The following is a 71,184-nucleotide window of genomic DNA, read 5'->3' as shown; positions in this document are numbered from 1 at the left end:
GAATGTCATTGGATGGTCAATTTTTCTGTATAACTGCTGAGCCCACATAATCTTCCCTGTTACCTAAAACACAGAAGATATGAAGTTATATCACCATTAACTCAAAAACAGTCAAAAAGCAAAGTCTTTTTTCTTTCTCAACTACTTCATTCTTACTGGTGGTATATTACGTGGTATAGGTGGATTTTCTTTCTGCTTCTGGTATAGTTTTCGAACAAACTCTATGTCCTGGCTGTACTGCTGAAGGACAATGGTATACTTCTCATTAAGATCAATACGATCTTCTCCTATTTGTTCAAGCTTCATCAGAAGTCCCAGCATCTGTTCAGTCTAAAAAAGGATGGAGCATTCACTGCACAAGATGTCAATAGTTCAGAAAGTCATTGTTCATAAACTTTTTTTTTTAATTTAGAATACAAGTTATTTAAGTTTGTAAGTTTTTTTTCTAAGAAACACAGAAAAGTCCACCCAGACAAGTTAGTGAATTTTACTTCTATATTTTGTCCCATATAGAATATATTTACTATATTTTGAACCGAGAAACTGCTACCACTACAGTATACTGGAATATTTCATCTTTTTCTGACTCTCAAATCATCACTCTTCTCCTGCAAACAGCTGTGGTAGAACACCTACACCTTTATTCATGCTTCATGAACATCCCATATCATGATCACGGCCTGAACCAATAAACAGTACTGACTTTAAGGTAACAGATGGCAGAAATTATTTCATTTCTCCTGCCAGTTGAAAAGGGTAACTTAGAAATCCAACATGAAGCATGGGGAACACCAGGATGAAGAAAGAAAATAAACTTAAAAAAATAGGTGTATAAAATTGGTAAGGAAAGATGGAACATTAAACTGGAACATAAAAAAAAAAGATGGAACAATGAACATTATCTTCCAGCACTTCTGCAAGTGACTTCTAGAACACTTGTAATAGGCTTGATGTCCTCCAACGTTACCTCAGCCAGCCACCACCACAGTACAGGATACGGGCAGTAATGAAGGAGTTCAGTAGAAGCTGTGGGTACTCAGCCTTTCTGAGCACCAGAACAAGGGGTTTGTATTCGTAACATTACTTACAGTTACAGTCTTCTCAAACCAGGAATCCACAAATTCTTGTATGGACTCATATAATGCTGCAATTTGGTTCTTAAATTCAAGGTAATCTTTTTCAAACTAGAAAAGGGTAAAAGAAAAAAAAATATCTATAGTGTTGCTTTCATTTCATACAAAGTTCTTTCCCTGAAGTTTTTGAGGAATTAATTTTATCTGCCCAGTATATGTTTTCAGCACTGAATTAAAGAGAACAGGGACGCCACCAGTAACAAATGCATTTACATTCTAAGCAAAGCAAACAAAAATAAGAAATGTTAGGTTATATGATTAAAGCCCTATGCACTCCAGCACACCCAGCACTGCCACAGGAGAGCACTCAGCTCACTGTCCAGGTACGATACCCATCAAGATAAGCAAACTGGCAGGCTCTCTAAACCACCTTACAGACTAAGTAAGGGAGGTTATTGCCTAGGAGATGAGGGACTTACTACAGTTTACCAGGAAAAAGCATTTTGGGGCTATACAAAATGTATTATGGGAGTTAGGGAAGAAGCAAAGGCAGGAATCAATGTGGTTTGTGGGAGAAACAACTGCGGAAAAATGAAGGCATGATGGGACAAAAGAAGTCAGTCACATGTGAACAGACTGCTGGTCAGCACATTTGTCTATCTGTGCCCTGTGCCTGATCAGCACAATCTGTCTTTTCTTCTTACTTATCTCCATTTGTAATCATTTTCATGGGTGAAAGGGTTCTGCATGCATAACGGTGTATGGGAGTTCACGTACTAAGCAACAGAATTGAAAGGGGCTTAAAGACAGCTTACAAGAAACATGAAAAGAGACATTTACCAAGGCCTGTAGTGATAGGAAGAGGGGTAACAGTTTTAAACCTACCCAAAAGAGGGTTGGTTTAGATTGGACATATGCAAGAAATTTTTTACGCTGACAATGGTGAGAAACTGGAACAGGCTGTCCAGAGAAGCTGTGGATGCCCCATCCCTGGAAGTGTTTAAAGCCTGTAGAGGGATTTTTAAAGGACCGAGGACGTAAGTTACCATTGTCTGGGTTGGACAACCCGGGCCTGTTAGTTGAAGCTGCAGAGCAGTTTTAAATTGTCCTGGAAACAAGCACTGGGAGAAAGAAAACAAGCTGTGCACAAACAAGAAGCCAGGTGCAGAGCAAGTCCTGGGAACCACGAAATCAACACACTCTCATCGGCACACTCTGATCAGGCACCTGCAGCATGCTCACCGTCAGCGACACGGACACCCACATGGCCAGAGACTTTTATCCTGTGTGTAAAGTCGGGTATGCGGTCGGTTTAAGTTATAAATATGACCTGTTTGTTTAATAAAGTGAGCATGGCATGTAGCCATATTGGTGTGATTGTCGTGACTTGGCTGATTCTCCACGGGGGACCCTCTTCGAAGGCCAAGCTGGATGGGGCTTTGAGCAACCTGATCTAGTGGAAGGTGTCCCTTCCCATGGCAGGGGGGTTGAACTAGATGATCTTTAAAGGTCACTTCCAACCCAACACATTCTGTGATTCCATGGAGACCATGGGTCACTGGGGACTGTGCACCCGTAGAGTCAGCAAATGGAGAGACTGGAGGATATCAAGGTCTAAGTCTCATCAGTCAACGTAGGAACCATGGATCATAGCAACTAGAAACACTGGAGCATGTGCATACTGCGTGGGTGGGTGTGTCACATGCAACGGCTAAAGAATACCAAACCAAACTAGGCAGAAAATAGGACAGAAGCTTAGGAACCAAGTGTTGGAGCAGTCACAAGTCTGGGCTGGATATTAAAGAGATTGGAGTGGTCTAAGAGTTGGCTGCCAGAGGGACCAGAGGGCCCAAGCCAGCTACCAGAGAGATGGTAGGGTCTGAAGGTCAGCTGTAAGCCTGAACCAGCTACAATGAAGAACTGTTTGCATGTGTGTGTGTCTGTGTGTCAGCAACCAGGGCAGCAAGGGGATCCAGGGGCCAGACAGAGGGTAGGCCGATTGCCTAAGACCAGTTACTGGAGGAACTCATGTGTCTGTGCATGTGCATGTGTGTTTAGGTCCGAGTACCAGCAACTGGAGTGGGGCTGTGGGCCTTGCGGGTGTTGTAAGTCCAGGAACTGAGGAGACCTAAGTATCCAGGGACCAGCTGACGGATAAACTGAGTGTCTTACTTGAGGGATCCATGTATATGTACTTTTCACTAACAGGCTTTCCTCCTGCTCAGCCAGAGAGGTACAGGATAAGGCCATTAATACTGTTTGTCGTGAGCTGAGTGGCCAGGCCTGTGTCTAAGTGTATTGTCCCTATGTGTGCATACCTACTGGGAATCACATGCTCATCCTTGCAGCTGATAGGACCTGGGGACATGGAACTGCAACAGCCTTACCTCTACTGGGCTACCACATTTGGCAACATCTAACTGGGAGTAATTTGGGTATTTATCTGTAATATCTTTTCCTGAAAGTCCAAAATACTGAGGACCTACAAAAAGAGTTCAGTATAAACTTCCTCTTGAAGAAAGCATTATACAGGCTTGGGAAGACAGTCCATTATATATATTGCTCCAACCATCTAGGTATAGAAAAGCCACACACTTTAAATTCCAGTTAACAGTAAATGTTCTCTTTCAGAAAAGAGCCACACAGCAAGTATTACAGAAATGTAAGCCATCAGCCAGCTAGGAGAAACCCAAATAAACATTTAAAGGAAAGTTCCTGACAGTTGCAAGCTGCAGTTCAGGAAGGCAAGAGTTTAAAGTCAACATTTCTAGAACTTCTATTGTGAGCCAATTAATCCTGCAAAGCAAGCAGGCTACAACTCAAAAAAAAGCATGTACAGGATGTATTAGAACATGAGTCTGAAGCACTTGAAAAATTACCTTCGTTTTTAGCACCCTGCTCAGCACAGGGAGTGGTATCATTCACTTCTCCCTCTAAAATGTTCATCTAAGTGCCTTCGTTATAATACTGCCTTTACTATTCCATTAAGTATTTTCAGTAACAATGAGTACCTCTTGCAACTAGATAAACCGTATTTAATGCATTGACCTGCCTGAATTAGTTTTCAGTCTGCAGTTCAACATATATGTATATCAAAACAAACAAGTTTAGGAAAGGTTGTTTGTAGCATTACCTATCACACAAAAACTAGTTTATCAAAAATTAACAAAAACATTTGAAATAAAAGCCAAATTTACCCAAAGATTTTCAAATTGTATTAAATGATATGAAAGTACTATTATTACAGCAAAATACTATTCGCAGTTACAAAATTTAATCTTCTTTGCATAACTCCAGTGAAAAGCACATAATTAAGGGAGTGATTGTCAGACAAGGGCTGAATGTATGTACCTCTTTTTTTCTGTGATCCAGAACATCATACTGTTTGGATTTGGTGTTTGTAGCAATGCTTTGGTAATGAGCACTGATCTCTTCAATACCTTCTATTTTTATACAATGAAGCTCTAAAAGGCTTTCCATAACATTGCTCATATCTGAAATCTTCTCCAAACGTTTACAGAATGTATCAAATTTTCCAAATATATAGTTTTCACTAAAAATAAAAAGCAACAGAAGGACTTTTATGCAAATCTATTTATAATAGATCTTTTCTATTTAACATACGTATATTCTACCAAACTGCTACCAAATTTCCCTTAAAAAAATCTATGCTGCAATAATTACAAATCGAGTAAAAAACAATTTAAAATAATGGATATAAACCAGAAAATACTTAATCCTTATATATGTCAATAAAACGCCATGTTTCACAAGAGTTACCCTTTTAAGACATTTGAAGAGATCAAAAGGTGACTGTACAATACTAAGAAATGCCTCATGCTTTAAGTGCCAAAACAGGTAAAACTCCCCTCGGGTAATACTCCCCCTTGTTTAGTCAGCCCAAAGCTGACTAAATTCCTCTGGAGTCTTTTCACTTATATTCATGATGCAAATTTGTTGGGATTTCAGATCATACATGAACATATGTATTAAATTAACACATGCATAAATTCCCCTGAAGTGCCTATGGACATCTGCTAAATGAACAAGTGACTGGCAAAAACCTGTCACTGGCTTATTCCTGAATAGTAAAAAAAAAACCCAAAAAAACAAAAAACAACAAACCTCTGCAAAGTCATGTTCTTCTTATAACAAATACTGCATTTTAATTGAGTATTTAGCTTTTCTGCTAGCCAGAAGAGATAATATTTATAAATTCAATAAATTAATATGCTTCAATATTAGAGTAAATTATTTACCTGAAATCAAATTGCCTGTCACTTGGGTTTTCCTTTAGCTCCTCCTTAATTCTCTGAAAGGATGTTTGGTATTGTTCTTTGAGGGAAATGCATTGCTGTATCCTCTTTAGCAATTCTTGCCTGAGGAAGAAAGGACATAAGACAGAAAATCATCCCAAAGAGGTCTTCAAAAGAGTATCAATAAAAATAGAACATTTTAGTCAGATACGCAACTTTGCAAAATAAGAATACAAAATTATACATTACCTGAAAAATGGTCAAAATATGAGGATTACATTAAAAGTGGGGTTTTTTAATTTGTTATCTAGGTTGGATATTTTTAGTTTAGGTTTTATTGTCTTTAAACCAAAACTTCCACAGCATAGTCCAGAAAGGACATACCAGGTAAACCCTGGCTACCAGACTGCCTGCAGTTTGGCCATTTCTCATCCTCTGTAAACTGGGTATTGCTGATAGGTTTTCCTTGGTTTGCTTCTTTGTTTTTCTAAGCTGACAAGACTGGAGAGGTATTTTTCCAGACTACAGTAAGCATGAGGAAAACCTTGTTTCTTCAGAAAGATACACCAAGAAGATCTTGGTTCCCAAGGCCACAAATAGCTACCTCTTACACACAGTTGTTCATTAACCCAGAGGTGCTACCATAAATGAGATACATAGATGACGCATGGAAATTAGCCATAAGCCATTTACCCAAAACTGTTGCCCCACTCTGGCTTTGTCCTTCATCTTCCAAAAGATCATTGGGAATTAAAATGATAGTCAAACTTCACAGCTTGAAACCACTGGCTGCGACAGAGAGAAACTTTTGCAGAGATAGCAACAGCAAATAAGTAAATAAGAAGAATGTCTCAAAAATAATTTCAGCCAGAATAAACACAACAAAAAAAAAGTATTTACTTTTATTTACATTAATTCTTTAGAATAAACATAGCCAGTACTTAACTGATTACAGGTAATTTCTGAAAACTTCCTTTTACCCACTCAAAATACAAGAGGAATCCAAATTATTTGTTAGATTTACTTTTATGTCTCCTAGCCTGTTACTTCAGTGTCAGCTTTGACTTGGCTGCAATTTAAGCACAGGCATCCTGACTATGTCTCAGTGAAGTTTGTAAAACCTTTTCCTTCTCACCTCCGTAACCATAATGTCGTTCCAATTATACTCTTTCAAGAGACTATTCCAATCATTACTTTTCTAGTTGATAACTTCAGATGTCATGCTTATATTAACCCCTCTCTGTGGTTGCCCCATTCTCTTCTGCATCAAAATAATTGACTTGTTCTTATAGTATGTGTCCTTCCTAGGCTATCTCCACTTCTCATCCTTCACACACATTTGTTCTGCCAGTGATGTCAGCATTCACCACTGAAGTTTCATACAAACACATCTGTGCTTCCACTTATGCTGTATGTAGCACTGGGAGCAGCTCCTTACAAGTAGCCATAAGTTACTAATTCATTCCTTCTTAATGTCTCCTTTAGTTCTCCTGGCCATGATGCCTACAAAACATCCAAGGGCATCACAACGTTTGCTGAAAACACTGTCATTCCAGCTGACCAACACTGCACGACTGCTGTTTTTTCTCCATCCCTCTTTCCTCCCCCTATCTCACTATTCACTTCTTATATTTCATGTTGCAAGCTCTTCTTATGTTTTGGATTGCAAGCTCCTTAGAGCTGAGGCAAACTTTTTTGTTCATTTCCATTGCTGAAAACCAGGAACTCTTGCTATACTAACAGCTGTAATAAAAACAATAGAAAAGAACAAAACTAGTCTTAGGCATGTCTAACCAGGAAACTTACAGTAAATCTAGTTTTCTAGTTTTCACTGGCACCATTTACACTCTTCACATGTTTGCTCATACAGCATTCCCCATGGAATACTCAGAAAATACAAGTCTGAGTCCCATCCTATCCCCCACCCACACACTTTGCTCCAAAAAGAGTATGACTGAACTATGATTCTGGTTCTGCTATAAATTGCCCCCTTCCTCAAACTGACTTTCCTATCCAGTAACAGCAAATATTAACCTTAGATGGAACTTTTGCCAGTCTGTCCTTGGAGGTCCTTTATGAAGAACCTTATCTCCCTGTTCTAATTGTTCAAGTGTGTTTGTCTAAAAAAAGCCATGGGGACAAAATAATGAGTGTTGTATACTGGTATACATTACACCCTTTTCAATAGCAGGTTTTTTCACAACACATAGTAAATTTATTTTTTCAGAGTACTTAATTCAACACAAAATGAGTATCACAAGCTTAAAATTAACATGGAAATCAGTGCCTGGCAGGAGAACAAAGGGCTACTTAAACCTACCTTTTAATAATCTTGATGACTAATCTATAATTTTACTTCTAGTGTTAACAAAAGAAGATTAAATCATTAAAAATCTATCACCTGTCCAGATCCCAGATTTTTGAAACACCTTCACATAGATAAGTCTTGCACGTCTTAATCATTTGATTAGTGATTTTAAGAAGAAGAGACGTCATGCGCTCTGACGTGTTGTAGTACGGTGATATACAGTAGATCATATAGACAGTATTCATTAAACTGGGTACGTGTTCCATCATTGTTACCTACAACAGCAAAAAAATGGGCAAGTCAACACTTCAGATTTCCTAAAAATTAACACAATGGAAAATGTAACAGCTCCGGCAATATGTTTGTCACTGAATAAACACTTCTTGACTGTAACACATTGCTCTTGTAGACATCTCATTATGAACTGGACCAGCCAATTCATTTGCAGGAACCTTACACATTATGACCAAAAAAAACCAAACCCCAAAACGGGGAATGGGTAACAAATAAATGAATAGTTCTTCTTCCAGAGTGGGAGTTTCCAGAGGAAAAGCAGAGGCTACAGTACACTTTTTGGCCATGGCCTCCAGTGTATGAGGTGCTGTACTGTGCTTTGCAAAGGAATATGCTACCAGAGGAAAGCCATACACTGCTACAAAAGGCATGCTCTAGGAAGGACAAGAATAAAGTTGGCCATTGCTCATTTTACCTAGATCTGTACAGAAGAGAAATCCAGAAGGGGGAGACAAGGCAACAATAATCTCTCTTACTGAGGATACTGAACTATAGAGTTTTCTGTCCCACAGAAATGAATGCAAGGCAGATCTACTGAGAATCCAATGATACAAAGATCGGTAGCATCCAAACCCCCTTGCTTTCTAACCTCACCTAAGAGGGAAGTTAGTGCGGCTGGGTAAGGAGTCCAATATAATAAAACTCACTAACAGCAGACTGTTATTAAGCAAGGTACCCTTTATTGCAGCGCTGGGGCACGCTGGGGATAGCTCCACCATAAATGTTCCAACAATCTGGCAAGCTTTCAGAGCTATATACCATGAAGTTACACATATACACGAGATTTCCTGGAACTCATTAACACATGCAGATGTCTGGTCCACACAGTGCAGTCATCTGTCTGAGTGGCTGGGGTCGTTGGGGTCTTCTATTGTTGCCATTCTTTTGTAACTTTCTTATCTTTATGGTCCTGCACATCTCTGTAAAGTGAGATTACCCAGGCATCTCCTTATCCCACAACCATCCCACAACCACCCAAGCCTCTGCAGTTTCCTTGTTCTCCAGGCCTCCTTATCTCATAACCATCCCACAACCATCCTGAAGCCTCTTTTGTTCAGGTAAGTATCTACGGTGCTTATGGCATCTTCCTTGTTCTTGGGCCTTAACCCATTCACCAGAGCGAGACAGTGACTGGTCTATCAATAGATAAAAAAAGTATGGTATCTAAAAGTCAAGTCCAATATGGCAGAATGGTGAATATTTGCAGAAGAAAAGCAGTGTAAAATAGCATAACGGATTCAAATAGAGTTCAGGCTTTGAAAACAGTATTTAGAAAAATTGTAAGCAGCTGGATTATGTGTATATCTTCTGAACCACATAAGCTTAGACAGTGTTAGCTGGAGGCTGTGTCTTCAAAATTCATACTCTCACTTAAAAAATGAAATCTGAGAGCCACATGGTTATGAAATTAAGTTTTATCATTTGAATCAGAATGTCAGTAAATACATGCTACCTCCAAGAGAAACAGCTTTAACCTGTAAAATAAGTGGAAACTGCCCAATTTCAGCTCAGCTGAGGGCTTAAGATCATTTTATGATACCTACATTAAAACAATTACAAGTAACTGCTAACTGAAGCATGGAGACAGGAAGAAGTACCTTATGTAAGGCTCAGCCGCACAAAGACAATTCAGCTCTGTATCAGGTTTGGAAAAACATAATTTGTTTATTTTTCTCATGCCCCTCAGTTATCTTCTGGAATGACAATTGCCTCCTACACAAAAAGTAGTATTATCTCTGATTTATTCAAAATGTGTAAACTCAATTCACTAGTGCCAAAGGAGTCAAAGCCGAGCAGTTAAAATACTGAAAGGAGAAAGATGCCTCTTCAGCAGAAAAAGCTTTTCCTTTCTTTTCTGAATGTCACATTAAGTGCCTTTAGAATACTACTTACAGGTGAAGCTTTAGCAAGTGGACCAAAAAATTTATCCAACGTATATAAATATCTCACATTGTCTTTAGCTTCATTGGCAGCAACTGTTATACTAACATCCTAAAGGGAGAAAAAACAGAAACAGAATTAATACTGTCAAAATTTACTGAACAGGTTCTTGCTCTTTTATAGTGCGTGCTACCACAAGACTATGATTCCATCTTACAAACATTTTCTCACAGAAGTTTTCTCAAATAATTCAAAAATTCTTCACATATGAAATAACTGCTTTTACATGCAAAACCTGGTAAGATCTACCTGGCAATCAGCAACATTTTGGACGCGATTTGAAGGAACTCCTTAATTAGACCCCCAAAGTTTCTCCTTCCTGATAGAAATACAATAGTGTGGTGTCGACAATCTGACTTAAATTTTACATTGGTTTTAGCACAGTACCCAATCTACATAACTTAGGCGAGATCCCTAAAATGTACCAGGGTGTTTCCCATATTTTTTTAATAAACACTTGTTAAGGAAAGTGAGTTCAAAACTAATGCCTGTATATCCCTCTGTTCATGACAGGTGGAACTATCCAGTCCTTTGGAGGCAATACTGTATGAAGAAAGAAATGTAATTCATCTTCCTTGGCTTGTACTGGCTCTGTACAGACACTCTCATCCAAATTCCATTTATCATATAAGTCTGCAAATATGTTACGCAGAAAATCAAAAACTCAGTAAGGTGACACTGTTTTCCTGGTCTGTTTTCAAAACAGAAGAATATCTTCTTAAGTGCCAGAAGATCTACATTCTGGTGTTTGGGGGGGGTTCTGATTGGATGTACATGTACAGAAAATGTACGGCTCATTTTCTGGGTTGCCTACAATTTTGATTGATAAGTTTACATTACAAATACCCACTTATCTGAAGTAGCAGTAATGCTACAAAAAGCCAGCTGTCAATAATTCTAAAAGCAATATGATGAACTTTCAGACATCTCTACAGTTGGCCTGCACAGGGTACAGCTGGAGAGAGACAGAAAAATGTTATATTGCTGCATTGCTCTACTTTTGCACCACCATTTCACCCACTATGTTAATGAAAGACACATTACAGAAGCATTGACTTCTTTTCAAGTTATCTAATTTCAATATCATCGGTGTTATGTATTTCAACAAACGGGTAATAAATCACAGTACAAAACCAGCATAAACACACAAAACTATTTTTAGCATTGTGTTCAGTTCTGTGTGTATCACAAACGTGGTACTCTACTCATTTAAAACTTTCATTAAAACAGTAATTACCAGCTCTTTCCACTGCTTTAATGTCTTTGATCTTGCCGCCTGAAGTATACTTATAATTTTCTTTACTCTTGAACTCTTGATCTCATCTAAAAGGCTTTTAAGAATGAAACACATTTAATACTCTCTTTGGAAGGAAAGTTTACATTTATTTTTAGAAAGATTTTTTTTTAAGTTCTGTGAAAAATAATGCAGGGATTTAACCTGTTAAATGATGACATTCTTGTCTTCCAGTGTTCCAGCTCTGCAGATGGACCAATGTCATCAGCTTCTCTTCTCATTTGTTCACTCTCCGCTAAAAATTGTCTGATCTGTTTGATCCAGATCACAACCGCTTCTTCAAGTTTCTCTGTGACCTCTGTGTTACTGCCTTCAAAACCACAGAATGGGAGAGTCTCATAAGTACCAAGGAATAAATACTGAACTTTAACTACAGAAGTGAAATATCCTTGTCAAACATAAACTGCGACTCTATGTAAGCTAAATATATTCAAATCAGTGACCAAGAACAGGGAAAGATTAAGACTGTAACAACAAGATGCACACACATACAACTTTTATCTACCTACTCTTGTTACCATTGCATATCCTTTACAATGGAAACAGTTAAAAATACAGTGAGTTCATAAGGAAAAAAATACAGCAATGTTATTTTGGGAGGATCATGTTTCAGAGGTCCAAGAAATGCATTAACCATTATGTATATATTTTCCTGTTTGTATTTCATAAATAAAGGCTTACTTCACATTTCTCTTTCTCCCACTGCAGCCTATTCCATATTAAAAGCATCACATAATGGACAACATTATTAAGTCACAAAAATCCCTGTGATTTATGAGTCAGCATGTCTTTTAAATTGCCCTAGCAGCTGAAGGAGTCCAGTTCACTTGGTGCATTATATTTAGGACTTGTGGCACTTGTGCTATGAAATGGATCTAAAGAACTTGTCTAGCTATATAATGTTATTGTATCATCTTAAGGGTCACTAGTTCTGTGGAAGCCGTCCTGCCATAGGCTCATGTAGGGTTAAGAGGAATTGCAAAGTATTGACTGGTTTGGCATTATTTCTGAAAGTCTATGTGGTGATAAGAAATGGTGGAAAGCTATTGTTCTAAGAGACATAACTACTCTTTTTCTTACATATACATCTCTGCATATATATACATTTGTATAAATGCATCTTCTTTAGCCCTCCAAGCCAAACGATATTGGATAGGATTTTCCCAGTATCTAAGAAAGTGAAGAGTATACACACACTAGATGGCTTCACTCAGCAACTACTTGGCCAGCAAACTAGGAGGAACACAGGCCACTGTGTACATGATGTCAAGGAACTGCCTAATCCTTTAAGATCTATGAATTAAAGGATGGCAAATGATTGATGATTTTATGATTACAGAGTCAAAAACCTGGCAAAAGCAAGCAGAAAATTTATATAGCTCAAGGAAGACAAATAAATTATTACAAGTAATTTTTTTCTAATGATATAACATTTATTTTGTAACAGCATCATTGTGTTTGCTTTGCCATAGGAATCACTCACCTGCAGTTATGTAGTCAGATGGGTTTTGTAAGTTGCTAATATAAATATCAATATCCACTTTTTTAAGCTGAACTTTATCTTCTAAATTCTGTCTTGATGATGACAAAGTACCCACAAATTTATCTACTGAATACAGAAAGTCTTGTATCTGGCTGTTCTTCAAGCCTTCTTTCACAGCTCCCCAGTTCTGATCATTTTATGATTTATGCCAGAAAAAAAAAAAAAGTAAAATGAGGGTCAATTGTTTGGGTTTTGAACACAAAAGGTATCTTATCTTTCATTAGAAAGGTATTTCTTATTCATGGCAGTATATTAAGATTTATCAGTATGTCCTTTAAAATACACTCATCTGTACTATAACATAAATACTTTAAAGTGTGTGTTGATTTATTTATTCTGTTAGACAAGAAGAGATAAGCAAGAGGCTCTCGAGAAATAAAAAAAAAGTCTCCCTGCTCTCACTGTCTTCACACTGAATTATCTTTTTTTTTTTTTTTTCCAGTCCGGTTTGGTGCGCTTTGAACAGTGAAGACAGATTCTAACCTCCCTTCCTGCACCTGGCTGAGAGAAAATGGTAGCATACAATAATAGCATACGACAGAATCATTCTTGACAGACACTAAACTTCATGATATTTTCTACTTTTGAACATGTACTTCTGGAGGCAACAGAACAATCTGTGATGCTTTGTGAGTGCCTCTGAACAAGGACAACTCAAAGAAGCTGGATGCTTTGTCTGTGATACAGTGCTTGCTGTCCATGCTCTAGAATAAAATCATGGACTGATCCCTTGTGCTGCCAGAAGGACTTAACACTTTCAATCCAGGCTTAACTTAGTTTTAATAGTCATCACAGTTTTACCTTAGCATGGCTGCTATGCTATATTCTCCTTTGTCATGAGCATTACAGCTAGTGCTATTGCTTGAATATAAACGATAACACTTATCTACAAATTGCATGACTCCCATGAAAGCCTGTATCAGGCTTGTACCTTTCTGCATCCTCTGTTTTATCCTCAGCTGACGCACAAATAGGACTGCAGCAGCCATTTGCCTTAATTTCACATGCTCTTGAGAAAAAAAAAAAAAAGAGTAGCCATTTGATTACCTGTTGTGACTTAAGTGCTGGTATCATGATTTGGGACAAGAAATGTTCCAGGCCCTGAAGGATATTTCCATTAGCACAATCAAATATGCCAAAATTCACCTCCTTCAGGAAGAAATAAAAATCAGCAGAGTGCATATGAACTTCTGTGACATTTTACTACTTGAGTGAAATTCAGACACATGACAGATGCATGTACAGTCCATAACCATGTAGGTTCCATGGGATATTGCCCCCCAGTTTGGATTGGACATAGACTAAAATTCAACCAGAAATTCCAAGACTTGCCCTTAAGCTTGAGTCATCAGAAGAGTCAGTCCCATATTGTAGCAACACTCCAGAAACCAATTAAAATTAACCATTTAATGTCAATGCATTAATTATTCTTAAGGCAATTATATGTCTGTACTTCTGTTTTAGAGCAACAGCTTCCATCTATCATAAATGCCTAAAAAAGGACAACAGAGGTATCAGGCAAGAAATGCTTCTGTCAGTTGTGTGGTTCTCTCCAGTTCATTGTTAATGAGCTCATACTCAGGAAGCATTTCTTTACCAGGAACATGGGCAAACACTGGAACAGGCTTCCTAGAGAGGTGGTGGATGCCCCAAGCTTGTCAGTGCTTAAGAGGCATTTAGATAAGGCACTTAGCAATGTGCTTTAACTTGGTCAGCCCTGAAGTGGTCAGGAAACTGTCTGGTCTAGCTAATGTGAAGCAAGAAGTGGTAAATTGCTGCAGCTGGGGACAGGGAGAGAGACTAGTGAATGGAATTTTACTGCAGAACATAAAGCACAAATTGGAATAAGTGAGGGATTACATCTTTTTCCAACACTATCCGCTTATGGACTGGTTGGCTCTGCTGCTGCTGGCATTCTGCTTACAAGTATATACATCCTAAACATGGGCCGTGTGCTTTCTACAACCCATAATGATTAGCCATTTTGGCTCTGCGTATGGCTCTTGTTAGTAGAGAGGGAGTCTCATTCAGAACTTCTGAACTGCACATACATTGATTTTGCCTCCATCATAATGAATGCTTTACTGATATGGGGGAAAGTGTGCTGAGTTCTGGCTGGGAGGCTTCTACTCCCAACTTTTGCCTTTGCAAAGACAGCAATTCAGAGTGTTTTAGGAACAGCAACTACAAATGAATTGACACTTGACATTTTTGGCTATCTTGATTACTTCACTAACGTTTTCCTTGCTAGTTCCCCACTTGCATGCAAAACAAGAGCATTTAAGACATTTAGTTGTTATGCATGGGTGGAATACTACATCCTAACAATATCACAGTATTATAATCCATCTAGAGTACAAGAGGGTAGAAAACTCTCAAAAAGTGCAGGAATTATGGATGACTATCAAGGCATCATTCTGCCTGAAGAAGTGCTTACAAGGAAGAGCAGGTTTCTTTGCATGTTTGAACGTGTTCCCTGGGAGGCGATGCCCACAAGGTTGCTAACAAGGAAATGTTCCTAAACTATTTCCTTCTGCCAGAGGCTGCACTAGTAAGACAGCAGAAGAAAAGGACAGAAGAAATGAAGACATGAACTGACACCTATTTTTCCCCTTCAGATGCTTTTAATAATGCCAGTTTCTCCCATACGACAATGTTTGCATTTGTTGCAGAGAGTGGGAGACAGGGAAAATGAAGTCTTTCAACACTTCCGATTTTCTAGGACAAAGTCAACATACAAGCTGATCCATTTCTTTCCACAGGACACTGAAGGTTCAGCTATTTCTCTTGAGAAATAGGGGACAAAACCATGTATTTTTAGGGGGTTCTCTGGTTCTCCTTCCAACTGTTTCTACACAAATCTTCAGGATAAACAAAAATTTGGCAAATCAGTCTGAGCCTGAGCTCCAAGCCTCATCAGTGTGAAGACTGACTGACTGAAAATTAGGGCTTGTTTTACCTTCTATAGCATCTAAAAATATTGCTTTGTATAAGGAATGAAGTTTGATGACAGCTACATGACAGCCCCTGCTAAAAGAAGGTGATCACAAAAGAACTGAGAGGAGGCACCTAGGCAGCTAACTGAAGAGTTTGGACAACCATTCTGACAGGTACCCAAGCGAAGCAGCGCCGCAGGACTGACAGGGCATAAGAAGAAGAAGCCTAGAAATTACTTTTACACCCCTGGATGAGGTATTTGCAAAAATATTGTTACGAACCAAGTGACTGACAGAACTGAAGCACTACCATGACTGTAGCTGGAGAAAAAAACACTACAGCTTTGGCCTTCTCAAATAGAACGCATCAATCTATTGGTGACAAATAAGGAGAAAATCTGTACTACATAAAAATAAGTGCATCAATACTTTTGAGAATATGATTTCAGGCCTATTACATTTTTTGTTTAATGTCTATTCTTAGATATATCTGGATGCTCTTCTATTGTAAATATTCCCCAAGTACATGAATATCTCTGAAAGACAGAAAAGGCTGTTACACAGTACTTTTCTTATACACAACTAAAGCTACTTGGGGCAGGAAAACCTTACTTTAGTTAGCTTCAAGTATGATCTTTATTTTTTAAGTTTAAAAGATCCAGTTATTTAAGTGCAGCCTTTTCATAATTTAGGTTTATTACCTAAAAGAAAATTTCCTGGTTTAGGTATTTATTCCTTATTGCCATTAAAATGTATTTTTAATGACTGATTAAGAATGAATATTTATTAATTAAAATCTTGTTTTTAATAATACTGCAGTAGCTAATTTCCAAATCATTAGAACATCACTTTATCATAAACACTTATTCAGGTGAAGAAGAACTTCTGTTAAACAGAGAACCAGACCTTTTAATGAAAGCACTCCTCACTTCTTTTTCTGACTGCAGTGGCATGAATAACAATCTCCAGAAATATCAAGTACACTGCAAACACTGTATAATTTTGGTCTGACCTGGGAAACATTTGATGCAGTTATAACTTTATCTGATGTCCTTAGGAAAAATGCACAGGTTCCTTTAAAGTCCTGTAAAAAGGACAAAAACATGCAGTTAAAAAAAATATGCATGTATAATTTACTTCACAACTTAAAAATGTGCTGAAAACAAAATTGTTAAAATTTAGTTACTCAAAAAGGTAATTTAATTTTTTAAAAGGGAATCTAAACATTACTACAACCTTCTGATCCAAATACTTTTTAGCATGTATTTTCGTCTTTTTGATGGACTGAAGTAATGTAAAAGTTTCAAATCAGTACTGCAACAATGCTTATTTTTAATCTATTAAATCTAATAATAATTCATCTATAACAAATTTGAAAAGCCATTCCAATTGGTCCGACTGGCAGAGGAATGAACCTCACTTCTCAGAAAACAAGGTAGAATTCTTCAGCTATGTCTTTTCTAACGCAACAATGTTAAAATAAGCTCATGGGGGGGGGCGGGGAGCGGGGAAGATATCACCATGCCTTATTCAGAGGAAATTGTATATGGTACACCCAGTGCCCCCCAAATTGATGTAAAGAAAGAAAACTAGTAAGAAATCTTAATGACTACTCTGAATACGCTGCAGATTAATGTTTAGACATTACAGTGAAGAGGTACTTATAAGAATTTGAATGGAATAAATAAATTATTAAAGGTATTTTGGGAATAATATTTAGTATTATTATATGAAAAGAAATACAGAACCACTGAGGAACAGTACTGTTAAACTAGAAGCACACAAGCACTGTAAAATACTTAACATGCAGTCATTAATAAAAATGTTAGGATCTGCAATTTTTTAACAAGAGTTTATTTGACCTGCTGTCCTCTCAGATAGTTAAGCCCATTAATCACTACTTCTTTAGTGCTGAACTCCAACCTCAGCTCAAGAAATGTTGGGAGACTTTGCATTATAAGAACATGGACCAAGTACTTAAATATATATCCAAAAATTACAAAAAGCTGTTTAACACTGCACAGCTATTATGTTTTTTCAATATTTTACTTTCTAACTGTCATCTAATGAATTTTTCAACCATACCTCAGTAGAACCCATGGTAATAAATAATTTCTTCTGAAGCAGGCTGCTCATTGACCCATCTGACGTCGATGATGCATTTGACTTTTGCTAGCAATTTAATTATAAATAAGAGGTTAATAAAATAAAAACCATTATAACACAAATACCTCATCCTATTTGAGTACGTGAATTATAACTAAGGTCATTCTGAACCAGATAGTAATTCCCTGACAGAAATTGTGAGCTTGTCTTTATTTAGAGAATAAACTTTGCATGAATCTCACAATCCCCAGTAAACAGTTTCATAGCGTTGTTCTTTCAGAAAAAAAGCTCAAAGAAGGGGGAAAAATATCAGAAAATATAATAAAATTAAAACTGGAGTGTTTCCTAGAGCAAGTTCCTCCATGGAAACAAACTGGATGGCTTGCAGAAAGAATCATGTGCCTGGTCTGCAAAGTTATAATTGTGAGTGGGACTCACAAGCAACACTGCCAGCTAAATCCTACCAACAGTGGAAAGGAATTTAGTTTTCAACCCATGTCTTTAACCATACATCACTTTGAAAAACTTTCCCTCTGTGAAGATATGCTGCCACTGGTTTCTTTCCACTGAGATATATCTACAACCTCTTCTCTTCAAAGCAACAAAAAAGTTTAAGCTTAGTAAAGACCGGCTTCCCTCTAATTTTCTGTCATCCACTTTGGAAAATAATCTGTTGAAACCTGGAATAACGTAACAGAAAACTCTATGGAAGAAGCCTGCCGGAGTATTTCTCTTTCAAGCTGGGGAGAGGCCTCTTCCTAAAATCTCAAATGTTCAGGTCCTGCTAGACTAAACGTGTGACGTATGATACACAGCAATAGCTCCCCACTTCCACCCCAAAACAACATCTTCTAACTCGTATGCACAGTCTCAGCTGATCGTGCATCCAAGTTGGTGAAAAGGAGAGATAAGCAGCACTGAAGAAAAGATCTTTGACAAATCTTTGTATGAACATGCCTACTAGGTCAGGCCAACAGTCTGCCCTGGCCAGTATTTTGTCTCCAAGAATGGACATAAATGGGTAAGAACAGAGCAAACATGTATGATACTGCCCCTGAATAATCTCCAATTCTCCAATATGTCTGAATTCTCCAAACTGACCAGAACAGTCAATATAATGACATCTCTTCACTCATCAAAATGGAGTGGAAGATGCTAGAGACGGCATTCATATACTCCATCAGAAACATTTATTTTTATGCTATGCTGGTTTTGCAACAAATTTTTCATAAATTCATATTTAAACGGTTAAGAAGGCCAAAATAAAACAAAATTCATGGAGAAATGAAACGTTTCACTTAAACCAAGCTGGACGTTTAATTTCTGGCTTGTCAGTTAAGGAAAACAATTTCAAGATTTTTAGTTTCATCTTGATTTAAGTCAGAGAACATGTTCATCCCAGAAATGTGCATGAACAGTCCCAGTGAAAAGAAAAACTGATTAAACTGCTTTAACAGCTGAGCTGATTCTGTGCTTTGCAAAGCCTCCAAGCAATTCCAATAACACTCAAAAGTTCTTTTAACTTACCTAGGTTACAATGAATCTGTAATTGATCCTTGCAATCAACTGACAATCAAGCATTATCAATCAGTTTTTCTCCTCAACAAGCCTAAAACAGCACCACATGGAGACTTAGCTCACACTAACATGGCTGCTCAATGGCATAACCTGAAAGGACTGAGGAAGGACTTCTGCAGTTCAGGAATCCCACAATAGTGATGTTAGGCAATTTTAAGTTGCTTGGCACCTTCTGATATCACACACTCAGTGGAAGCTGAACAATGATTTTGCTTTTTATGAGGAGGCTTCTTCTCAAAATTGAATGGGACACAGATACATCTTGGGGACCACAACCACCTTCTTTCTACTTACTGTTTTCCAAGCTCAACATTATTTGCCATAGAATGGGACAGATTTGAATATGAAACCACCTTCATTTAGAAAGAAATTGCATTACTTTTCACCCTCTTGAAACAATGCTTGGTCCATAGTGGAGTTGGTGCAGTTCAAACCAAAAGAAGACAAAATAGTTCTTACACAGACAGTTAGTTCCCCCATTCCTGTAATACATATGTTAGCTAATCTAGCCTTTTCAAACTCTGAATACTATGCCTCAATTATCTTTATCATTTTTGAAGTCTGGATTTTTACTTTACTTGGCCATTTTTACCATAGAATGGTTTGGGTTGGAAGGGACCTTAAAGATCATTTAGTTCCAACCCCACTGCCATGGGCAGGGACACCTTCCACTAGACCAGGCTGCTCAAAGCCCCATCCAGCCTGGCCTTGAACACTCCCAGGAACAAGGCATCCACAACTTCTCCATGCAACCTGTGCCAGTGTCTCACCACCCTCACTGTAAAGAATTTCTTCCTAATATCTAATACAAGTCCACCCTCTTTCAGCTTAAAACCATTCCTCCTTGTCCTATCACTACATGTCCTTGTAAAAAGTCCCTCTCCAGCTTTCTTGTAGATCCCCTTTAGGTACTAGAAGGCTGCTGTAAGGTCTGCCCAGAGCCTCCTCTTCTCCAGGCTGAACAACCCCAACTCTCTCAGCCTGTTTTCACATGAGAGAGGTGCTCCAGCCCTCTGATCATCCTCGTGGCCCTCCTCTGGACTCACTCCAACAGACTGATGTCCTCCTTATGCTGGGGGCCCCAGACCTGAATGCAAGTCCCAGACCTGAATATTCAAGTCCAGGTGGGGGTCTCAAAAGAGCAAGATGTTTTAAAGGGTTTTTTTTTTAAGTTTTTAAGAGGTTTTTTTAAGTTTTAAGTAATTTTTAAGTTTTCTTCTGTGAAAACAAGAACAGCATCAAACCATGTCACAGGGCATTTTCCTGTTTGCATGTAAGACAGTGTCAGTATCTAAACAATGAGATCCAAGTTCTTTCCATACTGGCATGCATAGCAAAAAAAAAATCTCTGTTAAGACATTCTGAATTTTGCAACAGTGATGTGATTTTTTTAAAAAAATGCAACTTTGTTTTTGCAGAAGTAATAACAGTAACATACCTGCAATACATCTTGGTAAAAGAAGAGCAACTTTTTAAGTCCACTAGGGGCAAAGAATTGTTCTGTGAGTTGAAACTAAGAACAAAATTACGAGTGTGGTTAATTGTGAAGTAGTTCCAAAAGACTGGAAATTTTGGAAACACATTTAATAATAATAACTTAATTAATATTTACCTTGTCATCAGAAATAATGGCCTCCTCCACTTGCTGCTCACTTAAGCCTATCCCATCTGCTAATCTTGATATCAAATACTTGTGTCTTTCATCTATCTGAGCTCTTCGCTCCTCTTTGGTGACTTTGGCTTGCTTGGCTAGTTCTTTCCTAGTTTCACTGGAAAGTACTACATTTTTCTTACCAGTTGTCTAGAAAATAAAAGTTTGTTATAGAGACTTTTTTTTACTTACTTAAGGACTCCATTTTGTATTGTTGATATTTAAGCTGGTTTCATAAACTACTTTAAGCAGGAACATAAAAAATTACATCTAAGGAATGCAGAGGGAAAAGATCAGTAATAGTTAACTTGTTACACCAGAATTATTTCTCAGTATAAAGCTGCTAGAATGGAAACTTCTGATCCAAAACTTCAGATCAGGACATCAGAATCAGATGTGGATCCAGGCCAAGGTCACAATAAAAATTTAGCACTATAAAGGCCCTAATTCAAACCTCAGCTTTGTGAATCCAGCTTTGAACCTTCTATATGTCCATATTCCAAATCTGGGACCAGATCTATCTCTATACTGCCAGCATTTTAATATATAGTATCGTTATTACCTCAAAGGAAATAAATAAAACAAATCCATTATAACATCTGTCACTGCTAGAATAAATATGTAATTGATGTTTAAAACACAGGTCATATAAAGATAGTAGCAGAATGATAAAGAAGGAAATCTATGTAAACAAAGGATTTTTTGAAATCTTCATAACAGTGTGAAGAAGACTGAAAATAGAGAGGGTGAATAACATTTTTAAGCCAACAGATAATCTTCAGATGCTCTACAGAAAACTAAAGATTTGGGTAAAAACATCACCACACTGAGCATTTTCTTCTGCACACCGTTCCCACTGACATGGTATCTGGAGTCTGGGGATGTCTGGAGTGTCTCTGTACCTCACATTTGTTATTGGAGAGAAAACAAGAAAAATTACATCATCTCCCCAGTACTCTAAACTAGGGATTGTAATTGAGCAATCCTGATTTACTCTTGGATTAAAAAAAAAACCAAAAAGCTGACCAGCATCCAACTTTGCCTCCTACCATTTGGTCCTGCCTGACTCTGAACGGATGTTTTACATCACTCCTGTCTCTACCTGCATCTCTGAGACCAGGAAACACCAAGAATGCCCGAATACCTGTAGTTGTTGGTCAGCACCATTCTGATGTCTTTAAAAGCTACATCTTTTGTGATTCACCATTCATTCTTCTCCCATGTAGGTCCCAACTCATCTGTGTCAGTCTTCTTTATCTCTGGCTTCCATACCAACAGCTGGATCTCTCATTTTGCATATGCCTTCTCTGATGCAGCAAGACCTTATTCAAGTATTCTTAATCAATACTAATTTTCATCTTGACAAGGAAAGGGGATTTACCAGTGGATGATAAAAAAAAACCAACCCAAAAAACCAAAATCCCAACAATACACATTAAGAGCACAGAAAGTAAATGACCTAACACTGTTATACACTTTTAAGTGGTTCACTGTTCTTTTTGCTTGTAATTAACACAGACTGAAGGAGCACAGCACCGTCCAGTATTAGCCAAACTTTTGTCAATGAAGACTTCAAGAATAATCTGTACAGAAGAAAATTTAACAGACAAAAGGTAGCCAAGTGACCACCTATTTTAGCATTAAAACACTTGCCAGAAGAACAGGTGATCCTGTGACAGCAAATCCTAGCTCAGTGCTCCTTGTTTTCAGGTCCCCTTCACGTCTACGATGCTTACTTTCTGTATCTAGTAAAAAGAAGTGACAAGTCCTAATTATTACGGTGTATGCACAATAAATGCATTTAGAAGTCCTGCAGTGCTGTGTCTTAATATCTGCTGGCTAACCCCTTCTCGGACTGGGGAAAATGAGACATGAAAGGAATATTATAAAACCTGTGCCTCAGCAGAAACCCTTAGAAGCTGTTAGGGGGAAAAGATGTCCTATAATGTTTTTTATCTCAAGTTCAATTGCAATCAATCCCTGCTGATAACAGTAGATGTAAGAAAAAGCATATTAAGGTACTAGCTTGAAGAAATCAGTTCTAGCAAAAATAGACATTCTGTAATATTGTCACTTATAAGACTTGCTATTGTCAACCAGTTATTCATCTTGCTACTTCTTTATCTAAATTTTGATTGTCAGTCTCATGCATTTCTGACAAACTTGCTAATTGCAGAGACTAGCAAGACAACTTGAGCACATGGAATATCAGAAGAATAAAGATTGTTAATATTTGTAATAAAAACAAGAGATATACTAGAATGTGTAACTGTCTTCTGTTAAGTCATTTAACTAAGAAATACATGTATTTATGTTTTCCTGATGTTAAGTACAATAACTTATCTCCAGCCAGCCACCATTTCTCTCTTTAAAAAATTACAAAGCATTCCTAAATATACTTTATTTCTTCTTAACAGAAACACTGTTTTACTTAGCTTCAAAAAGATAATTATTTGAAAGCACTGAACAACACTATTTGTAATTGCTAAAGCTTGCTTTTTGTCCAAGGAAAAGCAACCATTTTATTTCTCAGATGATGATATTTAGGTCCCATCCTTGTAGCAAATAGGATCCTCAGTGGACCATGCAGTAGTGTTAATGAGCGGCTCACTAAACTTCCAGAACTACTGTTTAACCTAGTCTAAATAAATTATGAAATTGTGACTAAAATGAATAATATAATAGCACTCATTTCCTTATGAATTTTCTTATGATTGTGTCACTTTTCCCCTGATTATGATGTGTTATGCACGGAATCATAAAATGGTTGAAACTGGAAGGGACCTTTGGAGGTCATCTGGTCCATCCCTCTGCTCAAGCAGAGTCATATGGAGCTGGTTACCCAGGACCATGCCCAGACAGTTTTTCAGTATCTCCAAGCAAGGAGACTCCACAGCCTCTCTGGATAATCTCTGCCAGTGCTTGGTCACCCTCACAGTGAAAAAGTGTTTCCTGATGTTCAGACAGAACCTCGAGTGTTTCAGTTTGTGCCCATCGCCTCTTGTCCTGTCCTGGTGTTGTGATTTCACCCCAGCAGGCAACCAAGTACCACACTCACTCATTCCCCCTCCATCTGGAAGGGTGGGGAGGAGAATCGGTAAGGAATGTAAAATTCAAGGGTTGAGATAAGAACAATGCAATAATTTAAACAGAATAAAAAGCTAAGAACAACAGCAATAACAATAATAATAAGAACAGTTATAATGGAAAGGTGGTGAAAAGGATAAGATCCAAAGGAAAAGGGAGAAAGGAAAACAAGTGATGCACAGTACAACTGCTCGCCGCCCGCTGACCGATGCCCAGCCAGTTCCCAAGAAAAAACCCCCAGACCCCAGCTAATCCCCCAAGTTTATATACCAAGCATGACATCCCATAGTATGGAATATCCCTTTGGCTGGTTCAGGTCAGCTGTCCTGGCTGTGTCCCCTCCAGCCCTGTCGCTGGCAGGGCCCAAGAAACCAAAAAGTCCTTGACTTAGTATAAACATCACCCAGCCACAACTAAAAACACCAGTGTGCTATCAACGTTGTTCTCACACCAAATCCAAAACACAGCACTGTACTAGCTACTAAGAAAGTTAACTCCATCCCAGATGAAACCGGGACACCTGAGCACCACTGAAAAGAGACTGGCTCCATCTTCTTTACACCCTCCCTTCAGGTATTTATACATCCTAATGAAATTTCCCCCTACCCAAGCCTCCTCTTCTCAGCCTGAACAGTCCCAACTCGCTCAGCCTTTCCTCATAGGAAAGATGCTCCAGTGCCTTCATCATCTTCACAGCCCTTCACTGGACTCTTTCCGGTATGTCCATGTCTCTCTTGTACCGGGGAGTCTAGAACTGGACACAGTATTCCAGGTGAAGCCTCAGCAGTGCTGAGTGGAGAGGATGGATCACCTTCCTTGACCTGCTGGCAACATTTCTCCTCATCCAGCCCATGGTATCATCAGCCTTCTCTGCCACAAGGGCCCATTGCCGGTTCATGTTCAACTTGGTGTCCACCAAGACCCCCAGGTCCTTTCCTGCCAATCTGATTTCCATCTGGTCAGCTCCCACCACGTACTGGTACCTGGGCTTGTTCCTCCCCAGGTACAGTAATTTACACTTCCGCTTGTTGAACTGCCTGAGGTTCCTGTCAGCCCAACTTCTCAGCCACACAAGGTCCCTCTGAATGGCAGCATTACTTCCTGGTGACTTGGCCACCCCTCCCAGTTTTGTGTTATCAGCAGCCTTGCTAAGGGTACACTCCGCCCCATCACTCAGAACATTAATGAAGAAGTTAAACAGGACTGACCACTGGCCACAACCCTCTGGGCTTGTCTGTTCAATCAGTTTTCAATCCACCTCACTGCTCAGCCAGCCCACACTTCATTAGCTTCTCTATAAGGATCTTACAGGAGCGAAGGGGAAGTTCAAATCGTAACTGCTCAGTAGTGGTAATGTGTGACCCAGGAACAATCTGGCACAAAGGGCAAGAAGGCCCAACTGCAGAACGGGTTAAACTGGCTGGAAGCAGGAATGCCAGATACAGAACAACTCCCAGTAAGGGAGTGTAGTGTCCCTTGGTGATCAGATAAGAAACAGCCACAGCATCATCCTGCAGCCTTCCTGGCATGGAGGCTCACCCTTCTGGCAGCAGAGCCAGTACTAGCTGATGGACCCAAGGCTGAGCTGAGGTGCTTAATGGTGGTGTTCACGGGACTGATGCCGTGCAAGTCTATATAAGGAATCATCTCAAGAAGTATCTTTGCAGACTTCTTACAGAATCAGTTACGGCAGTAGGACTGTCCAATGCATTTTTCATTATTTTTATTTTTTTATATGTATTTCAGCACAAACGCGTGTTTAATTTGTCTCAAGGGGCACAATAAAAAAGTCCCAACAGAAGAATGTCAAAAGCCTTACTAAAGAAAAGATAGACCACATTGACTGCACTCCCCCCACCTACCAAGCCAATGGCTGCATTGCAAAAGGCAATGAGGTTGGTCAAGCATTTCTTCCCTTGGTGAATCCATGCTGGCTACTCCCAATCACATTGTTATCCCTCACGTGCCTGAAAATGCTATCCAGGACTGGCTGTGCTATCACCTTCCCAGAGACTGAGGTTAGGCTGACTAGCTTGTCGTTACCCTAGTCCTCCTTCTTGCCCTTCTCAGAGATGGGAGTGACATTAGCTTTCCTCCAGGCCACCTCTCCAAGTTGCCATGAACAAAGAATACTGAACATAGCCTTGTGATGACATCAGCCAGCTCCTCCCATGATCGTGACTGCATCCCATCAGGGCCCATGGATTTACAAATGCCCACTCTGGAGCTACCTGAGGCCACATTCAATAATCTTTGAACTATTCAATGTACTATTTTAATATAATAATTATTAATTAATATAATAATTAATAATTAATATAGTCCAGAAAAAAGATACCATACTATATGCCGTACTACAGAGTATACCATAATATAGAGTAGTATGCAATTTAATTCCAGAAAAAATGGTTCTAATCATGTTACTATGATTGAACACTAGGAACTATGCTAAGGGATCAGAGTTGCATCATGCATGACCCTGTGAATGCATATATATATATATATAAAACACATATATGCATTTTATTATTTATATGTACACATATATTTATAAAGCTAAAAATTGCACATTGCAGTCCCTACACTGGCACATTCAGAATAGCACATACACACCCAGTATATATAAGTACATTATAAACTTAAACACTTTACTTAATAATTGGTTTCTCATTTTGTTCCTGCATTTTTTTTCCATACAAAGCCAACATGAAGTACTTATAATTATTTTCTCCCTTACCTTTTTTTATAGCAATGAGAGGCGGACAGAGATCAATATCAGGTTTGGAAGAAAGTTGTGTTGCTCTCAGTCGTTCAGATTCCTGCTGTGCAGACTGACCAGGGCAGGAAGCTGGCTCGACTTTTCCCCCTAACTCATTCTCACTACCCACAGTCTCCTCCATCTCCTCCACCACACAAAAACCAACCTAAATCAACAATACAGAAAATTACCAGACAATGTAATATTGTAACAACCAACACCACCTTTGCTATTTTTATTCCTGTTATAACACCAATATGATAGACTAGGAGGAAAAAAAAATTCTCTGATTTTGTTTGCTACTTTAAAATTAGAAGATCTAAGCAGTTTACAAGATCATAAAACCTCCTCTAAGGTTGCCCGTTATCAAAACTTTATTTCTAATTGCGTAACTGTCATTCCGCTCAGACTGCTGCAGGTGGGAACTTACGTGTTGAGGGGCAGGTTAAGCTCCTTCTTACATGACAGCTGCAGGTCCCACTGCAAAGCACTGGGCACAGGGTACCAGCTGAGGCACCTGCTTAAATCTCAAACTGGTTTTAAGCCTGCGTCTGCCTGGGCACTTGGAGTTGCTGGCAGCTGCTATGGCAACCCCTACACAAACCCAACTAACAACCCAGTCCTCAGGGGGAGGCACCTCATCTGTCCGTTTCCCACTGTAACCACCAAACAACCCAGGGCTAATTTCATAACCCCTGTCTTTTAAATGCACCATAGTTTTCCCTTACACAGAAATTAAATCCTAAGCAAGCTGCTGCCCTGAGCCTTGGCATTTCTGACGTGCAGAAGGGCCAAGGCAGGCCGTAGCAAACTGCATCCCAGCGGCCACACCGCTCTCCTCAGCGCGGCAGCAATCCGGGTTCAGGGCAACAGACGAAGAGACACAGCCGGGACACTGGGCGAACGAGGGCTTTCCCGTTCCCTCTGCCAGCCAAAGTCACTTCCACACCGATCTGAAGAGTACTGCGTGATTCACAGCTTATCCACCCGCGGCACTCCGAACGCTTCCTTTTCCCAGACGATACCCAACGACCAAAAGCCACCATTCGAACCCAAACGTTTAATACCCCAAAGGACTTCTGCACTTTTTTAAAAAAAACAGATCTCAGTGACCGTGAATCAGGCCCCAAAAGTACCGACAGCGCCCTCGACACTGAGGGACTGTAAAAACAGAGGGATGAGGAGGAGGCGCCGCGGCAGCCCCTAGCCCGCTCTGAGGGGATGCGGGCGTCCCCCACTCTCCTGTCACACCCAGGCGGCGCCACCGGCAGGCAGCGCCTCAGGGAGCGCCGGCACCGCTGCTCCGCGCCACTAAACCTGCCCGAGCGGCCCCTGCCCGCCCGCCAGCTCGCCGGTTCCGCGACCGCCCCGTCCCCGCCGCCACCCGCTTCCCGCGGCCGCGCAGGCGCAGCCCGCTCCTGCGAACAGGTGAGGGAGCCGAGCCCGCATGCGCGCCGGCCAGCGGCGGAGGGGCGGGGGGAGCGGGGGGCGGCCTCGTTCTGCGCCTGCGCGCCCGCCGGTGGGCCGCGGTGTGCGCCCGGCGCGTGCGCACTGGCGGACTGTCAGCACCTTCCCGAGGGGCGGGCTGCGGCCGGTAAGTGGCAGCGGCGGCTCCGTCTGCCCCCGCCGCTGGCCCGGTGCCAGCGCCCCGGCTGGCCAGCGCTGCTGTGCCGGCTCCTGCCGGGCCGTCCCTGGCTGTAGCGATCCGAGTCTGGCAACGGGAAGCGCAGCGCGGGGGCGGGATGGGCCGGGCCGCTCCGCTCCGCTCCGGGGAACCCCTCGGGATGGCGAGGCCGAAGCGGGTGCTGAGCGTTCCGTCGGCGCGGCCGCCTCCCGAAGGCCTCAGCCGAGGCCGAAGGGGCTCGATGTGGCGGGGGCAGCAGCCTTGCCTGGCTGCCCGAGGGCAGGTCTCCGGCCTTTGCCCGGCAGGAGCGGGCACCTGCGTCGATGCAGATCGCTGCCGTGGGGGAGCCGGGAGGAGCCGGGCTGCCGGCGGGGGCTGCCGCCCGGCGCTGTCGCGGAGCTGTGCCACACACCCGGGTGTCGCTGCGCGCCCCAGCGCAGCAGCTCGGTGCGGAGGGGGCAGGGGCCGCCCCGCTGGCTCGGCTCGGCTCCCGGCCGGAGCTCCAGCCCGGGGGTAGGGGTGTGCTTGCCGCCGAGGCCCTTCCCAGGCTGCTCGGGACGTGCTTTTGTTCATTTCTTCCAGTACTTTGCTCTGTAAATATTTGTGGGTTTGGCTCATAGCCTCTGTGCAAAGTTGGCATGGTTTCTTAAAGTTTGCTTTTCCTTTTGAATGGTCAGTAGTTGTGCAACAACCTGCCTGCCTCAGCAAGTTAGTGAGTAGTTGGTTAGGAGATTACAATATACCAGCTACTAATTTTACTGGTGACGTCTACTTAATGTCCATGCGTAGTGGCTGTGTGGGTTAAAGCTATCATAACTATTGAATGTTTTCAGTTGTTAATAAAGGCAGTAATTTAGTTTAAAGCTGTCTATTGCAAATACCATTTCTGTAGTTAATTCGTTTTAGAATAACTTTTTTTTAATTGTAGATACAGTCCTGATAGCTTGGAAAAGGGTTGGGTTAAACAAACACTGGAGTATTCATTTAAAAGTGTGAGCAGTGGGAATAGAGCCTTCACCTTGAGATGTGCAGTAGGAAATCAAACATCATTTGAGTTAAACATGCCATTAATAGAGAAGTGATGGGTTTGGTTGCCTAGCTGAGTAGGTAAAGTAGGACATGAGTTTATACTGTAGAAATAATTTTGGCATAACTGTGTACTTATGCATGTAACTTTTGAAGATACTAGAGATACAGATCTTGAGATACCAGATAGTGGAACACGAAACATAGACTCAGGGGCTTAAAGGCTACCTTTTAAGCATATCTTGCAAGAAATCTTTTTAAACTCAGATAATGACTAATTCTACTAATGCTGTACAAAATCTGCCCGGGCTGAGGTTAACTTTCTTCATAGCAGCCTGTATGGTGCTATGTTTTGGATTTGTGGCTAAAGCAGTGCTGACAACACTGTTTTTCACAGTTCTTCATCAGATCACTGTTCTGTTGAGATTAAATGATGTGCTGGATATATGAATGCAGGCTGCTTTGAAAGTAGATAGCCACTTTCAAGGAATAATATGGATAGAGAAAGTATAATCTGTAGTTGTGGCAGCAGAACCTAAAATGTTCTGTCTGATTAGAAGAATCACAGAATGGTCAGGGTTAATAGGGATCTCTGGAGATCATCCAGTCCAACTCCCCTGCTAAAGCAGGTTCACCTGGCTTGGGTTGCACAGAGTCACATTCAGGGTTTTGAATGTCTCCAAAGGAGACTCCACAACCTCTTTGGGCAGCCTGTTCCAGTGTTCTGTCACCATCAAGGTAAAGAAGCTTTTCCTCATACTTAAAAGGAACTTGTTGTGTTGCAGTTTGTGCCTATTGCCCTTTGTCCTGTCGCTGGGCACTACTGAAAAGAGCCCGGCCCGTCCTCCTGACACTCACCCTTAAGATATTTGTAGACATTGAGAAGATCCCCTCTCGGTCTCTCTTCCCCAGGCTACACAGGCCCAGCTCTCTCAGCCTTTCCTCATAACAGAGGTGCTCCAGTCCCCTCATCATCTTTGCAGCCCTCCACTGGACCCTCCCCAGTAGTTCCCTGTCTCTCTCAAACTGGGCAGCCCAGCACTGGACACAGCACTCCAGATGTGGCCTCAGCAGGGCAGAGCAGAGGGGCAGGATCACCTCCCTCCACCCGCTGGCCACCCTCCTCCTAATGCCCCCCGGGATCTCACTGGCCTCCTTGGCCACCAGGGCACCCTGCTGGCTCATGGGCAACGTGCTGCCCACCAGCACTCCCAGGTCCCTCTCCGCAGAGCCGCCTCCCAGCAGGTCAGCCCCAGCCTGTGCTGGTGCGTGGGGTTGTCCCTCCCCAGGTGCAGGACCCTGCACTTGCCTTTGTTGAACTTCATGAGGTCCCTCTCTGCCCAGCTCTCCAGCCTGCCCGGGTCTGCCTGAATGGCAGCGCAGCCGCCTGGTGTGTCAGCCCCTGCTCCCGGGTTTGTACCATCAGCAAACTCGCTGAGGGCACACTCTGCCCCTTCGTCCAGGTCAGTGATGAATAGGTTGAACAGGACTGGACCCAGTACTGGCCCCTGGGGAACACCACAAGCTACAGGCCTCCAGCTGGACTCTGCGCTGCTGATCACAACCCCCTGAGCTCTGCCATCAGCCAGTTCTCCATCCACCCCACTGCCCACTCATCTGACCTACACTGCCTGAGCTTACCTATGGGGATGTTATGGAAGGCGGTGCCAACAGCCTTGCTGAGGTTACACAACATCCACTGCTCTCCCCTCATCTACCCAGCCAGTCATTCCATCGTAGAAGGTTGATCAGGCATGGTTTTGCCTTGGTGAATCCATGTTGACTGTTCCTGGTAACCTTTTGCTCCATATACATCAGGATAACCTCCAGGATGATATGTTCCATCACCTTTCCAGGGATGGAGGTGAGGTTGGCAGGGCTGTAGTTTCCTGGGTGGTCCTTCTTGCCCTTTTTGAAGACTGGAGCGACACTGGCTTTCCACCAGTCCTCAGGCACCTGTCCTGTTCACCATGACCTTTCAAAGATGATCAAGAGTGGCTTGGCAGTAACATCTGCCAGCTCCCTCAGCACTCAGAGGTGCATGCCATTGGGGCCCATGGATTTGTGGGTATCAAGTTTCCTTAAGTAATCTCTAACATGATCTTCCTCAACCAAGGGAAAGTCTTCCTTTCTCCAGACTTCCTCTCTTGCCTGAAGACATGCTAGAAAGAATTCAGAAGGAATGAGGACCTCTAGATATGTTCCTTGGAGTTCTGTGGACACCAAGTTCTTGCATCTTTGGTGACTGGCATCCTCCCTGCTTTCTGTTAGTAGCTAGTGAAGCTTGAGAGAACAGGTCTGGTTTGATGGCCAGCAAATTTTACCTTTTCTGCATACTGGTTTGCATGCACTAGAAATTCAGCTGGAAGCTTAGGTGAAATACTTGATTAATTTTTCCCTGCATATCTACACGTTTGATGGACTGATAATGTGAGAAAAACTGGAAACAAGAGTAGGAAAGAAAAAAATCATCAGAAGTCTTTAAATGCAACTGCTTTATAGTTAGGTCTGTGGGTTTAGAGCTTTCACAGCTGTTTTTCCACTTTTGGTAGCAAATTTGACTTATTGCTGCAGGGGGGCTATGGTTCCCTCAGGTCTACCAGATTCCAGTTCAGTAAGAGTTAGGGTTTTTGCTTGGACCTGCTAGAAGATTCCTTTATGCTTGTCTCACTCCCCTTTTAATAGGCAAACCTACTCTAGGATTAGATAGAATCTGGTGTTTAAGTGAATATTTGCTGTTCTTTTGTTGTTGTCTTTTTATATACATACTTATGGAGAGCAAGATAAATGCAAAAACAGTAACTAGAGAGCATTTCATGTAAACTAATGAAATAGAGTTAAGTGGCTTTAAATGTGATTCTTGTAGAATTTTGGTAAGTGCTCTGTATAATGCAAGCTAACGATACTTCTGTCAAGTTGCACTGGTTTTGTTGCTGAAGGTAGTTCTCCAGTTGTTAAATTTGAAATGACACATAGCCATCAAATGAAAAAAAAATTCTAAAAATGTTACATTTCTTTTCAGTACTGTTGAATTATGAAGGCATTTTGAGGTCCTAATCAACAATGGAGGAAACAGATAGGGAAGCAGTTGCAACAGCTGTTCAGAGAGTAGCGGGAATGCTGCAGCGTCCTGATCAGCTGGATAAAGTGGAGCAGTATCGCAGGAGGGAAGCTCGTAAGAAGGCTTCAGTAGAAGCTCGGCTCAAGGTACAAAGTTTGATAAACCTGAGTGTCTGTGGTACAGCATGAATGTGACTTCCTTTTTTTTTTTTTTTTTTTGCTTCTGTTTTTTTGATTCCACATTTTCATCCAGATAGTTTTAAACCATGAACTTTAATTTTTCCTCTGTGTCCAAACCAGAAACTTTGTATCTTGAAAGTAATGCAAATTAATGCTGTACATCTAATTTTTATTCAAACATTTCAAGTGTTCTTACGTCCTGTGACTTCTGCAGTTTATCCACAGACAGCTACCCTGATGCTGTGTAGCCTGCAGGCAACAAACCTTTTTCTTAATGACTGAATACCAAATTCGTAACAAAAAATTGATGATTGCATCATCATTCAATGCATCTGAGAAAGATCAGTCACTTTAGTCTGCCATTTGTGTGGGTTTATGGGAGATAGCTAAAATCTCACATTCTTGTCTCTTGCAGAAGTCTACCCCATGATTTCCCTCCTCCTTCAAATGTGTACATGTGAGTGCATACACCTGCACACACACAGATTTAGCCTGAAATAAGAGTAAAGTCATCCTGTGTTTAGTGTCTGTATGTTACTAAGTTCTGTGTATTCTTCCTTCACTGGTACTCACTAGCCAACAGTCATTTTAGACCACTTTGTTAAGTAATTGGAGTAAGGCCTTAGAAGAGTGTTTCAGGAAATATTTTGGGGTTTAAAAGATCAAAATGGCTGGTATACACTGTATCTAAACTTTATATGTCAAAATAAGTTAGTTTATCTTACAAAAATTTGATGACTCCTTCTTTGTGGGAGTCTGCGTGAAGTAGAAGAAAGCCTGTCTTCTTTCACGGTGAAAAAGATCTGTTAGCAAATGACATGTTAATTTTTGCCTGTAGCATAGAAACAAATTTTCCTAATGACTTGGGTTGGGTTTTTCAGATTTAAGGCAGAAAGCGTATAGTGGTATCTATTAATAATGGATCAGTTGCTTAGTTATTGTGATCTATTTATAATATACGAGCAGTCATTTGCCTACTGGCTGCTTCTATAGACAGTGATGACTACACATAACTCTCTAAGTTTTGCAGATGTCTAAATCCACTTCATACTAGTTTCCTTGTTGTTTTCCTTAAGTTAACTTCAATCATCTATAAATGGTCAGAAATACCTGTTCTAAAAAGTAGTACAATACCTCTTAATCCATTCAGGATGCATTCCTGAAACAGATGCTGGTTAGTGATGCAATGGATGGCAAAGTAGTTTTTCCCTAAGTATTACTGTAATGGATGGGAGCACAGAGAGGATGTAAGAAATACTCTTGCTCTTTTTTAAGCTGTGTATATGTATGGTGTGGAAGATGGAGAGACAGGGTCAGTATTTAAGCTGTGTATATGTATGGTGTGGAAGATGGAGAGACAGGGCCATCAGGATCATCAGCTGGATTTTTCAAGTTGGAAGTTGTTGAAAAACCTCAGCTGCTTCATCTGTGCGAATGAACACATGGTAAATCTTTTGGCATGAACATGTTGGTGCTTCTTTCTGACTGGATATGCTTTCGTCTTTGTCATAATTTTCTTCTGATGAACCAAGATAATCAAGTTAATCCAGAGTGAAGAGTAGAAAACCAGGGTAATAGTTGTGTTGTACTTACAGGGATGAAGCAGCAGAGATTTGAAATTATGTCCTGCCCAAAAACCAGCACCTCCTCCAGTTCGTTATCTTATTCCTCCCTCTGTATCATCTCCCGAATACTTGGTTACGTCCATTTCTTACATCCTTCTCTGCATTTATTCCTGCATTATATAAATTCTTACAGGAAAAACTGCTTTGAAATATGTCAAACTCATCTGCTTCATGTGTGAGACTGATGGCAGTTAGTGAAGCAGTATTTTTAAGGATAGGTAGCAGAACTCTGAAATGATGGGTGGGTAAGCACCAGCTAGCGCTGTAGGCTGGTACTTCTGGGCTCTGCAGGCCAAAATGTAGGTGAAGAGCTGCTTGGACTCTGTTCCAGGGCCTGAAAAGTTACGAGCTTTGACAGACGTCTTTGTGCACTCACTCAGTTAATGGGAGAACTTAAGTTTTGAATTGCTGTCCTCCTGAAGAAATACTGTATACATATCCCTAGGAGAGTTCCTACATCATGGTTTTCCTGTGTGTAGACATGCTTAAATCCTCTACCTCTTGATTCTTAGCTGCTGTGCTATCATGAATTTAAACCATAGGGCTCTAAGGAGACCAGGTAACCAGGATCCCCGTTCCATGGCTTCATGTTGAGGGCTGTCACTTGAAAAGAGATAAAAATGAAGTTTTGAACCCTGTTCCTAGGAGGGCTTAGTTTTGTTTTTGTTCAGTACAGTGATGTTCAATCCAATGTAAGATGAAGATGCATTCTAGGAAGCAAAGTCCACAGTGCTAGGACATGCCTTGCTCCCTGCCCACTCCCCCTCCCCTGGCCCCAGGTGACTACTAGAAGACACACTGAACATGGGTGGATGTCTGTCTTTAGAATTCTCCCTGGCCGTTTGCGTCACTGACCAATATCAGTGATTGTTTCTGTTTAACATAATCAAGTTTCTGCAGAAGTTAAATAGGAAAAAATTTGAATATGTAATACTTGGAAGATCTGCCTCAGAAAAAATGAAATATCAAACCAGAAGTATTTACAGTTTAATAGTCATGGGATTTTAAAAATACTTTATGGTCAGCTTCAGAAGATTGTGTTTGAGTATCACATTGAATGTTTGAGTGTGCTAATTACCTCAGTTTCTGTAGAGGAAAAATGTGTTAATGCAGCAGTTCTGTAGATAGATACAGTATAAAAATGCCTTACCCCTGCTTAATTATACTGGGTTTGACAGGAAAACACATTTTTATCAATAAAATCAGCATATCATGGCTTGAAAGTACATAAATAGCGGCAGTATTATAATCACTGCATTTTTGTGGGACTTTCCCAGTACATTTAAAACACAATTAATGTGTTCATAGTTACCAGGATTTCCTCTTTGGCTTCTAGTATCAGACAAAAAGTTCCATGACTGCCCAAGCTTTTTGGCTGTAAAAGTATGGCAAAAAATGTGTTTTGAGCTTACTGAAACCATTAGTGCCTCATTTTTTTACTGGTTGCTTCAAGTCCTCAAGATACGCAACTGAGTTTTCACTGATGCCTTGCCTTTGGCTTGTCTTTTCAAGTCCGTTATTTCCAATTTCATTTTCCATTTACCTGACTTCATCTCAGTCACATCTTTTTTAAAATACATATACAAAAATATGCTGTGGATGTGATCTGATTTCTTTCACTATAATGCATTTTCTGTAAGGTGGCTGGATAATCAGGACTAATAGGCTATTTGAAGAGTCATTATTTCAAGTGTCACCTGTCACAAGAGATATCTGTATCAATAACCTCTCGATGCCAAAATAATCTAGTAGTTGGATTATTGGTCTGGTTGTTGATGTTTGTCACAGTGTCAAAATTTTGTTCGGTTTGAGGTTTGTGTTGTGTTTTGTTTTGACTGAATTCCTTTTTGATATTTTTAATTTTTTTGCCTTCAGTCATTACAGGCCAGAGGGTTTTGGGTTTTTTTAGACTATTTCAGAACTTAATTTTTTTTAACTTTTTCAGTTGCCAGTCAAAATTTAATTGCTTTAGTAAAATGCTTTATGAATCTGTATGTACTAAGCATTCTTTTGAGACATCTGTATCAGCTGTCTTTTGCTGTCCCCCTTTGAAATCAATTTATGAAGTAAATTCAAAGAAATCTCATTCTGCCTTCCCATGATTCTGGTTTAATATAGATTTATAAAGGCGGTGATCTGTCTGCCTAAGCTTCTAGGTAAACCACTTGTATCTAAGCCCTTTAAGACTAGATACAGCTTTAAAACTTAAAAAAAAACCCAAATGTATGCATACACGGATTAAGTTACACATTTCTAGTAAGCTATGATATTACCTTTTCAGTTTGTGTCTGGGTTTTTTCTCTGAAAATGTTAGATACTGGAATAAACATTAATTCTTGAGAAATGTTGAAAATACAGAACTTGCAATGCTTAATGAGTTCTTTCTTTGTCTTTTTGTTTGTATTTAAGGCAGCAATACAGTCACAGTTAGATGGAGTACGAACGGGTTTAAGTCAACTGCACAATGCACTGAATGATGTAAAGGACATTCAGCAGTCTTTGATAGATGTCAATAAGGACTGGAGACAGAGCATCAACACCATAGAAAACCTCAAGGATGTTAAGGATGCTGTAGTGCAACATAGCCAACTGGCAGCTGCTGTAGAAAACCTCAAGAACATCTTCTCAGGTAATCTAATGCTCTTTTTAAAATTCATCACATACTGAAAGCACTTTAAAATGGTACAAACAGCTGTAAGGTTGTCAAGTAATGTTGAGAACTTTAAACCTCGCTGGGAAAGAAGAATTAAGGAAGAATCACCTACACATCACATTCAGGGAAGTAGCTGGTGACCATGTAATATATATGGAGTTTATTGTGCTCTAAGAACTCCTAGTCTGGACTATCTTATCATCAGACACAAGTCACAAAGAAGCTTCTTGTTAGCGATTAGTAGCAGGGATAACATGTTTAGTATAGAAGACTGAAGTATGCAAGCAACATATACAGAAAGAAAATTTGGAAAGAGATGGAGTGCTGCCAGTGAGTTGGGCACCTACAGCAAGTCTGTTGGGTAAAAATGATCCTAGGAAGTGAAAACTTTTTGCAAACAAAGGCAAAATACAGAACAGCAAGATCTCCAGTCAAAGATTCCATGGTAGTCTTTCTCACAACAGTTAGGAACCTCAAGGATTTCTGTTAATGTTACAAGTGTAAGTATGAACTGATAATTTAGTTTTAATTGTGTGCCGCCCTTGCTTAGGAATCGGGCACCACAATCACAGAAACCAACTCACACATAAAGAAATTATACATGGGAGACACTTCTTCCTTGCACTACTGCACATCTTACAAGGTTTGCAAAATTTAAAGAAGATTAATGTGATTAATGGATACTGTACAGTTAAAGGGATTACATCTGTCTTTTTGTGCAGCCCTTTTGGTGCACGTTCCATTCTATCTTGAATCAGAGTGAATTCCTTGCCAGGACTTTTCAGCTTTTCAGTAATTTTAAGAATTTTACCCCTATAATGGGGGCTAAATCTATCATACCCCTTTGATTTTATTTAAATAGTCTTTTTTCTCCTTTTCTCTCCTGATAGTAATTCACAAAATGCACCTATAAAGAAAAATTGTTTCCCAGTCATACCAGGTTGATTTGTGTAATCTCTCTAAAAGTGTCTAGCTGCTACAGTACGAAACCGGGATATGGTGTTCATCTTTTTAAAAGAGTAGTATTTACCTGCAATATCTAGCAATAAAAAACAAAGAACAACAAAATTCTGTATGTTCCAATGCTGAATTGTTTTGGGGATCTTGTTTTCTTTTACACTAATGAATGCATTATGCTTTGCAATAATGGATGAGACAATAAGCCTTATCTTTTCCGGCATTCTGAGAGGTTTTTGGTGTGAAGCATCTCCCCCCAGAACTGTTAAACAGTATAGTTGATGATGACTTCACTCTGAGCAAAACAAATGTTTTAGAAACCAAGTGGTTTTCATCATGATTAATGATTGTGTATAACTGCCTTTTCAGATCTTTTTTGGGGCTGCCAGTTTTATTGCTGTTTTGCAGTGACAGTTCTTTCTGCTGAGATTTTTCAGTTCTTTTCCCCACAGGATCCTAATTATCTTCTACAGTATTCCTTAAATACTGAAAAATAGTAAAGAATAAAGTCTTCTAAATAGTTAAGCAGCATAGGTAATTATCTTTATTCTTCCTTTGTGCTTTAGGCAGGCAAAAACTCTTCCTTCAAGAAGGTGGTACAATTCAGTATTTGTTGGGTATATGCAGCCCCAGGTTCAACAGGATAAGTGACTTTTAGTCAGGCAAGTTAAAAGCCTTTTGTGTAAGACATGAGAAAGCTAGTACTGCAATTTGTTTCATAGTAGACTTTTTTTTTTTTAAGACAGGGAGGGAAAGAAAATTATGTTCTGTTGGCACTGTGATCTTTGTTTAGCCACTGGTCAAAATGGAGCATTATAGTTAATAATGTATGAAAATGTATAGCATTTACTAAGAAATTTTGAATACATCAAAATAATTTCCTGTTAATTATTTCAAAAGAATCACTATAGCTTTTCTCCAGCTTGTTTCCTAGTGCTTTTATTGTCTTGTATTTACTCTTTGTATTTTGATTATGTTGTTTTATTATTTTTTTTTTCTCTTCCCCCCCCTTCTTTTCTTTTGCCTTTGTTTCAGTTCCAGAGATAGTCAGGGAGACCCACGATCTGATTGAGCGAGGGGAGCTTCTGCAGGCTCATCGAAAACTGATGGATTTAGAGTGTTCTCGAGATAACCTAATGTATGAGCAGTATCGCATGGACAGCAAAAACACACATGACATGAACCTCATCCATACATACTTTGGGGATATGCAGAAACTTTCTGAGGAGTTGGCAAAGCAACTTTGGATGGTGGTTCAAAGATCTCTTGTTACAGTCCGTCGAGATCCAACCTTGCTTGTTTCTGTTGTTAGGATAATTGAGAGGGAGGAGAAAATTGACAGGCGCATGTTAGACCGGAAAAAACAAACTGGATTCATACCTCCTGGCAGACCAAAGAAGTGGAAAGAAAAAATGTTCAACATTTTGGAAAGAACTGTGAGCACACGAATTGAAGGCACTCAGGCAGATACTAGAGAATCTGACAAAATGTGGCTTGTGCGCCATCTAGAAATCATACGTAAATACGTCCTTGATGACCTGCTTGTGGCTAAAACCCTGCTGGATCAATGTTTTCCTCCACATTATGATATTTTCAACAAATTGCTAAATATGTACCACCAAGCTTTGTCCACCCGCATGCAAGAGCTTGCTGCAGAGGATCTGGAAGCAAATGAGATTGTTAGCCTTCTAACTTGGGTTTTAAACACATACAAAAGGTAAGATCCCCTTATCTTCTCTCTTAGCAATAGTGGAGAGTAAGCATGCAAATCACAGTTTATGTGCTAGCATTTGCATGTCTATTAACATATAAGAAGATAAAACAAAAGAGGGATAATAATAAAGAATTTGCTGGTTTGATATGTGTTACACATTTGGCTTTCTGGGAATTGCTCCTTAAAACTTTTTTGCATTTTCTAATATGTGATTTTTTTAGTTGCTTCGTAAGCTTAAAGTTTTAATACATTTGAAGACTTGCTTGAAGCTACAGTCACCTTGTGTTTATGTGCCAGTTTGGTGAAGCATTGGGAAGAGCAGAAGAGACTGACAGCTTGTGTTTGAAAATGCTTGACGTTGGCTGCAGCCCCACAAGATTTGTATGGTTATTAGCTTTCTATTGTTCTTTTGTACAGGGGTTGGGACTGTATCAGTGTTGCTTCATTACTGTTAAATGGAAGGAATATAGTAACTTCCTCTAGGTTTTCTCTCAGAACTGTGTGGTGATTTGTTTATTTCGAAGAGTTTCTGCTTACAGGTTCTGTCTAGTGGTACTCTTAAACTCTTTCCTTTTGAGTTGTGTAATTTGTTGGGATAACTTAAGCATTATGTCTGTCTCTCTCTGAGGTGTTTTTTTGTTTGTTTTTGTGGTTGGGGGGGGGTTGGTGTGTGGGGGTTTTGTTGTTGTTGTTCTCCAGGTAGAAATGGCTGAAATGGCAACTGTTTAGTTTTTGCTGGCATGTAGTTACTAGAGCAACTGATTTGTTTGGGGGAAAAATAATGCTAGTCTTTCTGCGGCTCATGACTATAGTCCTGTTCTCAATAGCTGGCATTGACCCAGAGCCTCTGCTGTGTACACTTTTGCCGTCTTCAATTGTTCAGTCTCACAGATTCAACAAATTGGATGCTTGACAGTCTTAGAATATAATACCATAAAGCAAATAGTTAGGAGGTAATGCTGTTCTGTAGAATTTTTATAACCAGCTTTAAAGTTCGTTTTTTGTTCAGAATTCTGTGTTTTACTTTACACTGTGAAGTTCTCCTGCTTCTTCTTCCCTGCGAGGAACAATCAAGAGCTCCCACTAATGCATACTTACATACCTGTGCAGGATATATGAGATGCAGCTGCTAATAAGGAGCTGAGTTCATTGGCCTGTTCTTATTTGTTAATAGAAGGCCAGAGGAGTAACTCCACAGTGAATGAAAAACATAAATATGTGAATCCTTCTACCTATAGGGATTTGGTCTTGGCAGAAATCCTGCTTACAGGTTCTTCATTTATGTCCTGGAGCTGGTGTTCCAGTAAGGCAATTCTTGGTCTTAAAATTGCCCTTCTACCCTTCCCCCAGAAAGTAGAGCAGATTGCTCTCGAGTTAGACAATTCAGAGCTAAAGCTCTCTCAATCCATGTGTTCCAACATAGGAAGGGCAAAGGCAGAGAGCAAAGCCAGCATTTCATCTATTTACTAGGCAAACAACTTGCTTTAGCAGGAGTGATCCCTTTTTGATTTATGTGGCTCATGGCACCTGATGGCCGTCTCCTGTAAAGGAAGCGAATCAGTGAGAGGAGTAGGCACGGTGCAAGACACCTGAGAATGCAGTCTCCCCTGTATATCCGTGTAACAAGGGTGACAGAAATTAGAGGGAATATCTCAGGAAAAATTAAGGCTTTGAGTTTCTCCTCTAAAAAATAAAAGCCTGAGAGGGCAGTACAGTAATTCTATTCTTGTAGATTACAATAAACTGTTATAAAGAGGATGATAATTAACTTTGTGTATGTTTGTAGTGGACAGCGGAAGAAGAAATAGGCTCAGGCTTGTGAATGGGAAAAGTGCTCGAGCAGGATGCTTACAGAGCTTGCCAAATCTCAGTTGCTGAGCATCTCTTAATAATACAATATATAATTCTTTATATGGATATGTTTATAATAAACTCTGAAGGAGGATGGCATATATGACATCATCAGAACTGTGTTTCTGTGGTATTTCACCCTTTTTTCCCCTGTATGAAAAATAGGTTCTAAACTGGTGTTACATTCCTTGTTCACATCTATGAAACATTGTATGGTAGAAGATAGTTTTGCCCTTTCTAATCTTTCTCTACTTTTATTAAATGTAATTGAATATTAGAGGGAACATCTAAATTTCTATTTGCATATTATAGCTACACTTCAAAACCAGATGAGAAAATAATGTCCAATTAAGAGAAACATTGAGGGTTTTTTTTCCATGTAATGAATTGATAAGAAAGCCATGCATAACTTCTGTTTACAGTGCTTCCAAAATAGGAGTTTTAAAAGAATAGTGTTCTTAACCATGTCTTGGAAACTGGTTTTAGAGCTGTATTTGTCTCATAACTGAGAAATAAAGTAATGCTCCATGTGGAATAACAGCCTTTAATATTTGGGTGGGATGCAGTTTTACTGTGCTAGGTGTATTTCTCTTTCACATCTAAGTCAATGAGAGCTTTGGAAATGTACAGGTATTAATAAATCTGGACCTATGGTCTTTGTTTTGGGGTTTCAGTTGATAAGCTTTGAGAAAGATACAACGTCCCTGTGGCCTTGTGTAGTGGGGCTAATGGTGGTATAATGAAGCTAGAAATACTTTCAAATATGGCATGGTGCCATGAACAGCTTCTCACATTCCCCTGAATAAGCCTAGATAGAGCAGGTCCTGCTATTACATGTATTCTTTATGTAAAAAGCAACAGAATGGAATTCATTTTTCTGAATAGCTTGAGCCACTTAAAATGTCTTTAATCTCTTTTCCAACAGGCTCAGGAAGATGCTGTGAATGCCAAGTGTTCAGTTACGGTAGCTTTTATGGTTTCAAAGACAAGAATTTTGGTTAAGTAGTTAGCCATAGTGTGGTTTGGTTTTTTTTAGTGCTTTGAGATGATTTTCTTTTCATGACATGGAAGCACCACTGTGCTGACTCACATGTATCCAGAGAACAACTTTAACTTGCAGAAATATACAAGCTAAACAGTTTTAAAGGATTTTTAAAGTTGCTATTTGTTTTTTATAGTTGCCATTTCAAATATAGAATTTGTGGCTTCTTTCTGACAAGCATACTAGAAATGGAATGTGAAACAATTTATATTATTATGATTGAATATATTTCCATCAACTGTTAATAAAGCACACTCTGAAGAGTGTGGTTTTGAGTTACTGATTTTTTTTGAGCATGAAATATTAAAGAGGTCTTGTAATGTCGTGCTTTGGTATAGCTTTGGGGTTTTTTGTTTTGGTTACACAAGTAACTCATATAATCTTATAATACATAGATGCAAAATATCACCGGAGAGTATTGTTATATAATCATTGTCAAAATATTTTTGAGAGTTACTCTAGTTTCTTTCTGATCCTATAAAATCAAGATTTTTCCTTTGCAAGTATAGCTAATCGTGCTGTTATAATACAGTACCAGTGAAGCGCACTTTCAATTTGGTACACAAGATGCCTCCTCCTCTTATATTAGATCTATTTTCTACCAACATAGGAAGCGTTGGTAGAGTTTCTTCTAATATATTTTAGCTTTGATATGGATGTGATACAAGTAGCAAAACAGAAGCTGTTTTGAGAAACTGAGGAGAGTGTTTTGTAGTTTTCACTCATCTTTCCCATTCAGAAATTCAGAACATGGAAGCTGTCATCACCTCTGAAATGTAAAAGACATATAAAAATGTCCCCTATTAAGACCCCACAGGCTGAACCAGTTGGCTTTTATTCAGTCAAGCAATCACTAGTTTTTGTACATAAAAGTTAGAAACACATGAAAGGGTTGAATATTTAAAATGTCTGTCACATGTTTTTTTAATGTATGCTAAGGTATATAGCTTTTACATCCTGTTCTTTCTTTTATATAGTTTATTTACATTCCTTGTAAATGCATTTATTGTTGCAGTTACTATTAAGAATTTTTTGATTTTTTTGTAATGTATATATTTTGGAAAATTACCCCTTACAGCGGTCATACAAAAAAAGCTGCATTGTTTTTATCTCATTTTTCTTTACTAATCTTCAATGTCTTTTTGTTTGTTTGTTTTTAAACTCAGTACAGAGATGATGGGAAACTCAGAACTGTCTCCTGAAGTGGATGTAAATTCTCTGGATCCTCTGATTTCACAGAATGTGGTGGACCAGCTTCTCAGCAAGTATATGTCAACTCTCACTGTGAGTAACAGTACTGCAAAGACATCTTCAGACGAGTTTATAGCTGCGTTAGTGCTTCAGTGCTGCTCTTCCATCAGAGGGAACTAATGTGACAAATGTAAACTCAGTGTCATTACTTTTATAAACGTTCATGTACTTTATGTAGGTTTGTTTATAAAGGTATAATCAGATGGTTTTATAGATGTACGTTATTACATTACAAGGAATAATTATGCTTTACAGACTGTATTAATCGTATTTTATCAGAAAGGAAGGAATTCCAGCGCTTACGTGTCTAAATAAATTCATAGTACTAGTATGTTAGGTATTACTGTACTTACAAGCAACTGAATGCAGTCCCTATAGTCCCTGTAGTAACTACATCAACATTTGATACAGATGTGATCTTTTCAAGGTAATCAGGATGTTTACGTTTGCCAGTTTGATTCTTTTAATAGTCTTCTTCCTTTCATGCCTGTTGACTACATGAGCATAATTTCCTTTTGTGGATGCCATTTCAAGTGCATCTTAAATCTAAAGACACTGCTCCTGTTATCCTTAGAGCCATTGGGAACTGGTCAGCTACATGGCAAAGGAGTCAGTATGTGATTGTAAGGTTTTTAAATGCATTTTTCTTTAAGATCCATGGTTGATTACCTCTGAGACTGGATGTTGGGATAGCTGGAACTTTGGATTTGCTGTTCTTACACTGTTCAATTGAATTCCTACTCCTCCTAAGTTTAGGAGCTCTACCAAGCAGAGGAGGGAAATTTTTTTTTCTTCTTTGGATGTGTCAGCTACTAAAATACATCCGGCAACAGCAACTGCTTAGACTTGATACACATCACAGTGATGTGAACCCATCTTGTTATGTCTCAAGGAAGCTGCCAGCAGAGGCTCTGCTCCACATTAGCTTTACTAGGAATTTTATGCAAGTTTATTTTTCTGCATTTACCTTTAGGACAAAAAAAACCTTTGGTTTGTTTTCTCAAACTACTTTTGGCTTGACTCGGGAAATGCCTTTGAATTATTTTTTCCCCTCTTAAGATGAAAAAATACACCTATATTGGCTTTTCAGAAATGTTTTCCCCTACTTACTGAAAAATATTATATATAGAACATTGTTGTGTTTATATTCTATAAATAAAATAGAGCAATGCTGCTAATATGTTAAGCAGTGAAAAAAAACCTCTTTTTGATTTTTGGCTGGTTTTTTTTCTTTTTAAGGCAGAAAATACTGAAACTGCCAGCTTGTTTCACAGGATTCAGCCTGATGGAATTTTCTGCACATCCCTACTTTTGTTTCTTCTTTATTTCTTGTGGTGTTGTGTTTCAACCTGTTTATAAACAAAATATAATTCTGGGTAAATGAAAGTATTTGGTAATCACGACTGTCAAATATTGATGTTTAAGTCAATAAAAATGTCTCATATTCATGAGAAATAAAATATTAACAGATTTTAAAAGGTTTCTAATAAATTTTTTTTTCTGAGCACCTCAGCTTGAAAAAAAAGATCTTACAAATGATGATCATAAGGTGAAAAATGTTGGCTGGCCTGCTGGCTTAAAAGATCAGTTTTTCTTTGCAGATCATATCTCTTCTTTTTTTTTTTTTTTTTTTTTTTTTAGCAGGGTAGTTCCATGCTTATGAGGAAAAAAGATAGTACATAGTTTCACATAATTGAAGATGGTACTGTATGTGCTTAGTAGATGCAGTACTTGACAGGTTGTAGTCAAAAGAGAAGAAAACTACAGGCCTGTGTTTGGTCAGCAGCCTTTCTTGTGTAGGAAGATTGTAGAGCTTTCAGTTTCTTCCTTTGTCCTACCTACTGATAGGAGTTTTCACCAAAAGGTACTGATTTAATACATTAAAAAATGTAAAAAAAAAAAATTAAGTACCAATTTTAGGCCTTTTTATGCCCTTTCTGTACATGCCTACTGGTCATGTTTAATTTTGCATGGTAGGGCACACTAATATGCCTGTTAAAAGTTTGAAAGAAGTATGAACTTTCGTATTACTAGGGGGTTTAACTGAATGTGAACAAAGTCGAAGACAGGCAGAAACTTTCAACCCTTTGAAAACACAGGGATAATTATTTTAGACAGAAATCAAAGAATCCAATTGCATATTTAGCAAGCATGCTGGTCTTTACTACTTACTCTTGCAAATATGTCCATGGTATCTGTGTCATGCAAGTGATCAGAAAACTAGCTTAATCTAGTTCTAAAAGCAATTGTTCTTAATGTCTGTGTGTTGTATAATGTGCTTGTTTTATCTCCACCACTATTTTCTGCAGCACTTGAGTTCCGAGAAACACAACCCATTTAATCTAATCCTGGGGTTTTGTCCCCAGCAATAACAATCATCAGTTTGCTAAAATGTACTGTAGTGAAAGGAGCTACAAGCAGATACATGCTGATTTTTGTACGTTAGGTATTATGCTAATTTTTTCCAGTTGTGGAAAAATTCAGTTTGAAACCTAAAACCCAAGACTTAATAAATGCTTCCATAGTTAGTAAAATATTCTGACAAACTGACTTGCTCTTTGTGTTTGGATCACTCCCCTTCCTAAAGGTGCCTAAGCTCAATTCAAACTACATCACTAGTTTACTAACCTTTCTCTTTGTCAATGTTACTTATATCCTGTAGGGATGACGAGAGTGGTCAACATTATCTGTTACTATGCCACTCTTCATTATGGAAGTGGCTGCTATTCCAAATATTTTATTGGGGGGTTTTGTTGTGTTAAATTAAAAAAAAATCTTTTCTTCTTCTTTGTTTCTTTATTTAATGTAGTCTAATATCATTGGCTGGCTACGAAAAGCACTGGAGACAGATAAAAAAGACTGGATAAAAGAAACTGAACCAGAAGCAGATCAGGATGGGTACTATCAGACTACACTCCCAGCTATTGTTTTTCAGGTATAGAGAACTTGGTTATTCTAGAAAATCTACAGAAGCAGCATATAGATTTGGGGATAATGGAGGGCTGGGAGGGGGAAACCAAACTGTTTGGAATGCCGTTGTTTCTGTGTCTGTTGAAGTATAGGGTTTTTTGCTGTAGAGTTTTTAGTTGGAGGGGTTGTTTCTTTTGAGGTTTTCATTTGCCTTTTTCACTTTAATACTTAGAGACTTAGTTCTTTTTACATGTAAATTAGAAACATTTTTTTCCTAGCCTATTTAGTTGATATTTGTATTTATTTACCTGCTTTTCCTTTGGTCTCTTCATGTAAGTTTGCAATATAAGCCTACCAGATGAGGTGCTTGTAAATTATTAGAATATTGTTTATTAATGTGATGCTGAGATAGTTAGGCAGGTATTTGTTCCTATATTCAGTATATAAACACCTTAATACTGGAAAGAAAAGTTCTGTCAAAGATCAAAAATGTTGCTTTTTAAATACTGCTTCAGTTAACATTGATGCCTCTCCAAATTACGAAATAGCCTCAAAACAGAAAAGAGACTCCTATTTCTAAACCCTTAAAAAAACAAACAAAAAACCCACAATAAAAAATCCCAACCTGCACCACCCTGTTATTGGTAGTAGAAAAGGAAAGCTTGTAAAGCGATCTTTATCAACCAGCAAAATGACAGCTTATTATGCATGTTTACTAATTTTTCTTTACAAATACTGTGTTAGGTACCTTCAATGAAAGATAATAGGCTCTTCCTCCTGCAGTTGTTTCCCCCTTCTTTTTTTATCCTGTGTTATGCCAGGATTTTTGCTACATTCTTTCACATTTGTATTAGTGCCAAGGTTGACTTCATCTAATCCTTTTCAGAAAGTGATTGGCTCTGGTGCTGTGTTGTCAAAGGCTCCAGTGTTGAGACTCGTGGAACAGTGAAACTTTCAAAATCATCTCAGCGTAAAAGCAGCTCATATTTCCACCTGGCTTTGTACTCTTTCTTTCCAGTCCCCCTCAAATGCAGTTCCCTGTAGGTCACCTAGACCTTGTGCCTGGTTGTGTTTCCAAAGTTTAGGGGTCCTTTCTTCTTGACTAACATGAACTTAGTACTTTCATATATGTGGAATGCAAAGGAATTTGAGTTACAAGGTTATTCATTACTAGCTGCAGGAGCTGACCCAAGAACTTTGATTCACTGTAAAGCCAAATTCCTGTGGAATTAGAAATATTAAGTACTTTCTTTTTGAAGAAAGAATGCAGCTGTTTTCAGTATCAGGAGAAAGCTGCAGCACACATTAATGGTTGTCAATAGCTTACTGTTTTCCATAAGTGTAATTAATGATTTTTTTGTTTGGTCAGCAACATTGTCTGGGCTTGTTTAAAAACAAAAAAAACCAATACCCAAACAAAAAAACCAAAGCATGTGTAGAGCTGGTGCTAGGGAGAGTCTCCAACGCAGGAGTTCTGTCTCTGGTTTACCACTGATAAAGGCCTCTCTTTGTAACTAAACTATTTTTAACTTAGATGTTTGAGCAGAATCTTCAGGTGGCTGCTCAGATAAATGAAGATTTGAAAACAAAGGTACTCCTTCTATGTCTTCAACAAATGAATTCATTTCTAACCAGGTAACATAATTTTTAAAATATAAATGCTTTATCCTGCCTCAGCCTCTCTGTTCCTACAATTCCAATACGTGTTTTTCCTGTGGATGTTTTTTTATTGCTTTGTCTTCATTCTATCACATCCATGTCAACCAAGCTTTTCTTCCCTTTCCTTTTCTTGCTTTCTTCCTCCCTTCCCCAGTTTCACCACAGAAGTTCTCTGTGCTGGTGAGTGACAGTTTCAGTTCCTCTCTGCAAATCGTTCTAATTTTTGGAGTCATTTCCATTTTATGTCTCAAACTTACATCTCTTTCTCATAAGGAAGACCGAAAAGACCTCTTTGGCAGGAATCTGCTCAGAACTGAGAGACTAAACTTCACATAAGCAACAAGCGCTTTTAAATACTGGACAGACCCTTATGGAGCATTTGGTCTTGCAGGTGTACTGAAGTTAGAACAGAGTTCTGTCTGTTTAATGCCATTCCTTTTATATGTTACAGGTACAAAGATGAAGCACAGTTGTATAAAGAAGAACATCTTAAAAATCGTCAGTATCCTCAGTGCTATGTTCAGTACATGATTGCAGTTATAAACAACTGTCAGACCTTTAAGTAAGTCTGTGTGTCCTTGCAGTATTGTGAGGAAAAATAAGTATTGATATTTCGTTTGTAATACCACATGTTCCCAGGGCCATCTTTTCTTTTGCATACAAAGAGTGTTTCAGTTAAAATAGTTCAGCTGACTAAAAAGGGCAACAGTTTTAAGTATAGTGCTGTTGTAAGAGGCAGATACTGTGATTTCTCTTGCCTTTGGAAAGCCAAGCCATTGTCCCTCACTGGTGAAAATCCACTCGTTATTCCAAGAATTTCATTGCCAAAGAAAAATTTTATTATCAGCTTTCAGAATTTGAAAAAGACATTTCAGTTAGTTTGTCTGGGGCCTCCCATCTTCTTACATTTGATCTCCCACAGTTCACCTTCAAGCAGTGTGATCAAGCTGAACTGAACTGGAGAAAAGTAAAGGTAGAGCTTGCTCTGTTAAGAGTATCAAAACAGGATAAAGAAATCTTCATCGCTTATGTTTCAGTGTTCAGCAATCCAACCCCATGTTCATCTATACCTGCTGCCATTCTCAAGTCTGCAAATGAGCTGTAGTTCGTTACCAATGTACAAGTAGTCTAGGCTGATCACTCTTTCCTGCTGGAGAGTAAATTAAGGCTTCCAAAGCAAGTAGCAGGCATTATTTCCCCTTGCAAAAATCAGGCTGTCTAGCATGTCTCTTTCTGTGTATGCACTCTGAAAATTTAGTAGCAATGCACTTGTGCATCCATAGGTGATGAAAAGCATTGTTATTTGTCACAGAGAATCTATAATCAGTCTGAAAAGAAAATACTTGAAAATTGACACGGAAGACACATTGTCAAGCAGTCATGCAAGTATGGATGCAACTTTAGACGTCATTGCCAAAGAAGGATGCTCTAGCCTGCTGGATGAAGTCTTCATGGATTTAGAGGTCAGAACCCTTTTTCATCAAAAAAAAATAGAAGTATTACTTTGTAAGGAAAAATAATTCAGGAGTTAAGTAGTTAGGAAGACTTTTGATTGCTAATCATACTTTATATATGCTGTACTATCAAAATGCCAGTAAATGTCAGTGTTGTTCTTCACTGGTATAGTTAGCATGTAGGAGACTGGAAAATTTCTTGATTATATTTCACAGGATGACTTCAGGCAGGTGCTTTGTATAAAGTGAATATTTTCTAGCAGATTGTACTTAGTCTTATGTAGTTGATTTTTAAGAGTTATTTGGGAAACTACTGCTGATATCATCTTTGTACAGGTGCAGTACAGCTATAATTAAGATAGTTAATTGACTTCCGAAGGGTGGGCCCTTTCTGATTGATAAATTTCCATGTTTAAGAATTCTAGCTTCTTGTATAGAATCCCTTAGGGGAAAAAAAAATTATTCTTAAAAAGAAATTGGGAGTATGGGGAGGGAGGGAGGAAAATTAAGAGAAATGGCAGGGGTGAAGAAAGATGCTCTGGGACTTACTAGTTTTGTAATATTTTGAACTAATGTAAACACCTTGAATGACTCACATTAAGAAAGATGTGGGAGCAGTGTTTATTTTTATTTTAAACTTTGAGCTCTTAAGCAAAATCTTTATTTCTCATTAAGTCTGCTCATTGATTATGAGAAGACACTCTGTCTACTCTAATGACCATTCTTTGAAATTCATTAACCTCAAACTTCATGTCACTATTATAATTTATAAAATACCATGCTCTAATATGAAAAGAATTTTTCCTCTGGGGAGAACAAAGCAAGATGGGTATGTAGATGTTGTAGATGTAGAGAATAACGGAATTATGTATTGTGGAGTTCTGGGACAGAAGTAAAGCATATAGGCACAGGAAGTTTGTGGGGCCTTCAAGGAGAAAGAAACAACCAAGTAGCCAGTATCAGTTCAAGAAATCAAGCATGAAGTTGCATAATCACCACAGTTTAAAAGTGCCTCATATTTAAAATTGGCATTGTCAGCACTTGTGCCAATTTTGTCCTTGGATGTTAATTTTTTAATTTAGCATAGGCATTTAATTAGAGAACATAACAAAGGATTTTAGAGAACTCTGTATGAAACAAATGCTCAGGTTAGGGCAGTTGGTTTACATACATGCCCAGCGTGTAGATCAGGGTAGCATTCTGGCAACTGATCACATCATTTTCCTATGCTAACCGCTTATTCCTTTTGAAGGAGTGTATTTTAGACTTAAAATTGTGTATTTTTTTTGTAGCTGCACTGATATGATTTAAGTGTCGATAATTTGTTCTCATCAATTGTTTGTTACCTTCTCAGCCACATCTCAATGAGCTGATGACAAAGAAGTGGTTGATGGGGTCTAATGCCGTGGGGACTATCTGTGTCACTGTAGAGGATTATTTCAATGACTTTGCAAAAATAAAAAAGCCTTACAAAAAGGTAGGTGGAATGTATTCTGTGATACTTTACTAGTGTACTCTGAATATCATATTGGTTTGGAATTTCTGAACACTGAATGAAATTAAGAATTGGCATACAGAAATTGGAATCGATTCATCACTGGAAATAAAAAAAAATGTTCATAATCATATTGCAGAAGTGTGGTTCTAATATCTCTCTCTCATCTATTAGTTCACAGTCATATAATATTCTCAAAGACAGAGCTGAGTTGCAGGAGTTAGTCCAGAAGAAGTATTGGCATGTTACCTGATTGTATTCTTACCAGCTTGTACTTTTCTAACTCTCAGAAGTTTATAGTCAGATAAAATTAGCTCTTCTGAAACTAGTTGAGATGGCCTGTAATTACTGTTTTATAAATGCACGCTCTGTAATTCCTAGTTTTAATATGTAAAATGAGGTATAGTTAAATTGGTGCCATAAGGTTTAACAAATGCATAACGTATGTTTAAAGTGCAGTTACAGCAGCATAATGTGCTAGGTTTGGTCATATTTTTTTTTTTTGTGCTTCCCCCCGCCCCGCCCCCCCCCCCCCCCCCCGTGGTCTGTCAAAGGATATCTGGATTTCTCTATTATCCTTTAATCTTCAGCATTACTTAACTTGTTTTTATCCTTTATTGAATTAAAGTCAGCTTTGTGTTGTTAAGATGGCATGTCTTAAATGATCCCCTAAGATTTAGGAAATATTTGAATTTAGCAAGATCAGGATTTAGGTGAGGTCTTTGAACAAACACTTACTAAGTAGAAGTATTTAAAAGACAGTCTCAAAATCATACACTTACTCTTTCTTCCCTTAGCTGTTAAAGAGGTAGAGGGGACTGCTCAAAGTTCCTCTGATGACCTCTTCACCTTCAGTATTTGCAGATCCTAGAGGCCTTATGTAAGTGAATAACTTGCATTTTCAGTCAAAAAAGTACACAAAAGTTAGGTTGGTCCCAGAATTACTCTGTATCCATGGAACAGCTTTCTTTTCCAGATTGGTTTGTTACTGTGAGGTTAATAGTGCTTGACGTGAGTTTCTGTAAGTGTTAAGACCAATCTCTGCAATCACATGTATTTCATCATGGTGTAGCATTTATTGCCACCTTATGGGGAAGAGGATGACAAACACATTTTCTGGCATTCATCATACCTGCTTCCAGTCTGTCTCGCAGCACAAAAAAAATCTCTCACAAAAGCCACTCTATGTTCTAGCACAGGATGGGACACACTTTTGTTCCCCTGGGTTGGGTGGGCTTTTTTTTCTGGTTTTAAAATATTCTTGGTTAATCTTGGTTTGAAAATTCAAGTTTTAAAAGCCACATGAACAGAACAAAAAGACTGTAGCCCAGTGGGCTATAAGGACACAGCTGTGGAATAGGCAGATCTGGATCTTGCAGTCATTCTGCTTTGCCATTTTCCTTGCATGCGAAGTGAATGTCCCATCATTGCACTGTTGGCTCTTCTTGAGAGTTCTTTTTCTCAGTTGTAGTAGAGCTGTTTTTCATGTTTCAGTAGGATGGGGCATACATGTCAGTCTCCCACAGTCTATTCTGTGCAGTTAATTTTCCTCTGTGTAATTGGCATCAATTCCACCAATGCAAGAGAAGCCATCTCTGAACAACCATTAAACTCTGGTATTTCTCTACAGTCTTGAGAGCAGGACTTGAAATCATATTTTCTGTGTCCTACATGAGGTCTAAAACTTCCAATACTTTGCAATCTGTTGTTTTCTCTCATCTTTTTTTTTCCCTTGTTTTTGTTTTCTCTCTTTCTTGAAACTTTTCTCCAAAACTTTGACTGAAGAACATGTTGGTTGAAACTAAAGCTTCTAAAGCTTCATATATATGAATAAAATACGATTAAAAGTTTGTGGTTACCTTTCGTGCAGGCTTTTTCTTAATCAGAAGTATCTTTGCCAGCACGCTTAGGAGGGAAAAAAACCCACCTGAGGACTTGTGGGATTTAAGGACCCTCCTTACATTAGAGTTGAAAAAGTATGTAAAGGTTTTGGGGATTTTGTTTTGTTCTTTACTTCCAAACCTCAGCATTACTCTTGCACCAATACCAGATGTTTCATGTAGTCACCAGTAGCTATTTCCTGTAAAAAGGCAAGTGCAGATCAGTGAATCAGTCAAGGAAGATCTGAGAAAGTGATCGCTTCTACCTCTCCAGGCTTCTTACCAGACTTGACCCAGAGTACAGATAATGTAGGCAAGATTTGCAATGCAATATACTGGAATTCTCCAGCAGAAGCCTCTGCAATGGCTGGTCGTTCCTTGACCAGAGATATAAAGAGCAAGGCCTAGCATTGTTCTGTTCTAAAGATCACCCAGATTATTTAATGTTCCTCTGTCTTTGGTGCTCCTCAAAAACATTTCAGACATGTCGTTAGAGTGAGACCGGTTTTGTTGTTGTTTCTCTCTGTCATAAGTGGCACCTTCTTTTCATTAGAGAAGGACGGATTTTAATTTTGTTAACATTGTGAAAAATCTAAAGCCACTCAAAATGTGTAATATTAGCAAAAACTGTGTACTGGTGATTAAGTGGAAATACACATTTCGAAGCCTAATAATTGTTCAAACACAAAAAATAATGGCTACGTTTGCAGATACCACTGGCATAATCCACCACCTGTTTCTTTTCTTTCAGACAATGACTATTGAGGCCCATCGGAGAGTAGTTGTGGAATACATCAGAGCAATCATGTTAAAACGTATATCTTTCAAGAATGCAGAAGAGAGAAAAGAGGGTGCAGAGAGAATGATCAAAGAAGCAGAGCAGTTCAGATTCCTGTTTAAGAAGCTTGCAGCTGTAAGTATTTGCTTTGGGTAATGCTGTTAATCTGGTAACTTAGAATAAACCGCAGGTGTTTGGGGAAGACAGAGTTAGATCTGTATGTCTCAAAAATGGTGGGTGACTTGTGAATATCGAGGATGCCATATCAAGGGCAACAGTCACGAGTTTCTGAACACACACAGGCCTGCTGCTAAAATTCCTGAGCACCATTTTCTACTGTTTTGTGTTTATACAACTCTCTGCAGCTGAATATATTAACGGCCTTACAGAGGTAGGTACCCTGAATTCATATGAAAGAAAAATGCAGTTGTTTGTTTAAGAAAATAAAAATAGGACATTGCCTTTCCTGTCTGGAAGAAAGGGCAATACTGCATCAAACTGATGCAGTTACTTACTGCCAAAGTATCATGCAGTGTATTCATTTAGAATCAACAAGATAAGTATGTTGATCCCATTTAGAGTGCAGTAGAAATATAAAAAACAGGCCAAAAAAGGTATTGGAGAAGCAATGGACAAGACAGGCCTAAAAGGAATACTAAATTTTTTATTTTTTTCTTAACTGCATAAGGAGCAGGAATCTGCTGGAAAGTTCTTAGGGCCAACAGATGACAAAATGCAAAAAGAATGCAGAGAAAGATAAAGCCTGAAAAACTGGGCAGGGTGAGGAAGGGGCAGTGTTCATCTCTGCTCACTGTGGAAGATGCTGGGGCAACTCCTGCATCCGAGTCCTTTATTATGTGGGATTCTGTGTAAGATCTGTTTCAGATTAAAGCATTGGTTATGGAATAAATGAAATTAACAATACCAGATTAGCAGGACCAGATGACTTAGAACTAAAAGTGCTAAAATGGTCAAGAGATTAAATAGATATTATAGTTCAGTTGATCAGTTGTTGAAAGCTGCCTTCATGGCCCAGTGACTAAAAGGAAGTTAATGGAGGGCCAGTTTTCAGAAGAGATCGGGCTTTCACATTAGTTATTCCTGATGTTTATGCTGGTAAATTAGCAAAAGTTAAAGACTAGAATGCATCACCATGTGGATAAATAAAACATATTGTAAAACATGACTTTACTGATATCCTGAGGGTAGATCTCTGGACAAAGAAGAATGGGGAAAAGAGGGAAGAGGTTTACGGTGACAATTCATAAATATTTTGTTTTGTTAATGTCTGCAAATTCAGTTCTTTGTTTGGGTGATTTTGGTTTTGTTTTTTTTTTACTTTTCATCTTGCAGGGCTCTGGAGAGGACACTGAAGGACTCTGTGACATCATTGAAGCCATTGCAGAGGTTATCAAGCTAACTGATCCTTCGCTGCTCTATCTGGAAGTTTCAACTTTAGTCAGTAAATACCCTGATATCAGGTAATTCTCTTTACTCTCAAAGTTAAAAGACAGATAAGATGACATCACAGTTTCCTTGTAGTCTTGGGCAAATTTTAAAACGATGTGTGACTGTGTTCATATCTTTCATATTTTAGAATGTACCACTTACGAGAAGTAATGGTAATATGAAAAAGTATTTGAGCTGGACTAGAAGGTACATGTACTTACTCAGTGGTAGAGCAAAGAAATAATGAAAATACTTCCATTCAGTGTTCTGGGAGGATAAAATATGTTTTGGAGTGCTAAGAGCAGCCAGAATAGTGCTTTATATTGAACTGGAAAAGTGGCTTGTGAGTAACTAGAAATCTGATTAAGAATAAAATTACATGTTGAAACTTAGCGAAAGGATTGTACTTCTGACAAAGTCTTACTTGTGCAGTTTCCCACTAATGCCAGTTTTACCATTTTTCTTTGGCAGGGATGACCATATTGCAGCTTTGCTGACAGTAAGAGGCGATGCCAGCAGAGATATGAAGCAAACTATCATTGAGACTTTGGATCAAGGTCCAAGCCAACCGAATCCAAACTATGTGCCAATTTTTAAAGAAATTTCAGTTCCTACGCTAACTGTGCCAAAACTTCTTAAGTAACCAACAACTCCATGTTTGTGTGTCATTACTGGTCTGGGATCAACAGGTTTGAAATATTTGAGGGCAAATTTGGCAATGCTATTTTGAGTAAAGTTCAGTGTACACTGATACTTGCTAGGCATGTTTCTTTCCAAAGACTTGGATGTGGGGAAGGTTTCTGAAAGAAGATGGATGTAAAGGTCACGTTTGAATAACAAAGCTTCTAGTGGCCAGGGGGCTTTTTACTGACCCATTTCTTACAGCCATCTTTGCTGTTAGCAAGTACATTTTTTTCTTGTGGAATATGTTTGCACGGTGCACTGCAATGCCATGTAAAGATACTTATACCAAACCCAACAGGGCTGTATTAGTGCTGGATATACTAACATACATCGCTTACAATACCTAAGCAGACTCCTTGAGAACTGTCTTTATATGGCATTGCATTGAGCATATATTAACGTCCTCAATCCACTTTCGCGTTAATACTTTGTGTATGTACTTACTTTGGTGTAAAATAGTTTATTGCAGAAAACTTAATTATGAAATCAGTTTCCCGACTTCGGGACTGAACGAAATTGCTACTGTGCAATTTGATTGTAGGGTGCATAAAGAAAGACACGAGGTACAATTTTTTTTTCATTGATTCACTAAAAACAGCACATAAAGCACCACCAGTTCAATAAAATGTTAAACCATTGCTACATTCAACTATGTATGCTTTGCCTCCTTATAGATTCACAGTACACTTAAACCTGTTTTGTTTTGTTTTGAGTGTGAATAAACTTTGGATTTAATAGTTTTCTGAAAAGGCAATATACTGGATTTTATTTCCACAGTGTTTTCAGATCAATGCTTAAAGCTAATTTTCAGTATTACCTGTTATAAGTATAAAATATTACTAGAAAATTGTGGATTTAAAATGACTTGATGAAGGACACAACGAAGGCATTATCTGTTAAAACACGAGCTCACACTGTTCTCATTAACATTCTGGAGTTTGTATATGGAACTTGTTTGGCCTGTGACTGCCCAAACCTGGTGCCATTCTGGCCTCTCACTGCCTCCCCTGTACCCAAAGGCGGTGCGTGCCGCGTCAGCAGTTTGGACAAAGAAAGATTGTGGCTTTTTTCATAGGCAGGAGGAACGTGTCCCAGAGGATGAGGATGGTTCAGTACACCATCAAGTCGACAGCTTTACACTGCAAGAGGTTTAGCAAGGTCTGCGGGGACTCCAGGTCCCACGGGACCTTATGAGGTCCCTAGAAAGGGAATGTTAGGGGGAGGGGAAGTAGGCGGATTTTTGAAAGGTTGTGTGCCCTCGGCTAAGAATTTAGATAAGAATTATTGTGGTGATACTAATTTGGCTGGTACTTCAGCTTCAGTCCTGTGCCTGGAACTCTTGTCCATTGTGCTTTTGGTCTTCGGTGTCTCTTAAGGGACCGGTTCGCGGGGTGTAGTTTTTCTCCGCAGCAGGAACCCTGCGCCTCCTGGCCGTTAGGCTCAGGCCACTTCTCCTCCGTGACAAACGCGGGGCGCGCCCCGGGCTCCCCCGCCTGCCCGGGGTCGGTCACAGGGACGGCTCCTGCCCTTGTTCGAACCCCTCACGGTGGGCCCAGCGCCCGCCTCTGCCTGCTCCGCTGAAGCGCAGGCCGCAGCGCGGCCCGCGGAGGGCCCTTACCCGGGGCCGTCCCGGCAGCCGCTGCCCCGCTCTCCGCCGGGCGTCCCGGGGCCGCAGCCCGCAGAGCCCCCTACCCTCGGCGGCCGCCGCGGGCCCAGCTCCCGGGGAAGCCACGGGGGTGTCCGCCCCGCCCCGCCCCGCCCCGCCCGCAGCGGCCCCGCCCCGCAGCTGTCGCCGTGGCAACGGGCGGGCGGTGCAGCGGCTCCTGTCGGGATTCCCCGGGGCGGGGCCCAGTGGCGTCACCGCCGCGCTGCGTCAGGCGGCCCGTGCCGGAAGCGCGGGGAGGAAGGCTCGAGCTGCCCGGCGGCTCCGCGGCGGGGCCATGGCGGCGGGGTATCAGTACAGGCCCAACGGCGGCGGCGGCGCCGCGCTGCCCGACCCCGCCTTTCTGTGGAACGTCTTCCAGAGGTGAGGTCGCCGCGCTCCCCCCTGCCCCGGGGGGTCCCGGCGGGGGCGATCCGTGTCGCGTGCCGCCCTAACGGCCGCGGGGAGGGCGCTGAGGGGGGTCCCGCCCCCGCCGGGCGCTGCTGGGCCCAGGCTCCCCCTGCCCGCGGCACCGAGCCCGGCCCGCCGCGCTGAGGCGTCGCCGCGATCCTCCTCGTCCCCGGGCCGCGCCGCTGAGTCCGGCTGGGCGGGCGGCTGCGCCCTCCCGGGGCTGCCGCTGCCGGAGGTGGGAGCGGGCGGGAGCGAGCGCGGGGAGGTGCCCGCCCGCCAGCGGCCCTGGGCACCCTGCGCCGGGTTCGGCTGCCTCGGGGCCTCGCGGGGCTGGTGAACTCGCGGTTGCGTCCCTGCAGGGCAAATCCGAGGAGAAGCCTCAAGAAAGGGCTGAGGAGGCGTTAAGTATGGGTGTATCTTAGAGCGAGGGAAGAGGGCGATTGATGGAAGCGAGAAGGTAACCTTGAAAACGCTGAAGCCATTTTTTACCGGAGAATCCAGAAAGGATTGTAAAGCCTTGGAGGATTAAGGTAGCAGTACAGGAAGGCTTGTGAAACGGAATCTGATAAATGCTTAATGGAAAACTTAAACGCTACCAACAAATATTCTCTTGAATACATCCGGAGCAGGAACCTGCAAGGAGATTAGCAGGCCCATGTTACAAAACGTGCTGTCAAGACCGTAGTAGTAAAGAAGCTAAAGGAGTTTTTCCCCGTTGCGTCATGTCGAGGAAACTGGGGAGGTTCCTATGTTGGGTCCATTTTTATAGGAGATGTGTCAGAGGACCTAACTTAAGTGACAGCAAGAAGAGGTTAAGTAGACAAACGGTAATAATTTGCTAAAATTGGCTAGTATTTACTTAGTAACTCAGGAGTGACTCAGGAATGTGGCAGCTTACCTACCCACCCTTCTGTAAAACCGCTCCATCTGAGAACTTGGAGGAGGCAGGCGTGATGCCATTTCCTTTTTAAAGGGTGCAGAAAGAAACGGATCAGCTGTCTGACTTCTTCACCAGGCAAACCAGTGGAAACCATTTTAAATGATGTAGCTAGTCAGGGGAGTTGCATGGCTTTTGTTGGAAGTACTTCTTTCTGGCAGACTACTGTGTAAATCCTGAAATGTGTTTGATAAGGATTGGGTATGGATATGACGGCTAGAACTGGTGCAATTAATATAATCTGTATAGTTTCCAAGGAGACTCTAAATATACAAAAGTATCAAAGGTCTTTAAAGGAATCCACTATACGTAGCATGAAAGGGAGGGTCCTTTGGTGGATAAAGAGCTGACTCGAGTGCAGGGCCATCTGCCATACTGATAGATGGAGCTGTTCTGGGATCTTTATTCAATAACGTTCAGGAGCAACTGGGGGAGAAGAGGGTAGATGGTCAGATGAAGTTTGCTGGTTACGCTAACTGATTCGTGCAGTAAGTGAGGCCTATGAGGACTTGCAGGAGCACCTTACAGTGCAGAGTGACCAGGTCATATCACGCTGTCGTGGCCAGATCATGATCGCTGTATGATGGTCAGATGAAATTTAGAGCAAATACCTGATGTTTGCAAGGAAGACCCACTTTAACTTCGCATCATTTTGGGTATAAAATGAATGTTCTCTAAGCTGACTGATAATGCTCAGGAGAAAGATAACTAGGTCATAACATTTTAATGGAAATATCAATGTAGCACTTAGCAGCAGCTCATAAGAGGTAAAAAAAATATGTTTGGAATACCTAGAAAAGAAGTAGAGAATAGAAAAGGGGAATATCTTTTTGTTATTATAATCTATGCAGCTTATGCTTGCGATTTGAATGTATGTGGTTAATGTAACTTTTGAGATGGGGAAGGAATCCTGTAGAATGAACTGAAAAGGTTTAGAAAAAGACCACAAGGGCTAAGGGAAAAAAACCAGCTTCTGCAGAGGGATCAGCTGAGCAGGACTGTGCTTTGAATGGTAGTAACTGAGGGGAAATAAAAACTGCCAGTGTCAAGGGGAAGGTCCTTGTATAAAGCGAAGTCCCCACCACTTTCAGGTGTCCTTCTAAAGAAGGCATGATCCTGCTTTATTTGGGCAGAAATTACATAGGTTATTGAATTTGGGATAGAACTCCATTCGCTAAGACAGTGGACTGTGAAGGCTCCATGGAAGCTGACACCTGCCTGCGCTTTTTCCCTTTTTGAACCCCTTTGAAGTGGCTCAAGGCCCTGCAGTCCATTCTTTCAGTACATTGCACTGGTTACATTAGTGGCTTTCTCTCCTTTGCTGACACCTTGCTGAGAGAAATTGGGTATGGAACTTGGGGCTCCAGTTTGGGAGCCAAAACTATTGTGACATTAGGCATTTCATGGATTTAACTGCCATAGTGTGCTCTGCAGTTCTTTTAAAAACAAATAAATACTTTCTTGTGTGGAGTATGCCCAAACTGTTTTATCATCGGTGTGTATCTCTTCGCTCATAAGTCAGTCTTGTAGTTTTCTTTGTAGCTTTTACCATTTTTCAGAATGTTTCATCAGTTTGAATGAAGCATTTAATTTTGCAGTAACGGTGAATGATTTACCAAGTAAAATGCAATTAATGACTTTCAGGAAAAGATTAATCTTACCTGGTGAGTAAGAACCAGAATGTTGAAGTCTTCTGTAAGTGGAACTGGTTAATTTCAGCCATTTAAACCTTGCTGCCTTTTTTCCCCCCACACAGGGTTGATAAAGATCGGAGTGGAATAATATCTGATAATGAACTTCAGCAGGCATTATCAAATGGTAAGTCTGTAAATGAGCAGTGAGGTAGTTCAGTGTAAACGTAATGTTAAATTTCATGTGAGACTGTCCAATTGATGCCATAACTCTGACTTGGGGGGGCAGAGGGGGAAGGTGGACCAATGTTCCTACTACTGATTAATACTGTTTATTCTACAGCAAAAGGCTGAAGGGGAGGAAAAAAAATGGACAATTCTCCTGAATTTATTTTATTGAGGGTTTTTTGTTCGTTTTATTTCAAGGGAAGTTTTCTGGGTTTGGTGTGTGTTAGTAATAATGCATTATAAACTGAGTACATTACTGGTATGTATTCTGGGGAATGAATGCATGCACATCCCTTTATTTTTTCCCAGCTCTGCTTCCTAGAAAACATAAATAGTGATTTATATATTCCTCTCTCATCACTACTGAACCTTTGTTTTTTAACCAGGATGAGTGTATAACCTGGACAAAGATCAGCTGTTTACAACCAGCCTTTTTACTGCACATAAAGTCTTTTCATACAGTATGGTGCAGGAATTGAAGATGGTAATTTTTACTACTTTTTTTTTTTTTCCTAAATGAGGCATGTTTGGGGTTTTTTCCTAACAAAGTAGAAAGGTGCACTCTAGATCTAGTATTAAAATTTTCTAGTAGTCTGTCATTCCCTGTCATAATTCTTAGAGTAACCAGGATATGGTCAAATAACTTACTGAAGCAAAATAAAAAATGAAAACTTTTTTCTGTAGCCTATTTTTACTTGCCTCTGATGACTTAGGGTGGGTAGGGTTGTACTTTGTGGGTTTTGTTTTTTTTCCACTTAGAAATCTGGAGAAGTGCATGTTGAAGCGGTTTGTGTACCTTTGAGTCCATATTAAGTTCCCCTTCTCCCAAGGTTTCATTACTTCATCCTTCCTGTGTTTCGTGACTGAGAAGGGCTTAAACTGGTGGTGTGAGCTGCAGTGCACACAGACTAAAAGGCTCCTTTTTGTCACCAATTACCTGACTTGAAATAAATTTGGATGATTCTATTTAGTAAAATTGTGGTCTTGTAACTAAACTGGATTTACTAGAGTATTTGTTTAATAACATACGTGATAAATTAAAAGCAGTATATTGTAGCTGCTGGACCTGATCCATAACTAAAATACTATTTTGAATAAAAACTTCAGCAAAAGCTAAGTTAAATTGATGAAGTCACTCGTTTCACTTAAGATTACAGTGCTGTTTATAACTGTGGGAACCTGGCTTTACCTGCCATTTTAAATTTCATATATTTTTAAATATCTTGTCATCTGATTGAATAAGCAGTGATGGCTATCTGAACTCTTCCCTTTCCTTATTTACAGTGTACATTAGCAGTTTCAGTGCTTTGCAATTATGAAGGATCCCCACCAAGTGAATTGCCTATTAGACAAAATATTTACAGAACTGTAAGCTTCCTTCATTCCAAGAGATTCTAGATCTTGTACACCAAAGTCGCTAACAATTCACTGTTCCTTTCAAAATACATCCTCTAACGGATGGTTGTGTGTAGCTTTCCTGCAATCTGACATAGCCTAAAGGAATGTTATGTGTTTATTTCTAAAACATTAAAAAAAGTCTGTGTAGTACTCATTAAAATTTGAAGTTTAATGTGGTTTTGACATTCAGCTTTTCAACATGTCAAGTTTATGCAAATAACAGTATACTTACCTGAGAGAGACTGGTCATCACTTTGTATGGCAGTTTGCACAATAAAATCCTACGCTTCCTTCTTGCTTTTTGTCTGTGCTGCCATGTAAAGTTAATAACTGAGTCAGGGGAGGAGGAGGGAACAGCCTTTCACTGTTTATTGGAACAGGCTGAAATCAGTATGGTTCTTCAGCACTGGAGTTGCTTTGATTTCACTCTGTGATGTCTGTATGAGTCTCTTGAAAATTTCAACACAAAATAAGTTAACTTTCAAACTGTTGTTTTCACTTTTTCCTCTATTCTGTTCGGAGTTAAATAAATGCCGGCACCCTATCAATGATTCCATTGTTCTTTATTTTTGTAGGGATACTTACAACTCTACACTACTGGTATTCTGCCTAAAATACTGCTTAAGCATTTTCAAAGCCATTTTTACTCTTAAGTTTCTGTTTGTTTTCTTTATGTGCAAATAGTCATACGGCCTGACTACGATACAGGGTTTCTCCCCATTGCTCCATCTGTAGACGTAATACTGATAGAGTTTCCCTCCTGTGGGAGAAACTGAGTGCTGGTATAAGCACTACTTACACCGCTGCAGCTCGATGCAGCAGAGCAGCCATGCCTTCACAAAGCCTGCTCAATACCAGCGCAGCCTTGCTATTTGGTGTTTGTGCGCAGCCTTGCTATTTGGTGTTTGTGGTCAGGTAACTGCATCATTGCAAATGCCCCTACAGTACCCCTGGTCTTACTGGTTCCTTTGTGGTCCCTGCGCTCAAGCACAGCTAATTAAATACATGCTTCTTGGTCCTCCTGGTTCCTTCACAGGCTCTAGAGAATTGATGGTGAAACTCTAGATGAGGCTCAGTATTTGTCTTAATTTAAAGCTTAGTGCTTTCTAGCATGGGAATGCTCCCAAGCTAGTGAAAACTCTTCCGAAGTGGCTAGCCTCTAAATATTCAGAGAAGTACAAAGCTCCTCTTCAGATGATTGCTGCTCAGGCCCTTTAAGCAGTAACAGTTCTTGCTCTGAAAATATTAACCTAACACTTCACTGATTTAGCAGTGGACGTGGGATTTATACTAAACAACCCTAAATTGTGCTGTGTGGTTATGCCACGATAGAACCTTTTCTTTTCACTTCTGTCAGAACCTAAATGCCCTGCAGTAATCCACCTGTAAAACAGGAAAGAAGTGGATGGATTTTGACTGAGGAACAGATAAGAGACCTTGTTTGAGTTATAACTTACAACTCTTCTGCTCCCATCAGTAGAAAAAAATGGGATTTCAGTTTTGATCTTGCCTTTTATCCAAAACCTCCTGACTACCTGGGATGAAAAAGTACTTCTTAGTTCTTCCAGGGTTTGGAGTTTGGGTGTGTTTTTCAGTGCAGCCTGAAAAATGTTGGTTTCTGTGTAGTAACTGTAAAACATTGGTCTGAAGAGATCTCTGAATGGTCAAGAACATGGCTACTTCAAAGCAGCATTATTTTGTAATATGCTGGCTCCATGTCATCTACCTCCGTCTTCTCTGTTTTAAGTTCTTAACTGATTTTTTGATTGATTTTTTGTAGGTTGCATTTTTTTTTAAATGTTTCTTAGTATTGAGAAACTAAGTAATTCTTTCTGTTTCAGGCACATGGACTCCATTTAATCCAGCGACAGTCAGGTCGATTCTCGGTGAGTATAGTTTTGTGATGTGAAGTAGTCAAGATGCTGTTTTGTGATGGGTTCAGGTGATTGAGGAGGCTATCAGTTGGTGCACTATGGATTTCTTTTTTTTTCTCTCCAGACAACCCAGCAGTAGTAACTTTCGTATTTTCCCTTTTCAGTAATACAGGAATGCCCTTTGTGTGCACACACATGCACTTGTCGAAGTAGCCTGAGAGAATGTTACTGTACAACTGAATAGATAATAAAAGTAAATTATGCATTTGGAAATTACCAGCTTAAATATTCTAAAAAGATTTTCTGTAGCTTGTCTTTGTAACTAGTTTGTCTTGCATTTTAATCATATGTTCTATCCAAAAAAAACAAACAGAAATTTTACAATGTTTGAATTCTTTAATGTTCTAAAATAATTACCAGTAATGTGGCATTTATTTTATGTGTTATATATATATATAATGTGGGGGATGATGGTGGTAGAACAGAAGGTTAAAAATTCCAAGCACAAAAATCTTTCCTATCACAGATTGTGAATCCAAGGACTAAATCTTTTGCTTTGTTTTTAATAAGTATTCAGCAGCAGTGTGAGTTCCATCGCTGTGTGAGATGCTTTTTGTATAAAGATGTATCAGTAAGTCAAACGCAGATGAATGTGCCAGCGCTTTTGCCAGTCAACAGACATAAGACTTTTTCATGTGTCCTTAGAAAAGAACGACCCGTCCCCCCTATCCTTTTTGTCACCAGATGATCAATTGAGCCATAAATATTTTGAAACTGGAAATGAAAACCCAGGAAAAATAAACATTCTGAGATTCATTCTGGTCCTCTTTTTTTTCTTGCTTTATCTTTTCCTCGTTCGGTGGGTGACTACTCGTTTGTTTTGGGGTTGGTTTTTTTTGTTTTGGCAAAACTTTCCAAAATACCACTTGTATTTTAGCAGTTTCTTTTGTGTCTTCAATACCTGCCACAGAGCACTCTTGCTGCCTTTTTAAAATACTAACAGATCTCACTGGGGAGTGGTTTTATATGTGTTTCTTATTTTTTATTTCAGGCATGTTTGACAGAGAAAACAAAGGTGGCGTGAACTTCAATGAATTCACAGGAGTCTGGAAGTACATCTCAGACTGGCAGAATGTCTTTCGAACGTATGACAGAGACAATTCTGGAATGATTGACAAAAATGAACTAAAGCAGGCACTAACAGGTTTTGGTAATTCATTTGTAATTGCAGTTCTTATGATTGTGTTGTCATCAAATGACCTTCTTACTGTTAGGGCTGTACTGCTCTGACAAATGTGACTAAAAATGAGACAGGTGAAATGTAATCATCCTTTTAGGTTATAAGCTACCTTTTATTTAAAGATGGCCATGTCACAAGCACTCCTTTTTTTGGAAGCTATTCCCTTTAATGAAAGAGAACATTCCACACGTGTACTGACACATCTAGTTTCAGGCTCCTCTGTTAGCTGCTGAGGGTGTTACCAATACTTCAGGTAAATGTCTGAATTTACAAGATCCTCGATACAGCGTGCCACTTTGGAAAATGATGCCAGCTGTCTATGCCACAGTAGCATTCTGATGGCAAAAGAACTCTCATTCACTTGACTTCACTTATAAAAACTTGAGCTGCAGCCCTAAACCATTCTCTCAGTAACTGGTGATTATGTTTACTGTGACTCTGTGTGTAATATTATTAAGTATGGGGGTGTTTGCATGCATTTCAATTTAACACACAGATATTTAGGAAAAAACCCACAAAACTTTCGTTATGCCTTACTGTTTTCTGGCTTTGTTATACATACCTGCTGAACAGTTTAATACTTCTATGGGACTGTGGTAATTGAAACCTTTTAAAGCATTTCTCTCTTTCCAAGGTTACCGACTGTCTGACCAATTCTACGATATCCTTATTCGGAAATTTGACAGACAAGGAAGAGGACAAGTTGCTTTTGATGACTTTATTCAGTGCTGTGTTGTTTTACAGGTAAGAAAGGAGATACGCTTTAATGTCAATTTAAAAAAAACACCTTAAGCTTTTACGGTTCTCATTTTAACTATAATATTGGGTCTAGAACTTGCTTTTATTTATGATAAACCATTAAATAAAGCATACGAGAGGCAGTAGAAACATCTTCATGTATTGGTCTTCACCAGTTACCTATTCGCATTGTAACAAAATCTGATGGGGGGGTGTGCAAAAAATATAAAATAGTGTTTTAAAAGGAAAACACAATGCTATTTCAATTAGTTAACACACACACTTCCTCTGGATCTTGAGTGTGTTAAAACTGGAGTGTATCATGTCTCATGTGCCCATAATTCTCATAATCTGAGTTGTGAGGTTTTTGTATCTCTCTCCTTTTAGTCAGAGCCTTGAACAGAATTTGACCTAGCAGCTGAACTGTCCAGCCTTTCATCACTGCTCGTCTTGCAGGGCAATAGTAGTAAAAGACATTTCAAACAACAAAAACTTTCAGTAACAGAAACACATGTGTGAATATATATATAACTTAGGTTAGGTTTTAGGCCTTAGGTATTGTATCATGAGGTGGTTTTAAAATCACATCTGCTACACAGCTCAGGCATGAGATGTGGCAAAGAGCTACCTCTGTACGCGTGAGATTGTAACGTCTCTACAGAGATGAACAGAACGTGTCGAGAAGGCTGTAGAAGCCCAACTGGCAAGCAGAATACGTGGCAGTCTGAACTTTCCCCATGTACAAAAATGGGTGGGTTTTGTCCTCTTTTTTCAGAGACTGACTGATGTGTTCCGACGATACGATACTGATCAAGATGGCTGGATTCAGGTGTCCTATGAGCAGTATCTTTCCATGGTCTTCAGCATCGTATGACACTGATAACTAGGAACTGCACACTGGCATTACACAGACTGGAGTTGCCAAATTATCCTCTCCTGAATAAGATTATCGATGTACTATAATGGATATAACGTCACATTCTTAAATTTTGTATGTTGGTCATCACCTTCAGCATCTGCACTTGAGTTGGGTTTTATTTTGTATTACTGTACCATATGACCATCTCTGCTTACTGTAGCACAGAAAGCACAGAATCTACATTTAAGTGGTGCAATGTCAAATTAACCTTCTTCCACATATCCTGCACGGGGAAAAATGACTCTTTAGAATTGCCAAATTAAAATAATGCTTGTTAGTCTGTAAGAGAGTTGAAAGTCAGAAGTTGCACAACATGTTTTGCATGTGCCTTACTTTTATAAGAGTTTAATGTATTAATTTTTAATACAGAATTGAAAATTAAGTAAAAATATTATATCAACTTTTATAGTCTACTTCAGTTTTGTACTTTTTTAAGGGGGAGGTATTTCTGTATTCTAGTTTTCTACAGTTCAGGGGTCCCTCCCCCGGCCTTTTCTCCTTCCTTTATTTTTTTTTCTAGCTGCCTCCTCCTTTCAGGGTATCCTTGGGACATCTTCAAGCACAGCTTCTTCACATCTGTGTCCAATACTGCATCCTCCTCAATGAGTTACCTACAAAAAATAAACTACATCTAACTACTCTGGAACTACTCTAGTTTCCTCTGCTTAGCGGGCTCATTTAACACCAACAGTCTTCCGCTTTGTGCTGAAGCACTTATCTGAAGCGGCCTTGAACTGACAGTCACACATTCTGATAACCTTACCCTCCCTCTCACCGTTCACAGTGGGTGAAGGACACGGTGGAAAAACCGAAGCAAAAAAAGTTACAACCGATTCTTGTCACACACCATCTCCTGCAGTAACTCTGAGGAAGCAACGTGGAGGAAGCAAAGGGAAGTTAACAAGTTCTCTTTGGTTGCTCTAAGAAAATGTTACACCAGCCCTATCCAAAGCACTTGGAAACACTCAAGCAGCAATATTACTTACCTGTAACTGCTACTCTCCAAGATAGGTTTACAGGTGAGGGCTTCTAGCTTTTATCTGAAGACTTTTTCTTAAACTAGCAATTTATCCCTAAGTTCTCGCCCATCCTCAGCCCCCTGCATGCGGGCAGTGCACACGTGCCCTTTTGCTTCAACTTTCATAATTACGTACAGCCGCAGCCAGGTAAGCTGCCATTGGTGGGAGCACCTAGATGTACACTGATGCCGTCAGTCATATCAAGCAGACATTCAAAGGGATGAGAGAGGGTTTGGGTCCACACACAGAAAGACATCCTACCTTAAAAAAAAAAATCAAAAAAAAATCAATGTTACCATGTTATTCCCAAGGGTTTGAGCCAGAGTAGTGTTGGTGTCAGGGTGAAGAAAGCCAAGTGGCAACTGTGCAGTTATAAAACATCTGTCATGCAGAGAAGCTGCTATTGGTTGTCACGTGATAATCAAAAAGACCCTGGGTGACAGTGCAGCAACATTTTCTAAACACTTTTCTGGTGGGAAATAGCTCGGCAGAGACCAACGCTCTCCCTAGCATAAGCACGCAGAGACAAGGAGCTCTCCCAAACCCCTTCGGGCATCATCACCCAAAGGGAAAGATTGTTTCTGGGTGAGGTGGGGGAGCAGGAATAATGACCCACGTCAGAGAGCACCTCATCCAACAGTCTTGAGTGAATGGTAAATGACTTACGTTTAAGACCAGGGAGAAAGACTTCCAACAGTTAACTGCTTGAACCTGACCTCCCCAGGAGGCTGAGGCAGTCACTGTGTGTGTTCCCTTCAGAAACAAAAAAGAAAAGAGCAGCCCCAAAGTTCTGAGCTCAAAAGAGCTTCTCCATTAAATGGTCCCATTCGAAAGAGCTTCCCCATTCCGTTCCCACTAAGGGATCTGTCCCTTTGGGGCATACATACACCCACCCAAATGAAATCTAGTAATTCTGGGAAGCGTTTTGAGGATCATTAATAGGTCCACAGTACAAAACTAAAAAAGCTGGAACCTGAGAGACTTCCCGAGTTGTCTCCTGTGAAGATGTCTCCTTTTCCAGCCAACCCTGTTATGCTTCAGCCTTTGGCGCAGAACAAGGAGCGCCAGCACTTTCTGAAGGAGCCGTGCTGCTGCAGAAAACCACCAAAGTGGCTCCGGACTGGAACGGCTCTTGTCTCAGTGGGAAACGGATGCTTCTGAAGGTGTGAAAGCAGGGACACCACAGACCAACAAACTGACTGGAAAGCAGACCATTTACCCCCCAAAGCATGTTCTAGTCTGGATTTTTATCAGTGGCTTTTTAAGGAAATGTGAAATTGGTTCAAAAGGCTCTGGTGCAGCCTCAGAACTCTCGCCTCGGTGCCAGAGCTTGTGGTGTAGCTGTATTAGTGCATTTAAAGATGCTGCTCTGCAGGCTATCAACGCCTACTTTGTGAAGGTCTGTTCTTGAAGAAGGACCAGAGTCTAGAGGAACCCGAACAAGCAGAGGACTCGTTCTGGCCCGGTTCTATACTGCATGGGCACAACATAAGGCAAAGGGGTTTCCTGGGGGTAAGAAGTAGCCAGAAGTTGATTCGAGGAAATCGGGCAATGCAGGAAAACAGAAGCAACAGGAGGTCTCAGCTTGTGCTAACCTGTTGAAGAAGTAACTGGCAGGATGCCAGAATTTTCAAGGCACATTTTACTTTTTTTTTCCATGAGGTTTTCTTACCTGGTGCCTTTGTGGACATGGCTGGTCAGGCGCCAGAAAGGCTAGAAGCCTGGATTTATGCTTTCCTTTTCCTAGTGTCATTTGAATCCCCCTTAAAAGGTGGCAGGGTTGAACTGAATGAGAACAACTAAGAATCCAAAGTCACCATCTCTCAGAAGTCATGTCTGTAGGATGAGCTGTTGGCTAGAGAAAAAGAAGTGCAACGGGCAGACAGATCCTCAAGGTGGATTGTGTGAAAGAAAACAGTCTGAGTACCTGGCCCTACAGAGGAAAGGAAGGCATCACAGACGCCCTCCAAACGAGGCAGCAATACTTAGTGCTCACTGTCCTACACTGCACAGCCCTGGAAAAAAGGAAAAGCATTCGTAATTCCTGTCATGGGGGTAAACGATCCCTTTGCAGAGTTACAACCTGAAGATGTTTCTGTCCATTTCTTTTTGCCCTTCATTTGAATACTAGGAAATTGGTGGGTATCGCAGGGGTAGTGGTGGATGAAAAGCTGGACATAAGCCAGCAATGTACACTCGTGGCCCAGAAAGCCAGATGTACCCCGGGCTGCATCAAAAGCAGCGCGGCCAGCAGGTCGAGGGAGGTGATTCTGCCCCTCTACTCTGCTCTCGTGAGGCCCCACCTGGAGCACTGCATCCAGCTCTGGAGCCCTCAGCACAGGAACGACATGGACCTGTTGGAGCAGGTCCAGAGGGGGGCCACAAAGATGATCAGAGGGATCAAACACCTCTCCTGTGAGGGAAGGCTGAGAGAGCTTGGGTTGTTCAGCCTGCAGAAGGCTCCAGGGAGACCTGATTGTGGCCTTCCAGTACTTAAAGGGGGCTTATAGGAAAGATGGGGACAGACAGACTTTTTAGCAGGGCCTGTAGGGTATAGGACAAGGGGTAATAGTTTTAAACTAAAAGGGGGCAGATTTAGACTAGATATAAGTAAGAAATTTTTTACAATGAGGGTGGTGAAACACTGGCACAGGTTGCCCAGAGAAGCTGTGGATGCCCCATCCCTGGAAACATCCAAGGTCAGGCTGGATGGGGCTCTGAGCAACCCGATCTAGCTGAAGATGGCCCTGCTCATTGCAGGGGGGTTGGACTGGGTGACATTTAAAGGTCCCTTCCAACCCATTCTATGATTCTACGAAATTGCACTCCATGAAGAAACGTGTCCCTGTGATAAAAAAAGATGCAACTTGTTTGACGTAAGTCAGCTATACATGTTTGCTTTGAAAAAAAGAAGTCTTTGAAAACAGTTGTGGAGGTGACAGCTATAGCCCAAAATCTGTCAAACCTGGGAGTGCCAAGTGGCAGACCCCAGGCCAGCATCAGTACAGAAATCACACAGCAAAGCCCTTA

At 40.1% G+C, this 71,184-nt stretch overlaps 3 protein-coding genes across 3 annotated transcripts in view; 2 read left to right on the top strand and 1 right to left on the bottom strand.

Annotated features, from left to right (window-relative positions):
- The window catches only part of LOC130146491 (dynein axonemal heavy chain 5-like), a 176,263-nt gene extending 155,269 nt beyond the window's left edge, over positions 1-20,994 (bottom strand). The window contains exons 1-15 of the mRNA XM_056332652.1: positions 20,942-20,994; positions 20,768-20,842; positions 17,731-17,817; positions 16,658-16,729; positions 13,757-13,858; positions 12,650-12,836; positions 11,311-11,476; positions 11,110-11,203; positions 9,825-9,923; positions 7,731-7,912; positions 5,333-5,452; positions 4,425-4,626; positions 1,089-1,184; positions 157-330; positions 1-63 (exon numbers count right to left, since the gene is read on the bottom strand). The exon at positions 1-63 is cut by the window's left edge and continues 27 nt beyond it. Coding sequence (XP_056188627.1) covers positions 1-63; positions 157-330; positions 1,089-1,184; positions 4,425-4,626; positions 5,333-5,452; positions 7,731-7,912; positions 9,825-9,923; positions 11,110-11,203; positions 11,311-11,476; positions 12,650-12,836; positions 13,757-13,858; positions 16,658-16,729; positions 17,731-17,781 — 1,608 coding nt within the window. The 5' untranslated portion in view covers positions 17,782-17,817; positions 20,768-20,842; positions 20,942-20,994. The remainder of the gene's footprint in view (positions 64-156; positions 331-1,088; positions 1,185-4,424; positions 4,627-5,332; positions 5,453-7,730; positions 7,913-9,824; positions 9,924-11,109; positions 11,204-11,310; positions 11,477-12,649; positions 12,837-13,756; positions 13,859-16,657; positions 16,730-17,730; positions 17,818-20,767; positions 20,843-20,941) is intronic.
- Positions 20,995-28,314: 7,320 nt separating this feature from the next.
- Positions 28,315-56,871, top strand: EXOC3 (exocyst complex component 3). The gene is made up of 13 exons (XM_056332653.1): positions 28,315-28,419; positions 32,498-32,682; positions 36,750-36,969; positions 38,986-39,667; positions 43,724-43,841; positions 46,618-46,743; positions 48,253-48,353; positions 48,829-48,939; positions 49,690-49,840; positions 51,186-51,308; positions 53,958-54,119; positions 55,338-55,465; positions 55,905-56,871. Exons 2-13 carry the CDS (start codon positions 32,539-32,541, stop codon positions 56,074-56,076), a joined length of 2,238 nt encoding a protein of 745 aa, XP_056188628.1. The 5' UTR covers positions 28,315-28,419; positions 32,498-32,538; the 3' UTR covers positions 56,077-56,871.
- A 1,114-nt stretch (positions 56,872-57,985) lies between these two features.
- Positions 57,986-67,539, top strand: PDCD6 (programmed cell death 6). Its single transcript, XM_056332656.1, has 6 exons — positions 57,986-58,143; positions 60,864-60,925; positions 64,206-64,250; positions 65,290-65,448; positions 66,113-66,222; positions 66,992-67,539. The coding sequence occupies exons 1-6, from the start codon at positions 58,058-58,060 to the stop codon at positions 67,088-67,090; spliced, it is 561 nt and encodes a 186-aa protein (XP_056188631.1). The 5' UTR covers positions 57,986-58,057; the 3' UTR covers positions 67,091-67,539.
- Positions 67,540-71,184: the final 3,645 nt, after the last annotated feature.

This window comes from Falco biarmicus, chromosome 3 (assembly GCF_023638135.1).
Source record: "Falco biarmicus isolate bFalBia1 chromosome 3, bFalBia1.pri, whole genome shotgun sequence".
NCBI classification, from domain to species: Eukaryota; Metazoa; Chordata; class Aves; order Falconiformes; family Falconidae; genus Falco; species Falco biarmicus.
The sequence above is the reverse complement of the archived record's forward strand: the minus strand, read 5'-3'. Positions and strand labels throughout refer to the sequence as shown.

Excerpts from the sequence above, each read along its gene's own strand:
- EXOC3 (XM_056332653.1), top strand. The coding sequence starts at position 32,539 with ATGGAGGAAACAGATAGGGAAGCAGTTGCAACAGCTGTTCAGAGAGTA. Across the intron at positions 43,842-46,617 it reads AGTATATGTCAACTCTCACT|TCTAATATCATTGGCTGGCT; the intron begins GTGAGTAACAGT and ends TATTTAATGTAG. Across the intron at positions 49,841-51,185 it reads AAGTCTTCATGGATTTAGAG|CCACATCTCAATGAGCTGAT; the intron begins GTCAGAACCCTT and ends TTACCTTCTCAG.
- PDCD6 (XM_056332656.1), top strand. The coding sequence starts at position 58,058 with ATGGCGGCGGGGTATCAGTACAGGCCCAACGGCGGCGGCGGCGCCGCG. Across the intron at positions 58,144-60,863 it reads CTGTGGAACGTCTTCCAGAG|GGTTGATAAAGATCGGAGTG; the intron begins GTGAGGTCGCCG and ends CCCCCCACACAG. Across the intron at positions 66,223-66,991 it reads AGTGCTGTGTTGTTTTACAG|AGACTGACTGATGTGTTCCG; the intron begins GTAAGAAAGGAG and ends CTCTTTTTTCAG.